This window comes from Cryptomeria japonica, chromosome 3 (assembly GCF_030272615.1).
Source record: "Cryptomeria japonica chromosome 3, Sugi_1.0, whole genome shotgun sequence".
Lineage (NCBI taxonomy): Eukaryota > Viridiplantae > Streptophyta > Pinopsida > Cupressales > Cupressaceae > Cryptomeria > Cryptomeria japonica.
Window position 1 is genome coordinate 980,032,455 of NC_081407.1, and position 72,089 is coordinate 980,104,543.

General features: G+C 36.9%; 1 protein-coding gene across 4 annotated transcripts; it reads right to left on the reverse strand.

The window, feature by feature from the left end:
- Positions 1 to 16,071: 16,071 nt before the first annotated feature.
- LOC131076212 (uncharacterized) lies at positions 16,072 to 42,939 on the reverse strand. Of its 4 annotated transcripts, XR_009113336.2 has the most exons (4): positions 41,249 to 42,939; positions 40,864 to 41,006; positions 17,096 to 17,203; positions 16,072 to 16,442 (listed from the first exon to the last, which is right to left on the reverse strand). XR_009113336.2 is itself a non-coding variant. In XM_058013279.2 (3 exons), exons 1-2 carry the CDS (start codon positions 42,433 to 42,435, stop codon positions 40,892 to 40,894), a joined length of 1,302 nt encoding a protein of 433 aa, XP_057869262.1. In that variant the 5' UTR covers positions 42,436 to 42,939; the 3' UTR covers positions 16,072 to 16,442; positions 40,864 to 40,891. The 4 variants fall into 4 exon arrangements, 3 of the variants coding, with proteins under 3 accessions (XP_057869262.1, XP_057869261.1, XP_057869260.1); XM_058013279.2 differs by lacking the exon at positions 17,096 to 17,203; XM_058013278.2 differs by lacking the exons at positions 16,072 to 16,442; positions 17,096 to 17,203 and adding an exon at positions 40,179 to 40,668.
- Between the last annotated feature and the right edge of the window lie 29,150 nt (positions 42,940 to 72,089).

Here is a 72,089-nt window from a genome sequence, read left to right on the forward strand (position 1 = left end):
CTTAAATTTCTTAAACAATATATTTTTTATGCTAAATACAAAAACAAAATGTATCAAATGATTGTGTTAGGGTTCTAGGGGCAGCACCCAGAGTGGGGTTGAGAGGCAAGACTCCTCCTAGGGGTCTTGGGGCAGCACACCCAGCAAGGTCCAAGGCCAATGCCCTTCACAAGGTCCCAAATAGGGTAGGGTTCAGGGACTCAACCCTCACCACCAAGCCCAAATGAAGGTTTTCAAAATCACAAAAACCACCATGACGGATGCCACTTCCATAATTTTTAATTAGAAAAAAAACTATATTTTTTGAGTGCGGCTATATCTACTTCATTTTTTTTTAAAAGCTTGACACACTATTTTCATAATATTTAATAAAGCATATATATATATATATATATATATATAATTACATTTACTACTTTTTTAAAATGTCTTGAAACTTCACCAATACCACCATTTTATATATATCCTATAATAATTATAATTAATATCTTGAAGCCTTATCAATAACACCATTTTATATATATCCTACAATAATTGTGTTTCACATTACCACATATTTTGAGGTATTTTGTCATATAATTCGCATGCCTTGTGTATGAAATACGTATATACCAAAGCATTTCCAACTATAATATCTGATTTAAAAAAAAGCCTTCTCATTATGGTTTGATAGATGACAATACCATGATCCAAGGCTCTTATGTTGACACAAGCTGAAGCATGTTGAAAAAAGTGAACTGATTGCATTTAATAAACATAATAAACAGTGCCAATCCTCATGAGGATACCCATGTTTTATGTTAGCGGCAAATAAGACATCGCATTCTGTTAGCTGCAAATAAGCCTAGAACAGCAAGGACGAATGATGATGACAAGAGTGAAAGGTGGCCAAATTCAATGATAGGATCACCCTGGTTCGTCTCGAATGAACCCATAGAGCGTTTGCAGATCCCTTGTCAAACTGAACCCATATCCGTATCCAACTGAGATCAGACCCAAACCTACATGTCCAAGTGGGGCCAAACGGATAACATAAAGAAGAACCCTGCAAAATAAATAATCAAATAGATTTGATACCACAAGGCTTCATTAAATGATTGCAAAACCTATTCGATCAGCATCTTTAAGACCTTTCCAAAAACCTTCCTGTCATATTAGAAGTTACTCTGAACTTATTGTGATATATTCTATAACTGTTGATAGTTGATAAAGATGGAATTCTAATAAAGTGTGTAAAGAAAAGTGAAAAGAAAAGTGAAGAAGAAATGGGAATTGTAATGTTCTTCTTTGGGATATTCTTTTAAACAATAATTTTCATTCAAACTATGATAATAGTTTTATCAAAAATTACAAATTTATGATATATATTTAGGTCAATAAATCATAGCACAATACTCAAAGTTGATCAAGTCATGAATTCTAAGGAAATACTTTACAAATCTGCTAAATCAAAAGGTTTCATGTCCCTAACTCAATACTAAAGGACCCCAATCCCTAGCTTGTCAAAGGCATAAAAAGATTGTCGTCGTTCCAACCCTTAACCCACCTTGGAGGGTTTTCATCCTCCTCAACAATGATTTAGATCCAAACTCAATAAGAGAATGAAAGATTCCCAACCTTCAATTTCTCGTGAGCCCGTAAGGGATTTCTGATTAATATTTCTTAATGGGTTGACAATGTCAATCTTGAATAATACTTGAACATTTTATAAATGATGGCTGCTCAGATTGTTTTCTAAATTATATTTATTGCTGAATGTTTTCTAAATTGCTGCTCTGAATTGATTGTTGAATGATGTCCTCTACAAATGAATTGTATTCCCTTTTATATCTTTTAATGGAGGCAATCACACCTTTTCTTTTGTAAGGGATCTATCCTTGTAAAAGGAATCCCTACATTGAAATACTTTTTAGAAATTGCCGATACTTAATTCCTTTTATTCTTGGTCAACCCCCCACATGGAATTCCTATTATTATATATTTCATCACCTAGGTTTTATTTATTAAAGCTACAATATGTTTTGTAAAGGCAGTGATCTCATGGCAAGGGCAAAACAGTCTGTCCTTCCTGGAATTCCTATTATTATATATTTCATCACCTAGGTTTTATTTATTAAAGCTGCAATATGTTTTGTAAAGGCAGTGATCTCATGGCAAGGGCAAAACAGTTGGTTCTTCCTAAGATTGCTTGTTTGCAAGCTAACTTTAAATTAGGATGATCAAATTGTTGCCCCTTCTCAAGGGATATCTTCCATTGGCAAATTCTTCCACTGAACTAAACATTCTAGAATAACCTTATTCCTTAATTTCTTTTCTCTCATATCAATGATGGCATCAAGTTCCAAAAATGATTTCCCTTCATCATCAAGCGGGAGTAACTCTAGACATGGTGTAACATGTTGACCTAGCACCTTCTTGAGGCAAGATACGTGGAACATTATAAATTTGACCATTCACTTGTGACTCCAATTCATAGGCAACCTCGTTGATCCTTCTTATAATCTTATATTGCTCATAGAATTGTGTCTTCAGTTTGCTTCACTTCCCTTGACAAAGGATTGTTTATGAGGTTGAAACTTTAGGAAGACTAAGTCTCCCACTTCAAATGTTCTTTCGAACATAGTTCGCAAACTCATATTCGAAGAGTACTCAGCAAGCCCAAAATTTGTGACTCCGCAAAAACTCAATAAAGACTCATCTTAAAAATAAATAAAAAATTTGCAAAATTCATTACAAAATAAATTAAATTAAAAATTGACATCACGAAACAGAAAATGCATAGTTTTGTAGAAAAAACGTGTGAAAAAATGCATTTTCACGAGCGTTTTACCTACGTTTTCCTACATTTGTAAAAACTTGCTAGTTAAACTTGAGTAGACTCACCCAACAAAAAAAGAGTACACGACAACTCAAAGAGTTGGCAAACTATGCTTTGAGATCTTTGATGATCAACATACATCTTTTGTTGACTCTAGGCGTTATGCAAGTTGTCTTTGAGTATGTTTAAAATATCTACAGTTTGTTGCACAATGTCTCTTGCTCCAAGAACTCTACTTTTTGTAAGAATCAAATCTCCAAATGATGCCTCATACCCATATAGTGCCTTGAAATGACTCATCCCTACGAACATATAATGGGTAAAATTGTAACAATATTCTTCAAGATGTAGCCCTCTGACCCAATCTATTTGCTGCCCTATGACATAATTCCTCAAGTATCCTTCAAGCCACTTATTTATGATTTCGGTTTGCCCATCTATTTATGGGTGGTAGCTAGTGCTTAGTGTAAGTTCTACCCCTACCAACTTTTAAAAATGCTTGCCAAAATAAACTGAGGAATCTACTCTTAGTCACTAATGATGTTCTTAGGTAGACTGGATAAAGTTTGAAGATTTCTCTAAAGAAGAGATAGGCTACTTGTGGTGCTTTATATTAAGAAGATATTGCATATAAATAAGCATACATAGTTATTCAATCCACCACCAAAAACATACAATACTTCCCTTGCACTTTTGGAAGTCTTGTAATGAAATCCATTGAAATGTTCTCCTATTTTTGACTTGGTATTGGACAAGCATTGTAACAACCCAGTTGGAAATGTTTGATATACCTTGTTTAATTGGCAAAGCATATATTCTATGATATGTTTTATAATATCCCCTTTGAGACTTTTCCACAAAAATATTTCCCTTGCTTGCTTGTATGTTTTGTAGAAACCCTAATAACCTGCTAGTGGAGTGGTATGGTATGCCTTCATAATCTTGTATTTCACTTCCAATCCAGGGATGACATATATTCTATCTTTTTAGTTAATGAGCTCCTCCACCACCTTGTATTTATCATCTTGTAGTTTTCATTCCAATATATCATTTGCTAATGCATCCTTCGCACATATTTGCATTCTAATACAGGAAGACATTCATTGTAGAGCATTGGTGAGGTCTTCATGATAAACATTATTATTTCTCGTCATGTACTCAATATCAACGTCATATACTTGCAACTTGCTAACCCACTTTTGTCATCTATCATTCAATTTTTTGGGGTTTACAAAGAATATTAGATTGTTATGCTCGATCTTGACAATAAATCTTCCACAACTAGGTATGGTCTAAACTTGGCTAGGGTATGCATAATAGCTAGCATTTCTTTGTCATAAATGGAATAATTCCTTTTCGCATCCTTAAGTTTGGGACTATCAAAATCTCAATACCTTCCCCTGGAGCATCACATTCTAATTCAAATGGAAGAGAGAAAACTAAAATGGCTAACATCAAACAAGAACTCAATATTTCCTTAAATTTTTCAAAAGCTTTTTGGGCCTCCTCACTCCATGAAAAAGCACCTTTCTTAGTCAACTCTATAAATGGGGCAGTTAACTTCAAAAATACTTTTCAAATCTTCTAAAATAACAATAGAGTCCTAAAAATCCCCTTGAATGAGTTAAAATATTTGATCATGGCCAATCTACTATTTCCTTGATCTTTTCTCCATCCATACTAAATCTGTGGGTGTTGATCTTGTGCCCCAAATACAAAATTTCATCCATCCCAAATTCACATTTGCACGCTTCAGCAAATAGCAATTGTTGCTCAAGTATCCCCGAGGCTTCACCAATATGCCTTAGGTGATCCTCCCAAGTTTTATAGTAATCAATATATTGTCAAAGAACACCAAAAGAAATTTCCTTAAATTTGCCAAATATGTGGTTCATGTAGGATTGAAATGTGGTTGGGGTATTAGTCCAAATGGTAAGACATGAAATTCAAATGCCTAAAATGATAGTTAAAGGCTTTTTTAGGAACATCCTCTCTCCTCGTCCTTATTTGATGATATCCATAACATAAATCGATCTTAAAAAAGTATAATGCACATTGAAGTTCATCTATTAGTTCATCAACCCTAGTGATGAGTATCAATTCTTAATAGTTTTTATTAATAGCCCTATAGTCTATACACGTCCTCATAGTGTCATCCTTTTTTTTAACCAACATTCTAGAAAAAGCAAAAGGGCTAGAACCAGGTTGTATATGTCACATCTCAAGTAACTCCTTAATTGTTTCTCGATTTCTTCCTTATATCTCTTTGGGTGGTGATGAGGTGTGGTATGACAAGTTTTGCTCCTCCTAGTTCAATGGTATGCTCAAAACCCCTCTTAGGTGGTAGTCTGGATGGAATACTATCAAAAACTCCCTCATCCTTATCTAAGGTAGATTGATAATCAACATGTATAGCCTACCATCCTTTGGACGAAGATCTATCAAGGATCATACGTTGTGCCACCCACTCTTCTTGCCCATGTTTAAAAGCTCTTTCTATCCCTTTTTATGACACCACCCTTGGGGACCCATTTTATTGGCCTTGTAGAATTTTTCTTGGCCATTTTGTTGGAAACATAATTCCATCTTTTAAAAATCTTGATAATATATAACCAAGAAATGTAACCATTGAATGCCCAAAATCACATCCATATCATCCATGTTTACCACATAGAAAACTTCACTTATTTGATGTCTCCCCAAGGTAATATTTAGTTGTTGAATTTGTTGTCCACAAGGGGTAGTGAAAATCATTTATAAGCATTCATCAATGAAGTTATGTGTAGCAGCGCTATCCACTAAGATAGTCACTTTTGGTACTTGTAAAAAACTACAAATTCTAAAGGGGTAATACATGGGGTCACCTAAAAGTGTGGTCAATGTACCAGTTACAAACTTTGTTGGCAAGAGACACTGCATTGATGATTAGATGTTGTCATTGATGGCAACTGGCAACTTGAGCCAGACATCCAATCAGCAGTTCATGATTCCTTCATTCTGAAAGATTGATTGAGGTCCGGTGAGGTCTGGTAAGAAGAACAGTGTATCAGGCAAAGTGTACAGTTTAGTGGTCAGCGGATTATTTTGGTTAAGTATTTTGCTTTGTAGATCTGGGAGATGTATTATGGATATACAATTTACCTTATTCCAAGTTTGTGGCCTCTGGTGTTAAGTTTGAAGTTGGTTAGAAGACCCGGTAGATGGTTTTTCTCGTATAACAGTGTTATGGTGTAGAAGCGTGTGAAGATTTGTTGTGCAGATCGTGCGGAATAATTTTGATTGTTGTTTGTGTGTTCAAGGACAATGAGCTGACATATGGGAAGCATGTTGACATCTTATTTTGGTTCACTTAGTTGTTTTTGGATCGGTTTAAGCCAACTTGGGTAACATGTTGTGTGTTATGCGTTTTTTAGGTCAACATGGAATTGATCTAATTTGATGATGCGGATATATTAGTCCGATTGAAAAGATCATTTAGAAGCCAGTAGTGATGTAGGAAGCGTGTATGAGCGATAGTGCGCGGTTGAGAGATTTGTGCTCCGGTATGTGACATAGCAATGTGTTAGAACAATGGGCAGACTATTTGTGCTTAACCGGAACTGCATTTTGGCATTTGTTGATGCTATCCATAGTTCATTCAATCAATTATCATTTGTAATCTTTTGTAGGACAATGAGTCCTCTGGGGGTTGTAGCCCTCTCTTTGTAATTGAGTAGTGAGATCTAGACAGTGTGCCTGAATGCATGTGCATTCCCCTTTGTAATGTTATTATACTCCTAATCACAGTATTGTAATATTGTGGATCTCAATCCCACCATGGTTTTTCCCTTAACCAAGTTTCCACGTAAAAATCTTGGTGTTATGGTTTTGTTGATCTTGGCTTTGAGTTTTTGCACTTACTTTACTTCATTTGCATAAAATGGTTGTATGATCAGGTTATCAAAATTGAATTTGCTAAATACTGATTCACCCCCCCTCTCAGTGTTCCCTTGATTCCAACAAACTCTTCGTCAAATTGTTTCCCTTTCTTCCTTTCGGGTTCAATTTCTCTCTCCTCAAATTCATCAAACATTATTGCTTCTACGTGGTGGACTTGTCCATAACTCGGCTTCTAGGGTTCTCTATAATGGAAATGGAAACAGAAGTTCTTCTTTCAAAGCTCTCTCAAAGATTCTTCCTCCTTATTGGATTGAGGTGATGCTTTTGGTTTCCAATTACCCCTAGCAAAGGGTTGCTTGTGTGACCCCTTGTTATAGGTCTTGTCTTTAGGTGTTGAATCCTCCAAATTTAAGGTCCTTCAAATAGCATCTTGTAAGGATTATGGTTCAAAAGCTCAAACCAATCCTCTTAGTGATTTGGAGAGTCCTTTGATAAATAAAAATTGAGTCTACTTTCAATAATACCTAGTACCATAATGGAGATATTTGTGAATTATGTTACACATACTTCCACGGAACCTTGTTGTCTTAGGCATGTTAATCCCTTGAAATGCATCTTCGAGTTCTTCCTATAAAACCTTTCTATGAGTTTTTGTGTAAAGTCATCATATATCACAATGAAATGATGCCCTCATGCGATTAGTCCATGATGTCACCATTCACATGCTATTCCTTCTAAATGAAGAATGGCAAATCCAATAGCTTCATCTTCCACCATGGGACTAAGACAAAGATAGTGTAGCATCATAAATTGCATCCCTATGCAATTTCTTGCTCAACTAAGCCCTATTTTGGCATGTATGACCTCTTGCCTCCAGTCTTGTTCATCACAGCTCAATTCCATATGTCATTGTGACTTCTTCTCATTTTGGACCTCAGGTCCCAATTTGAGGCCACATTGGGGGGAGTAAGTCACCAAGGGCAACCTGCTCCCCAATGTTTGGCCCCAAATTCAAATCACAACATGCTTGGCTAGGTTGAGCAAGAAATATTTTCTTGTGTTAGCCTGCTTCGAGTTTTGCACCGTAAAATGCCTAGGAGAGGTATATAAGCAAGGTATCCTCCTCATTTTAGAGATGCAATCAGGGGAACTCGAGTCCACATAATCAACAAAGCGAACAAGAATTCATCATTCTAGCATTCAAGTCATTTCATCCTACCATATCCTTCATTGTGCCAACATTCAACAACCTTCATGCAAGCAAGTCTTTTATGATTTCCTTTTAGGTCTTTTGTGTGGAGTCATGCTATAGGTACAAGACACTTCTATTCTCAAATTTGGCCTCTACTATATATTGGCACGCTTTCCTTTTAAGTTTAAATCCAAGGTTAATTCCAAAATCAATTTTTTTAGGGAAACCCCTTTCTACCCAACATTTTCCCTATTTGAACTGTTGTGCAGGAATAGGTGGTGAAGCTATAAATACAGGTGCGGGCTAATCAAGTGGATATCTACAATTTGCAATTCATCAAAGCAAAAATTGTTGGGAGTAGGCCGAGCATAGTGACCCAGTCCCAAGAGTGGGTCGATTTAGGCAACCCAATCCCTTCATTTTTGCCTCAAAATTTGGATTGTCGTTTGGTTTCAATCTACTTTGTTGTATTCTCTTTTGAAATCAAGTTCTCAACCTATTATAGTCTTGCACACACAAAAAAGGTCATCTCCTCATCTGATCTTGCCTTCTCCCTAATTTGCAAAGTCACTTTCAAGTATCCTCCCCGAATTGACCTTGTGCCTTGGAACATCTTAGGCCAAGTGGATCATTCTCCCTCTAAATGTAATCAAAGCGAAAATAGGCTTAAGTTTCCTAGTTTGCTAGTGAACCCTATTTCCCCTCACCATTACAAATAGGTATCTAACTTTTGATTCCATGCTCATGTGGTGACCTTCCCTGAACCATCAAAAGGGGGAAGAGTCATCTTACTTACTCTTTGTCGTAAGTCTTTGTTAGGTTGCCTTCCTTCTCTTGAGGTATTATTTAACCTTGCATTATAATATTCTTTAAATGGAATATGTCTTCTAAAGTTAGGATAAATTTTTGAATATGCTTCCACTCCATCGCCACATTCACTAAATTTTCGGCTTCAAATTCAAAATTTGGCGAACTTATGAATATTGTATAAAATTTGTTGAAACGCACCTTAAATTAGTAGGGTAACAACCAAACGCTTTTTCCGTCAATGGGTTACCAATTCACAATTGTAAAGAGGTATGAGGGTCGCCAATGAAGTCTTTGGAGGTTGTGGGCTGATATGATGTCTTGTTGTCAGTAGGATTTGCAATAACCATAAATCATAAATCATAAATCATAAATCATAATAGCACATTAACATTTCACTTGACAAAACTCTCAAAAACTAGGTTGCAAAGAACAAGAGCAATCTATTAAATAAAATGCAATCATGCAAGGTTGATCATTTTGATCTACACCCCATCCTAATGAAATAAAATTCCGCTAATTCAAATCATGCAATAGCTAGTTTTAAGCAATACTATCACTTTTAGGGGCCAACTTGTTTAGAAACAAAGGTAATCCAAGTTTGTTATGAGACAATTAGTTTGTTTGATATTGCATGTTAAACTAAAGAGAAGATATGCAAGGTACAAACATCTTGCAAACAATCATATGCTCATGTTTAATGGAACAATGAATAGCGACAACAATTACTATGCCTATATTGCTTGTTATAGAAGGGCACAACAATTACCATGTGTATATTGCTTGTTATAGAAGGGCATAGCACTATTGATTCACTAAGTTTCTAAGTTCTTAAGGCTCACTTTAATGACGATCTAAGACTTTGTAAAATTACTTTTTTTCATTTAAATTCACTAAGCCTAAACTTGATCTAAGGTTTACAAATTTCAACTAATAAAATTTGGTGGGATGAAATTTAGACCACTTAATTTCCAATGTCTCAATTTGTACAAGGATGAATAAAATTTAGAAAAACCTTCAAGAAATTTGTAGGAAACTTACGAGATCAAACAAATTATGACATCCACTCTTACGCTACGTCATCTCAACTCTTTATGGCTTGGATAGGGTCATTGATCGAATGACATTGCTTCGAGCCCTTATGAGCCCAAATTCATAAGGGAAGGAAAATTGATGTCTAAAACCATGCTCCCAAAAAAAAAATTGGACCTTACACATGCTTAGACAAAGAATCTTATCAAATTAAAGTCAATTTGCAAGCATGATTAGGAGATTCTTTCTATTGCTTATTTTTAGAAAATAAAACGATAGTTGCGAAAATTATCTGTCGAGAGTAATGTGCCCTCTACTTTCTACCACTAGCCATCAAACAAATTCTAATTATGCAATCAAGTGAAAGGAACATTTTTATGTTTTACTCAGTCACATTTCTGTAAAGCAAAATGATATGATAAGAGGCGAATTTTAACAAGAAAATTTAAGTATATTTCGGTTGCCCAATAATTTTCATGTCAATTTTTAAGGAGAACATTAAAACAAAAATAAAAGCTACCTTACTGATTTGCCAGCTGATCTATTTCGGGTTACTGGGAAGATGATAACTGGAAATATGTATTTCTCTAGAGACCTTATTGAAGCCGAATACTGTGTTTTTTTTGCCATGTTATCATTCTTGCCATCACTTAAGGATCGTTTTTATGACTAAACTCATATCCATGTACATCCAACATAATCAATCTTTATTGTTAAGGTGCAACATAGCAACAAACATTCATATTACATCCATGTACATCCAACATAATCATAGTCATTTATTAGTGAAGGTGCAGCATAGCAACAAATATTAACTAAGCTAGGAAAAAAAACATTATTAGCTCCTGCAATGCATGGTACTATAGCGGAGAGGCAGAGCTCTTAAACAGTGATTAAACTGAGCACAAATAGCCAATCAGAATTTAGTTTTTCCCAAGATTTGTTTTTAGTTGATAGTTGCATCAGTAAAGTTGCATATTTGTTAAGGCAAGTATTAGTTTAAAATGTTTTCGCACTCTACTATTAGCCTTTGTTTGGGTTCCAGAATGGCAGGAAAGTTTTTTAGACTTTCGATGGGAGAGAACACACATCTCTTTTGGCAGTGTTCTAACCTTTGCACGATTGCAAAGTTTTTAAGATTAAAGCTATTCACCAATTTTTTGGCTTCTATAGGATTGCAGTTGTTTCAAGGCTTCAAAACAAGAGAGGACATAGACACACAAAGGACAGTTAGCCGGTAAAACATTAGTGTCAGGCAATTGGCGATTAGTGTATAACATGTGTTGCATGCAGGTGAGAATTTAAAAAAATATTTGTTGCATGTGCAGACACATTCCTTTTATAGGCTCTGCCATCTAGTAAGTTGCTCAAACTAGGTGATACTTTTTTCTTTCTCCATTTCTAAATTTTGGGCTTATCATTGTTTTCTTTTAGATTCTTGAATCAGAGCCTACAAAGCTGGATCTCAGGGATTGGATTTTAAGTCGTTTGTTTGCAATCACAATTCCTTGACTACCTTCATCCTTCTAATCTGTCGAACGGAGCATAGAGAGATCCAATGGTCAGCATGGTAAGGGTCATTAGTGCTAAGGCTTGCGCCTCACAATGCAAGCAACTAGCCATCTATTGACTCTTCCCATGGAGACTAGTACTCAGCATGTGAGCACCAAGGATACCGTGATATTATAATTCGGGAAGTGATTGTATCAATTTGTGTGGAGAGGGAAATTTCCTATATCAAAACAAGTTAGCCTTGTTTCTATAGGCATCCAAATTAAAATCGATTCTTCAAGGTCTGTTTGATTTGTTTTAATTGTGGACTTCTTGCATTTGATTATGACTACAGAATAGTCAATTTTTCCTTATAGCGGTTCCAAGTGAAAATGATCTTTGATTCTCTTTTGTTTCATTGGGAATATTGGCATCAATCCAGATGGAAATGTTGAGGGTTGCCCTTTGTCCACTCTAAAGATTTTGATCTTCCTGAGAATGTCTGTTAATGTTCATTATTCTCAATTATTTATTTTTCTTTGTTTAAAAATATGGTTTATTTTGAAGTTGCAAATGGAAGCCCCTAAAGTAACATGGGTTATGATGTTCATGTTCCAGGTAGATGATGGACATTTTCCAGAGTCATTCATCGAAGGGCTTGCAATGACCAATTTTTGCGGGTCGTGGACAAATCATTCTTGATCCCAATGTAAGATGCTCTGATCAACATGGTATGGAAGAGCTGAAAATGTTGATTCTAGCAAGTTGATTTTATATTTCGATGGAGCATAGTCCAAAAAGCATGGAAGCATGTGCCATTTGGTTTTCGCATGCTATAAAAGATAATACACAATCAATTATCCAAATTAAAGGAATACCCAATTTAAACCGAAATGACCACCACCACCTATCATCAAATTTTGAGCAGTTTTCAACACATATAGACTTTCTTTAAAATATATACAAGAGATATATCTAGTTTTTCCTTTACAGTGTGAAATCTTGTAGTGGTAAGTATATTTTATGTGATCTAGACAACAAGTTTGTGTATGGTTCTCAAAATATCATATTCTTTGCTTGCAAATCCTAATATTTAGTTATATGGATGAGATGGATCCACAATTACTTCCTCGTCATTTTGATACATGTGCTCTACGTGGTATCGTATTTCAAACGAGAACCCCATAGTGACTTAATATTTTTATATATTTATTAGCATTACCACAAAAGTAGGATTCAGGCACAAATTATAATCTAAGATAGAATATGCCAATAACTATGGGGATCAAATAGCTTACATGGTACCGTATTTCAGATGAGAACCCCATAGTGACAATATATTTATATTTTTATTAGCATTACCACAAAAGTAGGATTCAGGAACAAATTATAATCTAAGATAGAATATGCCAATAACTAGGTGGATCAGGTAGCTTTCAACTTTTCAATATGATTTTGAACCACTCAAGTCCAATCTCGGTATGTGGGTTTCGATGCACCCGCACCTAGTGACATAATTAGTGCATTTGAGGGATGCACCCTGTCTTTAGAGTGTGTTTCCCATGTATTCGATGTCATTCTCACTGCACTGTCCACGTGCTTCCTTCTTGAAATTAAAAGAAAAATGATCATGAAAAACAGAGATTAATAACAAAAAATAAAAGATAATGATGAAAATAAAAATAAAAAATTAATGACAACATAAATTCTCTGACATTTTTTTAGAATTAGAATTTGGTTTCAAGTTCTTTTCTAGTTTAATGAATCCACTTACCCAAGTATTGGGGCTCTGCACTAGGTATTCCATGCCTGGAAACTGTGTAGCCCCTCGTCAACATGCTCGTGTAACCCTTATATTACATAGGCATATATCTTAAATTTATTGGTTTTCAAGTAATTCCACTTATCTATTTCACATGAATTGTTTTTTATTATGGGAAAAACAGGTTTTGAAGGGGTCCCCGAAACCCTTTACAAAGGAGATTCTAAAAGAAATAGAATCAACAAAACTCAAAAGAGAATTTGTCTTAAAGATGAAGCATTAGATAAACAGACAACCAAAAGACGAGACTCCCATAGCCAGAAACAAAAACCAACAGCTGGCCAAAAGCCAGCCCATCAAGAATTACCTTTAACTTTGCTCTTGTGGGAACAAAGAGTCATATCAAAAGAGGGCGAAGAAAACTTAGCTTTCTTTCCTTGAACAATGACCCAACCCTCCTCCACTTGTACGGCCTTACTATGCCAATCTACAAAACCACCCCCCACCTGAGAGGAAAAACCAATAGGAGAAACACCCACCAACACATTGACAAAATCTCTCTCGACAAACGAACCAATATCACCCAAGACATTGACGCAAGAAGTGGACGCCTAGGGCCCATTCCCCCGATCAATAGAGGACTCGGACAGAGTCTCCGTCTGAAGCCCGCAAAACCCATTAGCACCAACAACCCCAACAAAAATCTCCTACACGAGCGGGAATCACACTAGGAATCCAACGCAACCTCCTGAGAAACCAAATGATGCTCAAAAATTTTCTCAACAGTGTAGTGTTGAACTAACACCCCTTTCCACCACGAAGCTGCCAAAGATTTATTCTCAGTACCACAGTGAGAAGTTGCATGACCAGTTTTGAAGCATCTCCTACATCTGAAGGGGATCCCCTCATAGTCTAAAGGTTGAACCCAACAACCCTTAGAAGTATTGAGCAAAATCTCAACAAGCAACCCTTTAGAAATATCTATCTCAACCAAGATACGGGCAAAAGTGGAATGATAGATATCATTAGAATCATTATCAACCATCAAAAATCCTCAAATGCATCACCCACCTCCTCAAACAGAGGATCCACCCAAAAGTGAAGGGGGAGATTAGGGAGCCGCACCCAAATTGGAATCTTATTAAACATTTCCAAAGATGGATGGAAATCAGCATACCACGATTTAATCATCAATACAAATTTATCTTCCCAGCTAAAAATATTATCACATAAAATTGTTCTTCTATCCTCTACATTCTCAAACTTAGCTATAAAAAATCTGTTTGCCATAGGGTTAATATGTACCTTATCAAAAATGAGTGGCCCCCAACACTCGGAAATCCAAGCATGCAAGTTAGGAAGACTGGGCCAAAAACCCTTGAACCTACAAATCACTCCACGAGAAGAGAGGATAGAATCACTCAAATCTACCTCTCTCAATCTCCTCAGACAACTTAATCGACATGGAGCACGAGACCGAGACAAGCCTCTCCCCAGACCGTCTTTGCACCTTATGACCAAGGGCGGCAATGGAAGGGCCGGAAAAACAAACAGCTGTATTTTCCCCTCCCCTACAAACCTCAAAAAAAATTTGCGAACCGTTCGAAGCATTACCCCCCTTGGCAGCCACAGCAAACACAGTGTGTTTTCCACCATCCGCTGCTAGCACAATAGGGGCCGCCCCATCGCACGAGATTCCAGCAGCAGCCGGCCCAGCAGCAGCCGCACCATCCAAAGAAACCCTATTGGCAGCAGAAGCATCGTGAGCGGGAAGCATGGTTTTGAAATCCTAGGTGATGAAAAATTTGTTAATCCAATTAAGAAGATTAGTTATCAACAAAAATCAAAAACTGTACTTTGAAATTATTAATGCATCACAATTCTTGAATTTGTCATTTGTTCTTTTTCTTGTGTACTATGAAATTTAATTATCTGCTTCATAATCTTCTGCCACTATTAACTGTAAATTAGGGAGCCTGTACTTTTCCCCTAGATATCTGTTGGGATTTAGTTCACATGGTAATGGAAAAAAATAAGTGCTGATAAATTATTTCTCTTGTTGATTGGAATGTTAAAACACTAATTAAACATTTGTCATACCAAGGTCGAGTATGCATTAAATAAGTTTAAAGATCAGTCTTTCTCTTTTAAGCCTTTATTAACAATCCTTCTGACATGTTTTAAATGTCTTTGAGTGGAAATTTGATCTAACTATTTTATGATGCCTGCCTACTCTCAAATTAACAGTGTCAAAAGATTTTAGGATATATCCAATTTGTTCCTCGGAGTTCTATCACAAACAATTTAACCTTTAACAGTCGTTATTTGTCATTACATTGAGAAAAGTCAATTTTGCTTATAACATAGGCTGCATTCACTTGAATACAGTATTACACTGTTAATCATTATCTTAAAATTTGGTGGTGTATCGGGGTACATTTCCATGGATCTTTTTTGTGCCAAACCAATTATCATTTACTTGGTTCAGTTTTAATATGCAATGAAATGTATGTTTACAATTTCCTTGCCTTTTATCTTTAGTCCCTGCAATGAAGTGTATGTTAATAAATCAATATATTGAAGTATATTGATTTAGACACAATTTCTGCAAATTCAGTCCCTGCATTTTTTTGGCAGGAACTTCGCTGCTTTGCAGCTCTTGTTACAACTTATTAAAAATATACTTCCATTTTCAAGCAAGCTTAACAATATACTTCCATTTTCAAGCAAGCTTAACAATATTAAATTTCTTCGTGAACAATATTTTAGTATTAATACCATACTGCTAGTGCCACAAGTTATACAAATCAAAGGATGTGTTGAGTTTTAACACAAAAGAATGAGACCAATGATGGCAATTAAATTCTATGGAGCAGTGTGCTGATTTCTGGTGCAGTAGCATCTACAACCTCCATCATGTTTGCAGGTTTAATTGAGCAATAAAAAGCTCTTTGCGGAAATAAATTAATTAATATTCAAAAAATATTTGTCCAATTATATATTTGATTTAATGCATATGAAAAGATCTAATTCACATTTCTAAAATGGCACCTATTTTCTAATATTAATCAAAGGGAAATCAAACCCAGATTAAATAATTTCACATAGTTGTCGTAATTATTCATTAATTCAAACATTGGGTTCTTAGAAAACTGATAGAGAAGAACAAGCCCAACTTAAATAATTGTTCCCAATTATCTCATGCGATGAATAAGACAGGAGTATGAAGGGGGTGCTTGGTGTGGGAAGGCGAGGAAAGATAACGTCATACTTCCAACATTAGTTAGTACGGAAAAGTTTCTTTACATTTGTTTAATAAATCAACAAGATTGAGACCATAAAACAAAAACTTCTTTCCTCTCTCCCAATGGAGCCCTTTAATTTGAACAAGCCCCTAAATTGAGAGTCCCCCTAAATCACCTGTTACACGTAATGATCAAACGCCCTGTATAACATGCACCCTGCACGTAGAAAACCATGCGATTCATGTTACACAGGAAAAGTGAGCGCATAAGATTGAAAGTGAAAGTATATAGTATTTTATTCATGAAAAACCTGCATTTGAGAAATTTTGCAAATTTCAGTAGCTTTGGTTTTCGTTTGGCTGGGAGGGTTTTGGAATTGGTTGCTGGAATAGCGATGGAGGCTAGGAAAAGATCACGTGCTGAACAATTTTCAGATGAGAAGAGTGCTCATAAAATACAGATTGCATCGGTTGTTTCTAATTCATGTGAAGGAGGAAAAACAGATGAAGAGAAAGAGGATGCAGGGGTGAAGGAAGACAAACACCAATTTTGGCGTTCAGTCAATCAGTGCTCAAGAGCGATTGACTGCTGGATTTTGTTGTGCCAATTTCTTCGTACGCTGGAGCAGTTTCCCTCCTTTAAACCCTCATCTAACCTATTAAGTTTTTTTGGCAACTATATCATATTTTGCATGTCTTGAAATTATTATCCCTTCTCACTCCACATTCTTCATTTCTCAAGCACTTGACAATTTGTATCTGTTTCCTAATTTCTTGATTAAATATTTTCTCTTTCTTCTTAAACTTTTTGTTGCCTAGAATAATGGTCACGAAAAGATTTTTAAAACTGAAAGTCACTACGACTATTACCTCAAGATTCTCTTCACAAATTCTGTTGTATTGTCAACAATGCTGATGAGAAAAATGGACGGACTTTGCAGCAAAAATTTACAAAGCGCTGTCACAGCAGAGAGAACCCTACCAAAGCATAAATTTGATTAAAAATGAGGATAAACTAAAGATAATGTCCTTCCATTACTACTTAAATCTATTTATAAATCTAAAAGTTGTGGATTATGCAGCTGGAGACAAGACAATTCCAGCATTTAAAAAAAAAAATTGATTCCTGATTTGATTTGGCCACCAGATTTGATTTGAATTAAATGCGTATTCAATTTCTCAGCTTGTATTTTGATAGGCTGTATTCAATTTCTCAGCTTGTATTTTGACAGGCTGTTTCCATTAATAGATTAGATGCAAGTTTTAAAAAAAAAAGACACGAAAAGAGGAATTATTGAAATACCTGCCGTAAAGATGTTTCAGGTAGATGTTTTCTGACTGCTGTAAAGAAGTTTCTCGCACATTAATTGCGGTTTACTGGCGTGAGACAGGTTTTGGCTGAAACCTCACACTATAAGTAGCCTATTGGCTAATAATACCTCCAGCCCAAATAAAGTACGTGAGCCTTGACACACTTCATCAAAGTATCCCCAAGCATAAGACCAATCAATGGGAGGCTGAATCAAAATCCTAGGGACTTTTGGCTTTGGAACGTATTTGAAATGTTCATAAATATAACAGATCTGGGAAGAACATTGAAAAATAGGAATCAAGCAATCTTAGAAAATGGTAGAAATTTGTGCCAACCTTCTATATCACATCCCATGTCAAAAAATTATTTTTCAAAACAAGACACATATAAACACTAGTCTTTAATGGAGACTTAAACTTTTGAAGGCTCTTCCACAATGAGCATTATGAATCTCATCATTACATTAAAGCTTTACATGAAGGATATTTCCATTTAAGTTTAACACACAGAGACATCTGCTGACTGGACTCGGAAGTAAATGCAAATGGAATAAATCAAAATAAACTATATTACGAATATATGACGCTCTCAATGGTTACAAAATTCAAGTTTAATAAATTTTATAATAAGTAAAGATAATATGATTAGGGATATCGTTTCTCATGTGCCTAATTAAGCAGCATTAGTTACCAAACATTACTATAAAGAAACAGAACCTATAAACTTGTAGGGACGCAACCTACCATCATATTCTATACTCATTCATCTGTGGCAATTATTTGCAGAGAAGTAGTGAATGGGAAATCTTCCACACACTATACCAATCTAAAATACCAGTTGCTGGTGTTGATGTTTTGGTAGCTTCGGGAGGTATTACCCCGAAAGAATCCACATATAAGCAAGAAGACAAGTTGGCCTAATAATAAAAAGAAGAATCAAAAACAGTTATTATGTAATTAATATTGCTGAGTCGGCTCAAGTGAAAAATGGCACCCAACTTACTCCTGGATTTGTATAAGTAGGAAAGAGACTCTCCTCATGTACACACACATACATTTTCACTCTCTTGTGAACAAGGAGGAGGTTTGCTATTCTGCACAGAGGTTCACTATTGTACCCAGAAGTTCAATACCATAGAAGACTTGAGGAAGTGCACTACTTCTCTTGTGACAGTGCTGGGTTGTATTATTCTACTCTGCCTATCTTGGCTTGATTCTCAAGTGCTATTTTGCACTGTTGTACTTGGACTATCATTAGTAAAGGTTTTGCTGGGTTTTTCTCCCTTGAGTAGAAGAGTTTCCCAGGATAAAAAATATTGTGTCCACTGATCTATGTGTTTATATTTGCTTACTATTTATATCTGATCTAAAAAAAATCAACATGGTATCAAAGCAGGTTCAAGAAAACTAATCAGATTTAACTAAGCATGATTCCAGATTGAGTGGAAGACAGTTCTTTGTTTAGGACAGTTACTCAGAAAAGAAGATGGTGACCGGTGTCAAGGTAGAAGATAGGCTTGATGGGGCTTCCAACTTCAACTCTTGGAAATCTAGGGTACTCATTGCCCTAGAAGAGAATGATCTTCTAGAATTCATAGATGTTGATATGCCTAAGCCGATAGAAGACTAAGAAAAAATACCATGGAAGAAAAATGGTACTGATCATGATAGACTCTGTGAAGGATCACCTAGTACTGATCATCTCCAAGATGAAGACAGCTAAAGAAATGTGTAATACACTAAAAGGACTATATGAGATCAACAATACCAGCAGAGCCCTCGCTCTGAGACAACAACTCCATCATGTAAAAATGGCTAGAGGGGATTCAGTTACTTCATTCTTTATGAAGATCTCTGATCTGAGAGATCAGTTGAGCACTATTGGGGATACGATTGCAGATAGAGATCTTACTATGTTGGCTCTCAATGGTCATCCCCAGTCTTGGGAACCATTCATTCAGAGCATCAGTGGGAGATCCAAGTTGCCCAAGTTTGATTGTCTACGGGCTTATTGTATTCAGGAGGAAGCTAGACTAGCAGCAAGAGGAAATGGGCAAGGCTCCCATAATGAAGAAAGTCAAGTTCTTGCTAGACATGCAACTAGAGAAAAAGGAGAAGGAAGAGGAGGAAAAAGAGGAACCTTCAAGAGAAATAGAGACAGAAAAGCAAATTCTGTTCTAGAATTGAGAAAGATCTTTCTCATATTCAGTGCTACAGGTGTGACAAGTTTACTGTTTGGCCACTATGCCCGAGATTGTAAATTAAAATTAAAGCAGCATGTTTCTACTGCTAACATTGACGAAGAGACATCTCAGAAGAAGTCAAGACACTCAAAAGGACTCTTGTTCATCTCTGCTCTTTCAGGTAATGTACCAACTGACAATGATACTTGGTTGATAGATAGTGGTGCTTCATATCACATTACAGTCTACAGAAAGCATCTTACAGACTTAGTAGAGAAAGAGTCTAAATTACATGTTATAATTCGAGATGATGCTGGATATGCTGTGAAGGGAGTTGGGACCACTTCATTCCAGCTAGACTTTGGCATCCCTCTACAATTGAGTGATGTATTGTTTGTACCAGGGATCAAAAGGAACCTCGTCTCCATTTCAGCCTTGGAGGACAAAGGCTACAAGGTTGCCTTCTTTGAAGGAAAGGTTCTTGCATGGCCCAAGAACTTCAGCATAAATTCAGCTCATGTGATTGGTATTCATCAGGACGGCCTATACAGATTGACAATAGGACCAGTTCAGGCATTATTACATGACTCTATCAGTCTGAGTGAGCTATGGCATAGGAGACTTCCTCACTTACATTATAGAGCTCTTCCCACTCTGGGGAAGATGGTTACTGGTCTTCCAAAGCTCAGTATAGAGCATGATGGCATCTGCAGAGGATGCGCACTTGGTAGGAATACCAAGAGTTCCTTCCAGAGCAGTGACAGTAGATCCAAGGGGATCTTAGATCTTATCCATTCAGATTTGTGTGGACCAATGTCTGTGGCGTCACTGAGTGGATTCCGGTACCATGTGACTTTCAGTGATGAATATTCTCGAAAGACTTGGATTTACTTCTTGAAATCCAAGGAGCCTGAGGAAGTCCTTGATAGATTCCGAGAATTCAAGGCACAAGTTGAGAACCTGTTTGAGAAGAGGATTAAGGTTCTGAGATCAAATAATGGAGGAGAGTACACTTCCGGAGGATTCCGTAATTTCTGCATTGACATAGGAATAAAGAGGGAGTTATGTGTTTCGTACAACCCTCAGCAAAATGGAGTTGCCGAGAGAAAGAACAGATCTATAGTAGAGGCAGCTAAGGCTATGATCCATGATCAAAGTTTGCAGAGTTTCCTATGGGCCGAGGCTTCTAGAACCGCAATATATGTTCAAAACAGAAGTACTCATCGGATATTGGGGAACATGACTCCAAAGGAGGTCTTCACAGGTCTGAAGCTTGAGGTTAGTCACTTGAGGATATTTGGCTGTCCTATGTACATTCATGTGCCCAAGGATAAGAGAACAAAACTGGACCCTTCAGGCAGGAAGTGTACATTTGTGGGCTACAATGAGTCTTCAAAGGCTTACAGAATATACATCCCAGGATAGAAGCAGATTGAGATTAGTAGAGAGGTCTCCTTTGAAGAGGAGGTAGCCTTCAGGAGATCTAAAGGAGCTTACATGGAGATGAACTAAGCAGCAGAAGGCTCCAAAGAATATGGATTCATCCTCGGATTATACTCCAACCATTCAGAGGAAGTCTAATGAGCCAGCTGAGACTATTGACCCAGTTGATCCTGCTGATCCTGTAGAACCAACTAATGGGCCTATAGATATTGTCCTAGGTCGAAAGAGGCCCATGTGGGCTCAATAGACCATGCAAGAGGCAAAAAGATTTGCAACTCCCCGAAGCACTTTCAGGGAGAGCAAGAGACCTCAAAAGTTCCCAGGTTATGTAGCATTGATGAGCCACATCATTGATTCTTAACCTTCCAGTTATGAGGAGGCATCTAGCTAGCAAGTATGGAGAGATGCGATGACGAAAGAGTATCAGTCCATCAATAAAAATGATGTATGGGATGTTGTTCCGAGACCTAAAGGGAAGTCAGTAGTGACTTCCAAATGGATCTACAAAATCAAGCATACAGCTGATGGCAGCATTGAGAAGCACAAGGCGAGATTTGTGGCTAGAGGATTCTCTCAAAAGGAGGGAATAGATTATGAGGAAATATTTGTAGATTATGAGGAAATATTTGCTCTTGTTGCTCGATACACTTCCACCAGGTCGATTATTGCTATTGCCTCTACCATGGGCTGGAAGTTACATCAAATGGATGTAAAGACTACATTCCTCAATGGTGTGATTGAGGAAGGAGTGTATATTGAGCAGCCAAACGGCTTTGTGATTCATGGGAAGGAGTCCCATGTGTGCAGATTGAAGAGGCCTTGTACGGTCTTAAACAAGCACCTCGTGCATGGTACAAAAGGATTGATAGATACTTGGTGATTTTGGGTTTCACCAAGAGTGGTGCAAATTCCAACCTTTATTTCAAGGTTGCTGATGGTGAGGCCTTGATCTTGGTCCTTAATGTTGATGATTTATTTCTCACTCGAGCATAGAAGCTCATTGTCCAGTGTAAGAGGGAGTTAGCCTCCAAGTTGGAGATGAAGGACCTTGGCCTTACACATTACTTCCTGGGATTGGAAGTATGGCAGAGACCTGATGAGATCTTCCTGAGTCAAGGGAAGTACACTCTAGATATACTGAGAAGATTCGAGATGATGGACTACAAGTCCATGGCTACACCGATGGAGACAAATTTGAAGAAGTTGAGTGACTCAGCTTCTGATTCAGATTTGGTAGATCCCACTATGTATAGACAATTGATAGGGTCATTAATGTACTTGGTCAACACCAGACCAGATAGCTGTTTTGCAATGAGTGCTCTCAACCAGTTCAGTTGTGAGTCGAGACAGATACATCTAGTTGTAGCAAAGCATGTACTGAGATATTTGCGTGGTACTATGGGATATGGCTTGAGGTATGCTTCCAGTGGGGACCTGAGATTATAGAGCTATTCTAATTCTGACTGGGCAGGGAGTGTGGTTGATAGGAAGAGCACCTCTGAGCATTACTTCAGTTTGGGGTCTGCTGTGATTTCCTGGTGTAGCAGGAAGCAAACCTCTGTGGCACTAAGCACAGCAAAGGTTGAGTATATTGCAGCATGTGTAGCAGCCCGTGAAGCAATGTAGCTTCAAAAGCTCCTTGCAGGATTGTTTGGTCAGATGTTAGAGCCGACATTGATTCACTGTGATAACCAAAGTTGTGTAAAGCTCTCAGTGAAACCTGTATTTCATGATAGGTCGAAGCATGTGGAGATCAAGTACCATTACATCAAAGACATGGTGTTGAGGAAAGCAATCCAGCTCCAGTACATTCGTATTGATGATCGGACAGCTGATATCCTCACCAAGCCTCTTTCTAGGGTGAAGTTTTTGTACTTCCGAGAAAGACTTGGGGTGGTGGAGAATGTCTCCCTCGTTGAGAGGGAGTCACAACATCATTACAATATTCTCCCTATGTCAAGGGAATGGACAGATCGACGGACTGATCTATCATAGCGTATATTTCTTTGAGATAGAGAAATATGAGGTAAAAACCCTTGTAGCGTATATTTCTCTGTGAAAGCCCTTGAACAGTACACATCTCTAAGATTGAGTTGCATTTCCCAAAATTGGGTGTAGCCATTGTGGACGTCATGTTGAGAGAGTCCATGACGAAACATGATACACTTGAGTGGGACTCAAGGAAGACCTTCCTATGATATGAAGAAGTCCTTGCTGATGAGAATACCTCCCTAGCTAAGAGGGAGTGTTGATGTTTTGGGTAGCTACGGGAGGTATTACCCCGAAAGAATCCACGTATTAGCCAAAAGACAAGTAGGCCTAATAATACAAAAAAAAAAGAATCAATAACAGTTATTATGTAATTAATATTGCTGGGTCGGTTCAAGAGAAAAATGATGCCCAACTTACTCCTGGATTTGTATAAGTAGGAAAGAGACTCTCCTCATTTACACAAACATACATTTTCACTCTCTTGTGAACAAAGAGGTTCACTATTCTGCACAGAGGGTGCCCAGAAATTCACTACCATAAAAGACTTGAGGAGGTGCAATACTTCTCTTGTGACAGTGCTGGGTTGTATTATTGTACTCTGCCTATCTTGGCTTGATTTTCAAGTGCTACTTTGCACTGTTGTACTTGGACTATCATTAGTAACAGTTTTGCTGGGTTTTTCTCCCTTGAGTAGAAGGGTTTCCCAGGATAAAAAAATATTGTGTTCACTGTTCTATGTGTTTATATTTTCTTACTATTCCTATCTGATCAAAAAAAAAATCAACAGCTGGATTGTCAAACTCTAAATCTTCGATATTTAATATTTATACAAAATTGCTTAATCCCCATGTAAAAATTACATACTATTTTCATGCATCCTTCAGAAATCATGAAGTCATTGCATTTATAGGAGATTTTGATATCTCCCAATCAGGTTTGGCAAAGGAACAAGATCTATTATTTGAAAACAGTACACAGGGAAATGAACAAACTTGACCCTTATAAATTGAACTTGAGCCTTGATTATCATCATAATATTATTGTGATGTTTTCAGTTTTAGTCACACACTGGAAACAAAAGTCAAACATACTTCGAAAATAGCATGACCCTCAAATTGATATCTCCTCAAAATTTGCAACAACGTTACATGATCTATCCTCATAATGCCAAACTTAACACGAAATTACATGAAAAGAAAAATAAACTCTTGAATGTGGCACACACCAAATAAACAGTAAGAATATCTATCACTTAGAGCAGAAAATGTTTTCCCTCAAAAGACAACAAATAAATTTTATATCATAAAGTTTCAATCAACTCCAAAAAGAATTGGAGGCTAAACAGTTACAATTTTTGGGATCAATGCTGCATTTTCTGGTCAGGAATGGATTCAAGCCCTCATTTATGTATACAAATTCCTCATACATGTATGGTTATGTCGACAAGAAGATCATTTGGGACTGTCATGTCTCGACCATCCATATTCTTTACCATTATCCTCTCATGTTTGACTGTTATCACATCCTTTGTCTACATGACTTTCTACTTGCTTCTATTCTTCTGCCACTAAGTCATTTTGCCCTTTTTCATAGATTCACAAGCTCTTTTCAGTCCTTTTGAATGGCAGTAACAAGGAACAAGACCTTTTCGTTCTTTTAATGCCTAGTTCCTAACCTTTTTTCATCCACTGACCCTGTCATCAAACATGTTCTTAAATACCATCAATACCATATTTGAATGCTATGGTAACTGATCTGCAAATTGTGTGTCTCTCAGTTAAGGGTCTTTTAAAACAAAGTTTCAAGCCCTAGCTACTCTTGGTGTTCATACATTCTTCAATCCCTATACCTGTGCTCTATAGAAATTATACAAAACTTACTGATCATGCTTCTATTCTTGACATCACTGGGACTGTCCTTCTATTCATTGGATACCATTATACCATCATTTGTTTATCAAAGCCCTTATCCTACTACTGTCATGAGCCATGATTTGTCTTTAAAGTCTTTTAAAGCTTCATGCTTTCCCTCTATTCAGCATTTTACCTCACTATTGTACCTTGCATTATTTAAGCATTTTGTGTATACTTAGACTGAGAAATAAAAATGCTACCATCAGTCTGCCAAACCTCAACACCTAAACAATAATGGAGAATCCCCAAATCTGTGATATCAAAATCCTTGCACAGATCCTGTTTGATTTCTGCAATCAAATGTGCTGAACTGCCAGTAATGATCAAGTCATCCACATAGACAACAAGAAAGAGAATATCATCACCAGGGTGTTTGATATACAGATTACTGTCAGAAGGGCAACGCTGAAAACCATGAGCAACCAAGTACTGATCAATCTTAATGTACCACGCTCGAGGAGCCTGTTTACGCCCATAGAGTGCTTTAACGAGTCTACATACTTGATGTTCTTTGCCGGCAACCTTGAAACCAAGAGGCTGCGTCATGTAGACTTCTTCTTGCAACTGACCATTGAGGAAGGCACTCTTAACATCCATCTAATGGACTTTCCATCCAAACTAAGCTGCAATAGCGAGAAGAAGACGAATGGTACTCATCTTGGCAGTAGGAGCAAATGTCTCCTCATAACCAATGCCCTCCCGCTATGTGAATCCTCGAGCAACTAATCTGGCCTTGTACTTATCCAAGGTACCATCTGCATGATACTTGACCTTGTAGACCCATTTGCAGCTAATGGGTTTCTTCCCTGGAGGAAGATCAGAGAGAACCCAGGTGTTGTTCTTTAGAAGGCTCTGGTAATCTGCGTCCATTGCCTGTTCCCACTCTGGAATCCCTTTTGCTTTGGTATAAGTCTGAGGCTCATAAATACTATGAATGTTGGCCATGAGAGCAAAGTTACCTACATTTTGCTGCTTGCCCTTATTTCTGGAAGATCTACCGTCAATGAGCTCATCAGGACGAAGATCATTGATGGTCTTAGCCCACCACTTAGGCCAGAGAGTAGATGTGCCAACATCAAATGGAGGAGGAATAACTGAAACTGGAGGTGGAAGAGGATCTGGAACAAGTGGAAGATTAGCATCATCCGGAGGAAATTTAGGTAGTGCAATATCAAATACAGGATCTACATCATCCCTCCCATCAGGTGAACCAAATGGAAGACAAACACCTAAATCAGAAGCCTTCAAAGGTGGATCCTCAAAATTTTGCTCAAACGAGGAAAGCTGAAATGGTCCTCGATCTTCATCAAAGAGAACATCGTGACTGAAGATGAGACAATCAGTGTCTACATCAATCAGCCGGTAGACCTTATGGTTGTCATTGTATCCTGTAAACATAAGCTTCTGACTCTTGGAATCAAACTTAGAGCGCTTCGCATCTGGAATCCAAACATATGCAAGAGAGCCAAAAACTTTCAAATGACTAATCTTGGGTTTGCGACCAATCCAGGCTTCCTCAGGAGTCTTCCCTTTAACAACATGAGTGGGAGACCTATTAAGGAGATAGACTGCAGTAAACACTGCTTCTGCCCAATACTTCTTAGGAACATTTTTGTGTTCCAACATAGACCTAGCCATTTCTGTAACGATGCGGTTACGACGTTCTACAACGTCGTTCTACTGAGGAGTGTATGGTGTGGTTAACTGACGTTTTATGCCATGTGTATCACAGAAAGTGGAGAAAGCAATAGAACAAAACTCCCCCCCATTATCAGACCTAAGAGTAATAATAGAACAACCAGACTCTTTTTCTACTAAGGCCTTAAATTTCTGAAATATAGGAAACACATCTGATTTCTGTCTAAGAAAGTACACCCACATCTTACGACTGTAATCATCAACAAAAAGTAAGAAATACCTGCACCCAGTAACAGAAGTAGTATTCATTGAACCACATACATCAGCGTGGACCAACTACAGTACCTTAGATGGTCGCCATGAGTCACCATCCTTGAATGGTGTCTTGTGTTGCTTCCCAGCCTGACAAGCGTCACAAACTCGCTGATTCTGAGTTTGAATTTTAGGTAGGCCCTGTACTAAATCGTCCCGAACAAGCTAATCAAGATAATCAATGTTCAGGGGACCATATCGCTGATGCCATAGACAGGAGATAGAGGAGGATTTTGCTGCGAAGGCATGCTCAAAGGATCACCTATATCCACAAGTCTATAAAGACCGTGATCCTCAATACCAACAGCAACTGTAGTGCGTGTCGCACGATCAACAATAGAACACTTAAGTGCACTGAAGATGACATCAAGCTGAGGAGAATGCCGCATAATCTGACTCACAGAGAGAAGGTTCAGTTTCATACTAGGAACGTAGTACACATTGAGTAATATGAGACTCCTCCCACCAGACTGTATCTGAACGTTGCCCTTGCCAACAACTGTATACTCCTCACCTCCTCCAAAAATAACTGAATCAGTATAGGGAGAGAATTTTGCAAACCAATCACATCTGTGAGTGAAATGCCGAGAAACACCAGAATCAATATACCAAGCAAAAGATTTCACATGGTCTGCAAGTCTTTTAGCTAAGACCCTCCTTGCTTCCGCTGTTCGGAAGCTATCCGAGTGCGACAATCCTTAATCAAATGGCCATATTTGTGACAATAATTGCATTGAACCTTCTTCTTTTTCGAGCCTTCCTGTGACTGACTAGAGCCCTTCGACTGAGAGAACTGAGATGATTGAAATTTGCCTTTATCCTTGTGAAAGGATTTGACTGCAAATCCTTGCTCAGAGGAGAATGAAGTGGCACCGCTACCAAACTGTTGTTTCCAGCAATCCTACTGCAGACATTTGGTGCATAACTCTGGAAATTTCAGATCAACATTCGTAGACGTAATGTTGAGAGTCTCTATGAAGTGCTCGTAGGATTTTGGTAGACTTTTGAGGGTTATGACTACCATATCCTCTTCCTCCCTTTTCCAACTAATAGCTTCGAGCTGATCTCGAATGTCCTTAATCTTCGTGAGATGCTCCTGTAAGGACATGCGTTCATCCATCATGATGGAGAACAATTGGTTCTTCAAGAAGAACGCTCAGCTTTTGTGGGATGTCTCATGCAACTCCTTCAGATGCTTCCAAATTTCTGAGGCTGATTGACCAAATGGAATCTGAGGTAGTTGGTCATCTGTGACAGAGAGCTTGAGAAGCATGACAGCTTCCCTATTGCGGTCATCAAATTTGTCTTGATCGGCTCCGGTTGCAGAAGGACAAGATTCTTTTCCCAAGACAAGATCATCTAAGCGGCAATATTCGAAGATTGTCAACATACGCTACTTCCAAGTGTTATAAATTTTGCCGTTGAATCGCTGACTGCCTTCCAACATCAAGTTGGTCAATGAAGCCATCTTGCACGTTGGAAAACGAAAAATCAAAGAAGAGTCGATATCACGGAATACAAAGCACAAATCCCAATGCAGAAAATAGAGGCGGATACAGGAATAGACTTCAAAAAACAGACGAAGTACGGTTGGCACAGATTTCGAGAAAAAAATTCTGACTGACCCAAAAAAATCCAAAGAAGACCCAGAAGAACTCTCAAAAAACCCACAAGGAATATGAAAGTTGAATGCAAATCTGACGGCCCAAAAATCGAGGCATGGAAAACGATGCACCCAAAAAAAATGAGACCAACCCAGTTTAGGTTTCAGGAAACCCACCACGAATCTGCAGACGGATTTTAAATTTGAGAAAAAAACTCAAAGTTATAAAGAAAACTCTAGGCGGCTGAAATAGATCATAAAACCACAAAGAAATGAAGAACCATCGCCAAACAAAAGACATGCGAAAAATTTCTTATGAAATCGGCAAAAAAAACCCTACGAAATCCGCAGCAAAGTCCGTCACTGGCCGACAGAAAAATTTCCTTCACACAGAATAAAATCACGAAGTTGCAGAAGACCCGCGTTGTGTGACATGCTGAAAAAATGGCGCGAAATCACGTCGTGTCGTGATGAAAAGAAAGACAAGCCGCAGAGAAGAATTCCTGTTGCACACAGAGGGTTAATGGTGTCGCATTGGCGTCGCGATTTGTTAAAAAAAAATCGCTCATAAACGATTGTCAACCAAGCCAAGAAAAGAACGTGATCACAAAAGAGTTTGCAGGTTTAAAAACCGATTGCAGAAAGTCGCGCGAGGAAGGAACCACAAGGCGCGAAATAAATCGCGTGATGAAGTTACGCGTCACAGAAAAAATACAGGAGAAGATCTGCCAAAAACCTCACCAAACCCAAACCAGGAGCAATTTTCGAATAAGCATAGAAATTTTTCAAAAAACTGTTAAAAATATTTCGAAAATAACCAGGCTCTGATACCATATTACGAAAGTAATTTGGTAAAAAATGATTGTTGTATTTACGAATGATCATGAAGATCATTATAAAGAATTACAAAGAAATACAAAATAGAAAGTTTCTAATAAGAAACTAAAATTACAATATATTACATTATTGAGCATTAATAACTAAGGAAAATATAATATTAATATCCTCTTGAATCCTTGATAGTTTTTCTTTGTTGTCTTTGTCTTGTTGGACTGTATTTTGTATTCATTCTTCAACAGGTTACAAGAATTAACAAGTTACTAGAGTTTTTCAGCTTAGAAGATCTTTTTTCCAGTATTTTGGCTATCACAACAGTGATCTTGGCCTTATATCTCTATTTTCTTCCCTGTTAACAAAGTTTCTTCTATCACTTGGAATATCACCTCAACATTTGACAGAGGTAAGGACTTCAAGGACTTCAATCTTCCTAAAACTCTAGTGAAAGCTTGCCTTGTACTCTCCATCAGATATGTGGGATAGAGACAAGGTTTTTGGGGCAAGGTAGGCAGAAATAAATCACACCTCATTTACCATACAAACCTTTAAACTAGCCTCTGTGCTACCTACCTTTTGAGAACCCCTATCATTACCATTAACCTGGCTTTTCTCTGTTCACTGCAATTCCAGTCAACAAACCCTTGTTATGTCACTTACCTCGACACTAGTAGAGCTGTCAACATCTCCATTGTTTTCATGATCCTTTGGCATTGGGTTTGGTTCATTAACCATTATCTTTAAAGTATCTTGTATAGCCTCATCTAGAATTATATGCCCTGTGCTTATCTTTTTTTGTTTTATTTGACCTTGTGATTGTTCGATTCAAACTGAGACAGTTTAAAGACTGTGTATGTCCCCTAAGTTGCCTATGTCTAACAGTCCTGATGACAGTAGGCTATCCACATTCTGGACTGTACCTTTGTCAAACACTGCACACTTAATGTTGTATCAGAGGCATGATCAAGACAATCCTTCTTTTTCTCTTCAAGGCCAAAATCTAATACCATACATATGAAAGAGAAGCACTTTGACACTCTCTGATAGGTCGAGTTACAGAATGTAAAATGAACCTAAAAGAAATAAATTCATTTCGAAAAAGAAAATTGAATTTAAGGAAATAGATGTGAGTCATGCTTCTAATCCTCATCTTAATATGTGGAAAGCTTGCCCTTGCTTTGTCTCAAAAAGATATCCATGATATTGTACAAACATTGGATCACCCAAACCGGTCCTTTGCAAATACAAGTGATGCCAAAAGAGAAATCGATTTTCAGATTGATGAATGAGAGGAAACTTCCTCTCCAAGAATGAGAGGAAACTTATTGTATATTACAAACCTTGTAACTTTCCAACTATTGGTTATGTTGTTGATAATAACTGGGACAACTCGCTTCGAACTGAAGGCAAAAACTTGACCTAGTTCAAATTTAGAACTTGTGATAATATCAGAATGGTGCAGCAGAAATTGAATTAAGAAATAAATCTTCATAAAAAGTAATTTCCAAGGAAATTTGACGTTAAATGTGTTGCCAAATAAGACAAACCACATCAGCCATAATAAAAACAGAAGGCACAAGAAGACAAAAGAATTGAAAAGAGATCCGGTAATCTAGAGAAGCGCTTGGAAAAAAATCACAAGAAGAAAAAAGGTGCTCATTTAATATTTACTAAACACTAACTAAATTCTAGTTATGAAAGGTCAAAGTCAAATAAAGGATTGTGTACCTTGAGCAAGACAAGGTATATAATCAAGGCAGAACATAGATTCATGGACAAACTACAGAATTCAGAAATAAAGGAAATTAAGGCATACGATATCTTTTTGGAATAAAAGAATAATATTCAAAAATCAAATTGAAGAATAATTGAAGGATGTAGATTAAGAACAGCCATATATATAAATATTGGAGAAATTAAGTTCTTGCAGCTACTTGTGAGTAAATCTATCAATTCATTAAGAGGTATCAACCTACTAATAATATAACAGATTCCTTGAGAAATAATCTCTTGGATTTGTGAGGTGTCTTGAAAATAGGATGGATGGCCAGCCTTCCGAGTTCACGAGAGGTGAAGGAGGACTAGCCTTCACGCTCTTATCAAGTACGCCACCCCAAGATGGAACCAACGGCCAGCCTTCAATGCTTGTGGGCCAGCAGGTGGAATGGAAGACTGGCCTTCCATGCTCTTGAGCTTGATCAAGGAGGATAACCAGCCTCCATGGTGGACTGAGAGATGGAAGAGCAGCCCACCTTCCATGCTCTCGCAATACAAGGACAACCAACCTTGAGATTGCAGTTTGCAAGCATCTCCAAGAAATTCATGATGTGATTAGCTATGAGGAATATGCTATGATGTATAGATTTCCATATTATTGATGTTATGAAATATTGATCTAAATATTATGCGGCTTTTACGTATGGATTTGAAATTATCATGATTTCATGTTATCTAATAGTACTAATATCAGTTTTTAGTGATTAATATTATTTGCAGGCCTGAAATCAGGAATATCCAAAAGTAGCTTGAGTGTGAAGACCATGTCAGTTCTAAAGACTAGTGCCTAGTTCTGCATTCTGAAGGTGAGATACATACATATCATGTTTGATTTAAGTTGTATTAGTGAACAGATCTGTCCTTTCAAAAAGATTAACAATTTGACTCAGTTCAGCCTAGGTACAAAGACAATCTGTAACTAACAGTTGGAGAAATTGCTATTAAATTAGCAATTTTCCATTGAATTTTAGAGGTACAGCTCCCTCTTCAGATATAATCTAACTTGGGGGTATACTTTTAACCAGAAAGCAAGAAAGGCAACTAACATCTGGGCATAACTATGACACAGATGCAACTATGAATTTAGGGAGAAAAGGAAACTGAGATGAATGTCACAAAGTTCACCCACTCGGCACCTACAATAGATGATTAGGAAAATAACAGAAATTCCCTTTAGATTATGCGAACATTCAAGACTCAAAGTTCATATAATAAACACACCCATGATCTGAAATAACAGGTGAAAACATCCATGAATGATTTGCAATCCACAAAGGAAAATAACAATCAAAAGGAAATATAAATGAACGCAAAGTCTCAATAAGTCTCCTATATTTCATGGACGAAATCAGAGAGTTGAAAGACCCCTCATTTCTGTACAAAAGAACATATTTCCCCCCCACCCCCCTTCTTCGGCTCCCCTAATGTCCTCTTGATATAGATTTTCTCCATCTGTCCTTTCAGTTTTCAGTAACTGCTTCTTGAAAAGATTATTGATTATAAAATTAATCTTTTCACTTTCCTGTATGTTTAATGTCTAATTCATTACCAATGAAATTAAAACATTATGAATACAATATTCATCTACTATATTCCATCATATGCTAACAGGTGGAGGCTCATTGTATTGTCTTCTAACTGTTTGGATGTGTCTTGTTTTTCCATATAAAATGATATTTGTTCCCATTCTCTTAGCTATTTACTCAGTTCCCTTGGCTCGAGCTTCTAATTCGTGTTGTCTGTTTTCATCCACATTGGCTTTCTCATTCCCAGAAACACGCTCTATCATATCCCTATGGCTAGTCGAGATGCATTCAGATTATTTAGAACCCAACCGGTGAGCCCGTCTTCTTGTGATTTTTGTCACAGTAGTCAGAAGAAAACTGAATGAAATTCCCAACGCCCAGATTTCTGTCAAAATTAGCTAGAACATCATCTATAGTTTGATCTCCAAAACTTGTAGTTATGTACACTGCTGCACATAAGGCAAGTGAAGCTTTAACAATTGCTTGCATTTGTGAGGAGGTCTTCACTTCACAGTGCATTGGATGAACATTGGGACAACTGTGAAAAGCTTCCACAATGAAATCTGATCGAGAACCTTTGGAAGCAGTCTCGGTGTGTCATTGTTGCCACTGAGTAATTTGAGAATTAAAAATTAAAATATAAGCAATGATTATCACAAAGAGGACTGATAATGCTACTGGCAATGCAGAAGTAACTTTTAAAGAATATGTCTGAAAGATACAAGGGGAACTAAAATGAAAATTGTGGTGAGAAACAGTGTAACCAGTTGGCTAGTCCACCAACAGACACCAAACCATTCTTTAGAGATACCAAAATGATGTATACCATTTGCTGACATGACAGAGACAACATCACCAATGACAATCATGTAGACAATTGGAATACCAAGGGTGATAATTATCATTAAAATCTGCAGTACAACCCTTTCAAGAGGACCGAAAGCACCTGCCATAACACCTCCATAAGAAGTGGCCTTGAAAGCTCTGCTAAACCTCAATAGAATCTCACTAGACGCATATGTTAGAATTACAAGAAGCATAATCAAAGAAATCCCTGAAACAAGTCCCAAAGTCTTCATGGTAGCAGGAGATCCCATGATTCTAGCCCCAATTTTCTGTTAGTTTTTAATTGGGAACCCAAATCATATTTGTTTGAGTCATTCTTAGATGCCACACAGGTGTTCCTCTCCTTCATTGAGAAAACGCCCACCTCCACTTGGCTGATAATTTCTGGGACTGGGTATCAGAATGAAGCTATAATGTCATCTCTTTTGACATGACTGAGCTTGCCAATGATGATAGAATCTCCAACATAAGGAATTGAGGCAAGATACTTGGCAATGAAGAGGAACAATCAAACAATCAAATCGCTGATCGCTGATTGACAGTAGTATTGTATCAAAAGAGAAGTGGAGTCAACATGGACAAGATCTGCTGCTTGATATCGATTTCATATTCTTGTCATGGCATCTGAGAGACCATATTTTGATAGTTCTTTGACACATAGGCGACAGAATAGGGGTGTTTAAATAGTCATTAGAACCATTCAGGGATTTCAATGACTTTTGAACCGTGTCGGATCCAAGAGTGCTTTTCAAACAGCGTTGGGGATTTCGAGTGGTTCATGAACCACTTGTATCACCCGACAGTGCATCAGGCCATCAAACTTTTTAAACGCTTGTTAATGCTGCTAGTCGGGTCCACGCCTGTTTTGGGAATTTTGAACCAAAGTCGGAGACATTGGGAGTTCGAGGACATGCTAAGTGCCCGACTCTAAAGAGGTTCACATTTGGCATGTATATCTACCATGAGAATTCCACCTGTAATATCCGATAAAAATCTCTCCTCTATCGTGCTTTGATGGCTGAGAAATTCCTTTTATACATATCTCGGTAGTTATTACATCAAAATGACATCTCTTTGGAGGCACTTGATCTATTGATATACATATCACATCTTCACTTGATCTCTGAAAACAACCAAATCATCTGGCTATGCATATAAAGCCTGAGTTTTTTAACTTTCACCTCCAGGAATTTTTTGCCAGTAAACATCTTCACGGCAAGATCATAAACAAATACTTTTCCAAAAATCATCAAGAGGGATTAGGATAAATATGCAGAGGTTAACATATTCACAGGAATCATTATCCACAAGTGTGAAAAGTTTAAATTTGGCCAATTTCGAAAATGGGCCAACAAGTCGTAGATTTTTTAGAGTTGTGAACAAAAATATATCACTTTTACAAGAGGATATTATGTCGAAATTTCCTTGGAAAAGATGGATTATGATATTGTTTGTTTATTGATATAAATCACCAATTTCCTTAGCATTTGTTACTGAATTGTTTCTAAAAGTTGAATAGCTTTGTGAATAGGTGAGAAATATTTATTCAATATGTTGATTCAAAAATTTAGTAGAGTGCATTATTTATAATATAAAGCAACAAGTTTGGATTTGAAGGATTCTTGATTGTTGTGTGCAGACTCAGCGTGTTTAAAAGGTTACGACAGTCATAATGGGAGACTATAAACTAAATGACCGCCTTCCCACTTCCTGCATAAAATGATACGTCTATAATATGTTTCCAGAATATGGACTTCCCATGTGTGATCTTCAAATGAAAAAATTATTTGAAGTCTCCTGACTACTTCATTAGGGCATCTTGCACTCATATTCACGCTGGTAAGCATCATGTTACTAATGACATTGTTCGTCTACAGAAATTTCAAATTGAAATCACTAAACATTTTTCAGCCTTTTTATCAGCATGGCCAGATATTGAAATAATTCAAATAGTTTCCAATGTAACATGAAATGGAGATGTGTAATAAGGATGTCTGGTTCGCCGGTTCAGGCCCCTGGTTCTGGTCCAGTTCGACCTGGGTCCTTGTCTGGGACCGGTCCGCCTATGGGTCCCGACAGGGTCCATGACCACAGGGCCTGGTTCAAACTGGTCGGACTAGGTTCAAACCCGGGCAGACCAAGGCGAATTCGAATGGACCACGAGTGAACCAAGTGGAAAAGTCCACCAAAAAGCAATCTATTTTTGCAAATTTAATAATTTTTTGACATCCACAACCCTAAAAAGTGCATTTATAATAACTTATGTTGGGTTTTATGTCTCATTTGGTGTGCAAATCAATTGTTTTCTCTTGAGCTAGAGCAAATAGGTGATTGAGCAAAAGTTTGGTTGAGCAAGAGGGAGTTGAAGATCGATTCATGAAGCTTGATCAAGTGTTTGTGCTTCATTCCTACTCCTTTGCAAGCTTCTATAGGGTGAAAGAGGTAAAAAAAAAATCATTTTATTTTGTTTTTGTTTAATTTCTTTAATTTTTTTCATTTCTCTTTGATTCATAGTTGTCCAAAACTAAAAAATCTACCTATTTTTCTTTCCATTCTCTTGTTTTTATTTTGAATGTGTATAAAATTTCTTCCCATAGGAATACAATGGCATCTACCTCTTCCTCCCTAGGCAATGCCAATAGTGAACAACAACCAAATTCTGATTCTCCTTTGTGGAAGTATGTTGATATCATAAGACCCCTTCCAAGAGGTGGGAGATTCAGTTGGAAATGTCAAGGTTGTGATAAAGAAAGGAATAGTTCATATTTCAAGGTGGCGGGCCATTCAAATATTGTGATAGAAGACCACCCCTTTTATACTACCGCAACTAAGCCCGACACTGAAACTCTAGCATCCATTCCAAGCAAAAGAAAGGGACCTTTGGAAACTTCATTTCAAAATGAGAATCGCGACATTGCCGACCAAGATATAGCAAGATGGGTATATGCAAATGGGTTGCCTTTCAATGTTGTTCGCTCCCCACACACTGGAAGATGTTGAAAAGTGTCAATGAAGCTCCAAAAGGGTATAAGGGCCCATTATGAGAAGATACGCAACACCTTGTTGGAAAGAAAGGTCAAGGGGGTTGAGGATGCATTAAAGCCCATGAGGGATTCATGGATTGAGACAAGGGTATTCATTGTTTCGGATGGGCAGAAAGATTAAAGAAATCGTCCCTTGATCAATGTCATAGCGGTGTCCCCTAAAGAGGAAATGTTTTTGAAATCCATTGATTGTGAAGGGCAAGTAAGAGATGGGCAATTTATTGCTGATATTCTCATCAGTACCATCGAGATAGTGGGACCTAGAAACGTTGTTCAAGTCATAACGAACAACGCAAAGAATTGTAGAGTTAGTTTGTTGGTTGAAGAGCGATATCAACATATCTTTTGGACACCTTGCACGGTCCACTCGCTCAATCTTATGCTACAAAAGATTGGGAATAAAATTTCTTGGATTAAAGATGTGTATGTGTCATGTCCCCATCTTTGACCCAAAAAGATAACAAACAATGAACAATTGTGGGATCAAGATTGGTAGCCTTGGTAGCGTTTTTAAGTGGTTTGGAAGTAATAAGTGTACATAGTACCAACATTAAGTTGCAATTAGAGAAAGCAACTGTATCACCATTTAATGATATCAAAGTTAGTGCATGCTTATATCATTTGAAGATTAGACAAAACATTATATTATCAATATCAAACACTAAGTGATTACACTACTAGCAAACTTCAAAATTGTTAAATAAGAAAGCTATCAAGATAAGTTCTATCTTCCGAACTATTCTTAGAATTTTAAGTTAAATACTATAATGAAATGTTTTCAGTTTTGATAAAATTATATTTATAAATGTATTACAATTCTCACCTTAAGTTGGAATTCTTGTCTCGGGACTAAATTAAGGTAAATCCCAAAAGGGGTCATTGCAGTATGCAAAGGCTGAGGACATCCAGATGTTCATCACGAACCACCACATGTCCCAAGGAATTTTCAGATTATCCTCAAATTTGGAGCTATTGATGGTAAATGAATTTGAACTTGACGTAGTAATTTAATTAAAAAAAATTAAAATTAGTATTTTACATTTTCTGATTTTCATAACTTGATTGTGTAATGTGTATTAATTTTACATGTTTGTCTCTATTTAATTGTATTTTTTTGCTTTAATTTCTATTACAGGTTGCCAAGACCCGGTTTACATCTAACTTAATTGTCTTGAGACAACTTGTAAAAGTGAAAGGGGCACTTTGCAATATGGTGATCAGCAATAATTGGTCTATATGGAAGCAAAGCAGCAGTAAGAGGGCAGCAAATATTAGGGTAATGATATTGGATGACTCATGTTGGGAAAATGTGGAGTATCTCCTTTGCTTCACTGAGCCCATTATGAGCTTGCTTCACTGCACTGACATGGAAGGCCTTGCATTGGAGAGGTGTATAATGGCATTGGCTCAATGCTTGAGAAGATGAAGAAAATCATAAATGACAAAGAGAAAGACCCTCAGGAGACCTTCTTCAAACAATTGGAACAAGATGGCCACTCCTCTACATCTTCTTGCCTATGCATTGACACCAAAATATTATAGCAACCAATTTCTTGATATGTCGGGAAGGCTTCCACCACATAGAGATTTAGAAGTGTCATATGGGTACAAGGCAGCATTCCTGAGACTCTTTCCTGATGATGATATGCGAGATTTGATTTTAAATGAGTTCATAGAGTTTGTGAATGCAAGAGGTCCAAGTATTGACGCTCTTTGTCATCGATTTAAGCAGGATGCCCATAGTTGGTGGTACCTCCATGGCCAATGATTCCAATTGCTGCAGCCCCTAGCAATCAAAATTATATCACAAGTAAGTTTTATTTATAATTTTAATTTACTTTGTCTTCATAGATTGCTAGAAATTTTATCACACTAATAATTTAGTTTTAATTGTTTACTTTGTCTTGTCTTCATAGGTTGCTAGTTCATCTGCATCAAAAAGAAATTGAAGCACACATTCTTTCATCCACTCAGTAAAGCGCAATAGGTTGGAATCAAAAAGAGCGGAGAACTTAGTATATGTGCATTCCAAATTGCGTCTCCTTTCACACAAGCAGAATGAATACAAAGAAGGGGAGTCCAAGATGTGGGATATGAATGCAGAGCATACAAACTTGGATGCTTCCACTTCTCAACTTCTAGTTACTTCATTGGAGGACTTGGACAATGAGAATGTTATTGGTGCAGCTGATCCCATTGGCCTTGGCAGTATTGGTGAATCAACTAATGCCATTGAAGAAGAAGAAGAAGAAGAAGATTAGATGATTTAAACAATTTGAATTAAACTTAGTATAAAGTTCCAATTGTTGCAAGTTGAATTTTGAAACAATGATACTTGAATTTGATATTACCATTTTAATATTTTGTTGTTGAACTTTAAGTATATGATGCTATGATGGTATGATCATGATGCTATGATTACAAGTTTATGGTGTTTTTGTTGTTTGTGACATTCTAATCTTAATTCATACTTATAGGCTGCATATATATATGTGTGTGTGTGTGTGAGAGTGTGTGTGTGTGTGTGTGTGTGTGTACTAACAAACCCAAACCCCATTTCAAATTTTTGCCATACCGTCGAACCGGTTCTTTGAACCCAAACTGGCAACTTAGGCATTGCAAGCTCTAAGACTTCTTTATGAACTTCAACAAAATAAGCACTGATTATGCATGTTTGTGGACTGATATTTATATATCCTTGTTTGTATTGACAGCCGTGCCAGATGGTCCTCTCCCTGCTTCACATTCATAAACCTCCCCAGTTCCAGAAACGATGGTGTAAAGATCCTCTTTGAGGACAAGAGATTATCAATTAATCTAAGTAAACCGTCAACATGTACAGAGACTGGGATGTATCATTTTCAATTTCTCATGCTACTAGAGAAAAAAATTGATAGAATTTGTTTAAACAGAATTAAAAATAAAAAGTTGAACAATTGATTGTGAGGATTCTCATCAGAAGCTGATCATGCCTGGATGGCATGCAAGCATGAGCTGTCAATGTTTGTCTCCAACTTGTTTATATCGCTTTCCAATGTAAAAATACTTTCCAACTAACCTGTTACATGTACGTGTCAGTGGAATGAGTTTGAAAATATTTTCTTCTAGAAGAATAAAACTGGTTACACATTCAAACTCAACTATTAAACAGTAGCTGGAATGTATTCTGCATACCAGAACGTAGTGTATATGAAATACCTTTTCCACAGTTAGATGATTTCAAGATCATTGCACAAAGGAAAAAAATAGAGACAAGAATATTCTTCAGTACAGCCTGTGTACTAAAAGAAGCTCTAAAAAACTTTAGAATTAGGATATCTTTTAGAAACTAAGTTGCCAGTCCTGGTTTGGATTCAGATTTGGGTTCGAGATTCGGGTTCACGGATTCATTCAAAAAATTTGGGGGGTGGGTTCAGATTCACTTTGGGTTCAGTCGTACAAACCATATAAAAATAAAAAAATATATACATATATGCAGCAGCAAATAAGTTCATAATACACCACTATCAACTATGCTAATAGTAAAGTAATATAGCAAAATGCACCACCATATATATTAACGCTTTAGTTCAAATAACATAGAAAAATGCCAAAATACACCACCATATCAATGTTTCAGTTCAAAAATAATAATGTCAACATTAACAATCAGCCATCACTGATCAAATATCATCAAAAGTCATCAAACATATCATCATCATCCTGCTGTGGCAAATTCACAAATGCACAAATGAGATATGTTTCACCTTTTTGGCCTTTTTAGTGGTCTATTTTATTAGGGTTGGCGGGTCGAGTTGACCAAAATAGACCAAAAAAGAACTTTAAAAAAATCAAAAAAATGTCTTAAATCCATCAAATTCTTCCCGGATTCTGCCGCTAAGGTCAAAATTCACTGCAAATTCTTCCAAATTCTCCCCGGGTCCTTCACAGCAAACCCACAGGCAAACTGCAGGACCCTGGCCATATTTGGGCCGGACCACATCCAGAACAGTATTTGGGCCAGAATGGACCAGGACCCTGGGCTGCCAGGGAAGAATCTGGCAACTTAGTTTAGAAATAAAAACTAATGTACATTGCTTGAGAATTTACTCATTTTTTAGTACATGAAACTTTATGAAATTTTATATTGCAATGAAATGTGAATACTTATTTAAACCACATCTTGTTGACAGGAAAACAAGAATCCACATCCACCGGGATAGTGTCAAGCCGCTGACCTGACTGTTGACCATATATAGAAGAATTCTACTTTGACTCCCAATCTTTTAATTTACGGCTCCCTTTAGGTTTCTCTATTGCTCTATTCATCCCAGCCATTTTTGTATTGTACTTGGCTCTGAGAGGATCATTATAAGTCCATCTGCAGAAATCAAATGACATAAAAGTAATCATCAAAGAGCGGCAGTAGTTATTTTTATATAGGAATATAAATAAAGTCCACACAATGCAACGAGACAACATTTAATTAAACTGCTATAAATTGCAAATAACCGAATACCAATTTCAACATGCTATCCAACACATGTTCTATAAGAGAATTTAATAGTTCAGACAAAGCAAACAACCGTTAAACATTCTTCAGAATAGGCAATAGGCACTTACGGGTTGTTCCAATCAGTGGTATCTTCTGCAACAAGATGTGTCCATTTAGTCCTCCCACTCCGTCCAAAGTGCTTAACTTGCATAACCTTTGGCAATATGGTCTTGTCCATCTTATCCTCACCAGTCGGTGCAGAAAAGTCCCTAGTATAAATACCATCTCCCCCAGCTGTCCCAGTGTGATCATCTGCCTCCGTCTGAAAGAAAGCTCCCTTGTGGAAATACTTCTGCATGAACTTCCACTTTTGTTTTGGCTGAGGTAGAGGCTTTGGATTCTTCCTCTCCCATTCCCTTCTTTCTTCTTCAGTCATGTTCCTCACCTTCTCAATCTCCTCCTTCTCTTTCAACATGGCCTCCCTGTCATCTCTATCCCTCTTTATCCTTGCAATTTCCCTAGCCTTCCATGCCTCGTACTCATCAGCTTCATTAACCTCATCATCTGTGTCAACTTCTCCTCCATCCCCATCATTTTCCATATTCTTCTGAATTTCCTCCTCCTTACGAATCTCCTCCACAACAATCTGCTTTGTCTCGACCTTCCTTTCTTCTAATCTCCTCTTTATCCCCTCTTCGAAAGCCCTCTCTTCCGCTTCCAGTTTCTCACGCTCCGCAATCGTGTCCCGCTCTGCCTTGGGAACAAAAACAGGCTTAACCATGGCAATGGCGCCATATTCCTCTTCCGAATCAGTCTCATACTCAGATTCCTCTTCCTCCTCCTCCTCCTCCTCTTCCTCCTCCTCTTCGGGCTGAAACAACTCCTCTTTTTGTTTCTGCAAATAATTCTCTCTAATTCTCCGCCTCCTCTCGTCCAGCATATCTTCATCTTCTTCTTCGGCCTCCAAGCCCTCCTGGGCCTTTCGTTCCTCTTCTTGAGTTGACACAATCTCAGCCTTACGAATGAGCCTGTGCTGTGCAATTGCCTCATCTCTAACTTTTTTTCTCTCAGATAAACGCCGAAGCCTGGCATCGGCTTTACTTTCCAAAACCTCGACATCATCTTCTCTGGAAGGGAAGGCTTTCTCTAGGGCAGCAGACCTTGCTGTTTTAATATCGATTTCTTCATCGACATCCTCGGCCCATTCCGGGGCTTTACCAGGCCAATATCTTTTCACCTTTGTTTGGCCAATTTTGCCTCTTAATTTGTCTCGGATGGCTATCACAGTATCGCTAACTCCCGCCGTAACCGACATCTTTACCTCCCTAAAAATCAAACCCTATATTCGTCCCAAACCTAGCTTGTAAATTTTTGAAAATTTAGGGTTTCGTTTTTGCAGCAGAATTTTCTTTAAAACAAATCCCAATTTTGCTCCCTCCTGATTTCTTTTCTGGATTTGGAGTTTTGTTTTGTTACAGAAAATTTCAAGGTTTACTATGATTTTAAAAAGAAACCAACTAGAGCAAACATATAGAGAAAAAATGAAACTGCATCGCGACAATATAGAGACAGCGTATATGAAGCACTTCATGAATTTTCATTTTGTTTCCATTGCAAGCTTTACTTACACGAAGATTTGTAGCTCGGATCGAAAAGGCTACTCCACACTGCGTGGTGCGTACACAGAAGTGTAAAAAATGACAATATTCAGATATGTATTGCAATAACTGCAATTCCACATAACTGCAATTCCCGAACTCATTCTCTGTCAGTCATTGTCTTCTCCAATCTTATACGACATGTTATAACTAGCGCTTGCATCATCTATAGTAATATATGCTAGAGTTTTAGAGTTTTAGAGTTTTAGAGTTTTAGTTTCTTTTGTCTAGTCTCTTTGAAATTGTGTTGCAAGAATACAATTACATGAATAAAGGTCTAAGTAAAAAAAAAGCTACATATTAGAAATATAATTTCTTTTGTCAAGTCTCTTTGAAATTGTGTTGGAAGAATACAATTACATAAATAAAGGTCTAAGCAAAAAATAAGCTACCTATTCTTCATGTACAATGTGGAAGCATTCCCAACACATGATCTTTTGATTAATAAACCTAATCTAACTCTAATAATAATGAAAAAGTCAATCATAATATTAGACTTTAAAAAGGCCTATAAATCTTAATTTTTTCACTCTTTGAACTCTCGAGTCAATCATAATATTAGACTTTAAAATGGCCTATAATCTTTATTTTGATGAGTTGCATTAGATAGCATTATGATTGTCATCTCTCTAAAAAGCCTAAAGAGCATAAACACCAAAGCCTAATGAACATACACCAAATTATATCATTGGATAATATATAATGATTGTTCGTGTCTTTTCTCCCTAAAATTTAAAATTATTTAGAATTATTTTATTATATTATATTTATATTTATATTATGTTTTTATTTTATTCTAAAATTTAGATTACTAACTCTTAATAATAATCTAGACTATTATTTTTTTCACAAATTTTTCTTTACTTAGAGTTTATCTTATTTTATTCTAAATATATATTTTTTTTAATTTTTATGACAAAATGCTTATACTTACTTTTAATATTAATATGTAAGAATTTTTTCAAATTTTTTTAGTTTATTTCAAATTTATTTTGTTTTATTTTAAAATTTAGATTGCTAACTCTTAATAATAATCTATGAATTTTTTCAAAGATCCTTTTATTTTTCTTTAAAAATATTCACATGTTTTTCTTTACTTAGAGTTTATTTTATTTTACTCCATTTTTATTTTTTTTAATGTTTATGACAAAATGTCTATACTCACTCTTAATATTTTTTTATATTAGAAATCGAGAGAATCCAGAACAAGGAGGCCAGGCCTCAGCAAAACAAAGTTGTCACCGCCATAGGACAGCAAAACCCAAAGTAACAATAGGGTGCGTAATCCGCACAAAAGAATACTAACAAACTAATTGCATCATGAGAAGTAAACAAAAGCATCAAGAGAGGATGTCGTCATGGGGTTCAACCCATGCCGCCCATCCCTGAGGTCCTTCCATCCAAACAATGGTCTTCTGACTCTGAATCTGTGCCAACGTCTCAACTTGGGCATAGGAGGGCTCCCTGTTATCTTTAATTTCGTTGTTCAGCTTCTTGAGAGCCTCCTCAAAGGAGGATAGGTTGTCCTCGTTGCGCCTCCACCCATAACCATCCTTCATCTCATTGATGAACATGGTAGCGTGACCATCCTTGAGGAACCTCAGGAGCTTGTGCCTCTCATCGTTCATAGTAGAGGCAACCTGCAGGGCAATTTTGAAGAATGTGAGTCTTCGAAAGGATTTGGTAAGGGCCCTGGCTTGGCCTTCAAACCTATCAGCATTCCTAATTTTCCAAATATACCAAAGAATATTGGCAGATAAATTAAACCAAAAGATATTAGCATCCCTTTTCAATCCTTTAATGTGCCCAGAAATAATTTCTATAGTATTCACAAGATTAGGGATAGAAAAGCCAAACATTAACCAGATTTCCTTAGCAATGGAGCAATCAAAGAAAATATGTCTGCCAGTCTCAGGAAGTTTACAAATAGAGCACAAATCATTATTATCATAATTCCTCCGAAGAGGAAGTCTATTAAGTATCATAAGCCATTTAAAGCACTTGATTTTTGGCTCGATCGGACTTTTCCATAGCATGTTGAAGGTCTTTTGCCACTACATAATAGGCAAATCAGAATACCATAAAATGTTAACATGCTTAATGATGGAAGCCTCATAAGCTAAGACAGAGTAAATGTTACGAGCCTTAATTTTAGCCAAAATAGTACCATCAGCCCATTTAAAAGACAGAAATCTATGAGAATCAGCATCACAGTCTTTAGGAAGACCGAAATCAATACAAGCCTGCTTAATCATGTTCTAGGTTCTTTTTTGAGCGGGGGGGAGGTTAAATTTTGAGTTGAGATCTTCCCATGTGATAAGAGTATCATATTCCAAAACGTCAATAAGATATTTGATCCCTTTGCTGGCCCAGGCTCTAGTCGAGCATCCCTGAGTAAGGGCCAAGGGTTTGCCAGCGTGGAAGAGGTTCCACCATAAGGATCTCTCGCCATGAATCAGGTCACCATTGTTGACACTAGTGTTGACCAAAAAACCCCTAACATGTTCCCAGGCTTTCCAAATAGACTTGAACACACACGTGTCCTGGACAGAAACAGGAAAACCACCGGCTACAAGGTCGGTGAGAGGTAAACCCTTCCAAGACTTAGCATTCTTAGGGACAGCCCTCTCAATATTGTGTCTAATTAAAACCTTTCAAGGTTCCAAACCTTCAAGAGAATGGAAGATCCATTTAGTCGCAAGGGCAATACCTTGGATCCTAAGATCCTTTAATCCAAGGCCACCAAGAGATTTCTCAATATGGCACCACTTCCAATTAACAACGTGTAATTTATTATTACCTTTGCCATCAGACCAAAGGAGGCGTCTAATAGCCTTTTGAATTTCTAAGATCTGATAGTTGTTAAACATCCAAGCAGAGGAGTAGTAGATATTATAGGAGGAGAGGATTTTTTGGCACACTTGAACCCTGGCAGCTAGGGAGAGGAATCTATTATTCCATTTACTAAGTTTCTTATCAATTTTCTCCTTAACCTAGAGACACATATCTTTGAGGGAAGGGGACACCGAGAAGGGAACTCCAAGGTATCTAATGATTTTGTTAGGACCACCCCATTGGTAGCCAAGGTGTCCAAACTAGTCAAGGGGTGATCCATCCAGCTAAGGAAGGTAGACTTGGTCTGGGAGATCCAAGTTCTAGAAATTGACCCAAAGCATTGGATTTTAAGGTTAAGGTTATCCATGTTTTGCTTGGTGAGCTCAAGAAAAAGAGTCATGTCATCGGCAAACTGAATATTCGTCAACTCATTATCATCAGGGAGTCTAATCCCATTAACCTTTGGGGAGAGGGAGTTATCCCTAAGGAGGTAGAATAAAGCGTCAGAGGCAATAACAAAGAGAGCAGGGGCCAAGGGGCAGCCCTATCTAATGGACTGAGAGAGTATAATGGAACAGGAGAGGGAGCCATTAACATCAATCTGAGCAGAGGCATATTGAAGGAGGACCTTGATATAAGTACATAATTCACTAGGAAAGCTAAAGGCTTCAAGCATCGTAATAATAAAGTCCCATTCCACCCTATCATAGGCTTTCTCAAAGTCAAGGAGAAACATAGCAATGTCTTGACCAGAAACTTTAGACCATTCCATGGCTTCCAAACTTGTGATGAGATTTTCCAGAATATACCTACCTTTAATGAAGTCGGTTTGGGTGGGGCAGATAAACTTGGGCAGGATCTTTTCTAGTCAGACGACCAACATTTTAGCCAGGATCTTATAGGACACATTGAGAAGGGTAATGGGTCTCCAGTTCTTAACGAGGGCCTTGTCACCATCCTTAGGTATGGGTTTAATAATGCCCTTATTGATAACATTGCTAAGGGAACCCTTACCCAAAGCCTCATTGTATATATCAAGAAGATCATAGCAAATCTAGTTAAGGTTGGCTTTTTAGAACTCAACTGGGAGCCCATCAAGCCCCAGAGCTTTGTCATTGTGGAGGGAGTTTATGGCTTTCTGAATTTCATCAATTGCGAAATTTTGTTTAAGGAGGCAAGATTCCCCCTCGAAGATCCTATAGGGTGTAAAGCGGAAAAATCGAACCCTAGTTGTTCTCCCCTCCCCAACCCCAAGGAGAGAGAAGGGAGAGTCACTAGGGTTGATGGTTTTCACTTAGGGGAGACTTTACATTCAAAAGAGGGGTTGAAACCCACAAGATCCAATCCCACGCAATGCAAGATTGGATTCTATATGAGTTTCAAGGGTTAAGACATCAAGGATACCCTGTTTTGTAAAGAATGTAGATAGAAAGATTGAACTAGGAATGCATGTAGAAGCAAGAAAGATTCACTTATAAACAGAGATAGGGATATGGGATGAAGCTGCGGACCTCGAATTAGCAGTAAAATGTCGAGACGGTGCTGTCCTGCAAATTTGAGCGAAAGTTGATGGGACGATGGCGCCCGACGTGCACACGGTCCTCCGAAAAATCCGCGAAACGAAGGGGGATCTGTTCGTCTCTGCACAAGGATTCCAGATCTTCAATTACAGTCGCGTACCTGCAACCTACACACAGAAAAGAGAGGACGATTGGGGGGTTAGGGATGAGGGGTTTGCCTTTAGGTCAAACCCCGATTTTGGAATTAACCAAGAAATGAGAATGCTGTAAATGTAAATGTTTGTAATGTAAACAAGTACTGATACCTTGTTGTAAGAATGTTTGTATTCTTACATGCGAAGGTGTAATGTATGTAGTATGTTGTATTGTTGTATGTGATCTCCTCTTCAATGGTTGAATCCTTGTCTTGAATGCAACACTTAGCCTTGAATGGAGACTTAGAATGCTCAATTGCTTGAAGGAATGCTTGAATGCTTGAATGTTTGAATCTTGCTTCCGCGTCTTGCACACATATGTCTTCCTCTCTTTTTTTGGAAGAGGAAATGTAGTTTATATACTTGTCAATTAGGGCTGATAGACTGATTTTTCCGACCTTAGGCCGACCAGGAAACATTATTTTCCAATTTGCAAACTTAAAGACCCAATGCCCACAAGAGGCCGGGCCCAAAATAGGGCTAGGGACCAGGGCGCTGGGCGCCATGGTCCCACCTCCTGGGACAGCAGGGTGCAAGGAGGGATCAGGCCAGGGTGCAGAAAAATGCAGTTTTTGATGTTATAAACAGGTTTCGGGGTCTCCATTCAGGTTCAACGTTGCGCCGCCATCGTGAAGACCCAATTGCAGTCGAAATTGCAAGTGTCGCAATTTTAGGACGCTACATTTAGCCCCCACTTTAGCGGGAGTATAAGCGTACGCTCATACTTCTGGTAAAGTACAAGGAAACAACATTGAAAAACTTTCACCACGTCAAGGAGGCAAGATACACCAAGCCCCCAGTGGACTAAGGATCTTACGACTTCGATTGACAAAGTAAAAGGGAAGATCACGAGGGAGAACCATGACTGTCAGTAGTAAGGTTCCCTCACTATGAGTCATGCAAGAAAGATATCAAAAATTTTCAAGGCAAAGCTAAATTTGTCAAGAAATTTTCAAGTATCTTGAAAAGATATGAACGGGATGTATGCCCCCCTACGTTAAAGCGATCGCACACGCCTCACCGGGGGTGATTGCTTTAAGGTAGTGATACATATAAGAAATGAGAAAGGAGCACGTTATCACAAGGATTTAGCCCCCAAGTGTGAGATAAGCCCAAGGATAATAGACACAAAACACAAAGCACAAGGTGACTTCGCTTTCCTTGGGGTCAGTATGCTGGATGATAATTCATGTATATCATATGTATGTATGCATAATTGTTCTTCATTCCCCAATCAAGGAAGGTCACCTAGAAGAAGGGAACACATGTGTCTTTTGAGTCAACATGAGAGAGACCAAAAGAGATCTCAATGCTTTGCATCGTCCTCAAGTAAACAACACTAAGGACAACAAATAGAAGAATAAGAATAACACATAGAAGAAGTAACAAAAGAGATCAAGAGAGAAGGAGAGAGTGTGCTATGCTAATGAAACTAGTCTAGCATGTCATCTACCCCCCGATCTTGCTGATCAATATTTCGGGAAGGTAGGAAACACGCTAGAGGAGGAACATCCAACACAGCAGATGGAGCTATCACAAGATCCAAACAAGGGCTATGTTCATATCCCAAGCCACGGTGTTCTTGTCTAGGAGCTAGGATAAGTGCTTTAGAAAATTCGTTAGATAAATGGTTATCAACATCAACATATTCATATTCACTATCAGAAGCAGTTGCCTGAGCTCTAAGACGACGCTTTCGTCGGCGTTCACGTGTAGAACGATTTTGTCTAGTCTTAGTAGGAAGTTGAGAAGATTGAGGAGGAGGAATGTTCTCATCCTTTTCACTTGGGTGTTTAGGTTGTGGTCTCTTGGGTTGAATAATAGGAGAAGAGGAAGGTCTCTTCTCTCCGTAAGAGGAAGGAGGAGGAACTGCTCCATATAAGGGAGGAATATTTGGTTTAGGAAGGAGACCAAGCCCCTCATGACGAGGAGGTATAGGTCTACTTTTAGGAAGTTTATTAGATATAGGCATAGTCATATTCATAGGAATGGGTTGGGAATCTTCTTGAGGAAAGACATTAGTTTTATCTTTCAAAGGAAGAACTTCCTTCTCAAGAACGATAGGAATGTCAAGTTTGGGTGTTCTAGGTTCACTTAGAGATAGGATCATATCTTTTTTCCACTTTTGATAAGATTTGAAAAGATGATCACTTCGCGGAGGAAGAGATTGGAATTGTTTAGGCCAAAAGTAATCAATAGGAACGCTAGAAGTTCTTTCAGCTGGTTTAAAGAGACTATGATTGACAGTAACAACTTCACCGTTATGGGGAAATTTCAAACACTTGTGAATAGGAGAAGCAATAGCTTTCATGGAAGATAGCCAAGGATAGCCTAGCTTCACACGAAATTGTCCGGACGATGGAATAATAGCAAAGTCCACATCAAGAGATTTATTATGGACCTCAATAGGTAATGTAATAGAACCAATTGCAGGAGAAGAAAATGCATCAAATAGTTTCACAACCACATTTGTTTCATCATAGATCACTTGATTCAATTGCAAAGTAAAAAGAAATTCTTCAGTAATGATATTAACCATACAAGAAGGATCAATAAGCACTCCACGGCAAGGTGTATTCTTGACTTTTGCAACTATGTATAAAGGACCATCAGGTGCCCTGATAGTTTCACTAGAATCAAAGGTGATGGAAGGTTCTTCAGGGATTTTTTGCTGCTCTACAAAGTTAATCACATTCGGAGTCATAGACACAAGATCATCAGGTGAGACAGAGGAATCATTAGTATCAATCGCATTAGAGGTATGAGAAGGCAATGGATCAGTAAAAATCTGAAGATTTTGGTTAGGAGGAGCTACAGATGTATTGCCTTTATCATTCACACCAGAAACAGAAATAGTATTATTATCAATCAAATCTTGAATTTTACCCTTTAAAGCAAAACATTTTTCAGTATCATGCCCAGGATGACGATGAAATTGACAAAAACATTTGTTATCAAAATAGGGTGAATTAATCTTTGTAGGGTCTATTTGCCTTATAGGAGGAAGAGTAAGCACATTTTGTTCCAATAACTTATTCATAATACTGCAATGATTCATTCAAAGGAGTAAACTTTCTTTCTTTCTTGAAAAACTTAGAAATAGGAGGCACACCTGATGCTGCATTCACATTATTGTTGATGATGTTTTCATTGAATTTAATGGACTCTCTGTTCGGTTTAAACTTCCCAAATGGTTGTTGACTACTATCACCCTTATCACTCGGAGCCATAGGATTTGCTTGTTCCATTTGACTCACAGTCAGTTGATAATTGTGAAGAGTTGCGCACAACTGTTGGAAAGAAGTAAACTCAGAAAACAGAAGTTTTTCTCTAATATCTTTTTGTAAATTAGAAATAAAGATTCTTTGAATATCATTATCAGGTACTGGAAAGGAAATTTGAGCATACAAATGCTTATATCTACCAATGAAATCAATCACTTTTTCTTTAACACCTTGTTTACAATGCATTAAATCAATCAAAGTAACTTTAGGACTTATATTGTTTTGAAATTGTTGAATAAAAGCATTTGCAAGTTGTTCGAAAGAAGTAATAGAATAAGAAGGCAAAGAGCAGTACCATTGTAGGGCTTTATCTCTTAATGTTCTAGTAAACAGTTTTGCAAGCAACCTTTGGTCATTAGCAAAATCAGTACATATTGTTTGAAAGGTCTTAACATGTGTTAGAGGATCACCCTTACCATTATAAAGCTCCAAATGTGGAATTTCAACATGTTTAGGGGGGATAGCTCGAACAATGTCAAGAGAAAGTGGGCTCACAACATCAAATGTGGGCACACTAAACTTAGATTGATTCATAGAGGCAATTTGTTGCTGTAAAGAAGAGACAGTTTGTGCAAGATTGTTAATGGTCGCTTCAGTCAAAGAGTTCATATTAGACGTGTTAGATTGTGATGGAGGTGTTATGTTATTGAAAGAAGGTAGAGAGTAAGGTGGTGGGACACTATGATAGTTAGTCATAGGAGATGATTGGAAAGGAGGAACACTACAAGGAGGAATGGAATGGTTAAATGAATTGCCCCCTTGTGTCATGTTTATTTGTGGAGATATAAGAGGAACACTCATTGAAGGAATGAATGAAGAAGTCGGATTGAATGAAGGAAGAGGGTTGATTGAAGAAGAGGGATTGCCCCCATGACTAGTGATCATAGGAGGAATGTCTTGTATTGAAGTAGTCATTATGTTTGATGTAAAAGTAGGTATACTAGCAATAAGAGTTGTCAAAGGAATAGAATGATTAACTTGAGTAGGAGGTTGTGTACAACCTAAGGTTTCGGCACAACTTTTCATAGGCATCACATTCGAATCCACAATGTGTGCAATACCGCGCAAAATATCAATTCCATTCTTATCACTTTGAACCATACGTTTTAGACCCTCAATTAAAGGAAGAGCTTGACTATCGGGGTATTCTTGAGACATCCATTGTCGAAAATCATCAAATTGGTTATCCAATTTTGAAAGTTGTTCTACAGAAACCTCATGGAGAGCTTCTTCATCATTAAGAGGATTAGAGGAATTACCCATGTCCTCGTTAAAAAGGCCATTCAAATTAGGTTCCATCTCCTCAGTGATTAAACCTTGGAAAGACTTAATTCTAAGGCTTCGTCTAATGGGAATAGTGTAAGTAGGGCTTATTGTTGTAAAACTCATGCACTAAAGAGAGAGAGAAGATTTTGAATTTTAGAGGTAGCAAATTTCAATAAAATCAGCCAATCTCCTAGATTTAAGCTGTTAAATGCAATCAGGACAATCTCCCGAAATTTCAAAAAAAATGTCCGGGACCGTGGCGAACGGAGTGCACACGATCCTTGCAACTTTTTTCGAAATTTTCAGGGATGAAAGTTATGATGATTTTAAAGCTAATCTGAAAAAATTGAGTGATTTTACGATCTGTAGATAGGCCAAATTAAAGTTGCAATCTCAAAATTGAACCCTACCAAGATTGTTGAAAAATGCAAATTTTGAATTTTGAAAAAGAGGGGGAAACTGAAATTTTGAATTTTATGATTTTAGAAGGAATACTGAAAGCAATGCAGGCTTTGAAATTTAAAAGTTGACTCGATTTCATGCAAAATTTGAATTTGAAAGTGGAAATCAAAGTTGTTGCAATTAAACACTTAATTTTGAAAGTCACAAACTGCAAAAATTTGAATAAAGCACTGAAATTTCGAATGAATGCCAACACACTTTTCAGATTTAGGACTGTAAGAAACACAATTTTGATATGAATTTTAATTTCAACAATTTTTGAATGATTAGAAGCCTTTATCCGAGCAATCACTAGACCAACTTTGACTTTAATTTTGAAAGTGTTAAAAATGATAAAATCAGCCAAAATTCTGGATTTTAGCAGAAAAATACAGTAAGATCTAGCTCCCGAAATTTCGAAAAAAATGTCGGGGACGATGGCGCTCGGGGTGCACACGGTCCTCGCAACTTTTTTCCAAATTTTCAGGGATGAAAGATATTGTGATTTTGTTGAGGAATCCAAAATTACAGCCGATTTGGAGGTGTTTTGATTAGTGAAATTATCAGTCAAAGGTTGAATCAAGAAGGTCTTAAAAATTAGGGTTTTGACATTTAACCACTTAATTTTCAGAATTAAAGCACAAATATGAATTGACAATTTGCAATAGAAGGGTAGATCTGAAACAAGCATTAATAATTAAACATTTCACAAGTTTAATTACTAAAAAGAAAATTTTAGGGTTTTTTTTATGCAATTAGCCTCTAAAATTTGCAAAAGATCAAACATGGAAATGTAATTAGGGAAGCAAATTTATCAGATCTAACCATGAATAATTAGAATTAGGATGTTCACATCGGGTTCACCAAAATGTAAAGCGGAAAAATCGAACCCTAGTTGTTCTCCCCTCCCCAACCCCAAGGAGAGAGAAGGGAGAGTCACTAGGGTTGATGGTTTTCACTTAGGGGAGACTTTACATTCAAAAGAGGGGTTGAAACCCACAAGATCCAATCCCACACAATGCAAGATTGGATTCTATATGAGTTTCAAGGGTTAAGACATCAAAGATACCCTCTTTTGTAAAGAATGTAGATAGAAAGATTGAACTAGGAATGCATGTAGAAGCAAGAAAGATTCACTTATAAACAGAGATAGGGATATGGGATGAAGCTGCGGACCTGGAATTAGCAGTAAAATGTCGAGACGGTGTTGTCCTACAAATTTGAGTGAAAGTTGATGGGACGATGGCGCCTGGCGTGCACACGGTCCTCCGAAAAATCCGCGAAATGAAGGGGGATTTGTTCGTCTCTGCACAAGGATTTCAGATCTTCAATTACAGCCGCGTACCTGCAACCTACACACAGAAAAGAGAGGACGATTGGGGGGTTAGGGATGAGGGGTTTGCCTTTAGGTCAAACCCTGGTTTTGGAACTAACCAAGAAATGAGAATGCTGTAAATGTAAATGTTTGTAATGTAAACAAGTACTGATACCTTGTTGTAAGAATGTTTGTATTCTTACATGCGAAGGTGTAATGTATGTAGTATGTTGTATTGTTGTATGTGATCTCCTCTTCAATGGTTGAATCCTTGTCTTGAATGCAACACTTAGCCTTGAATGGAGACTTAGAATGCTCAATTGCTTGAAGGAATGCTTGAATGCTTGAATGTTTGAATCTTGCTTCCGCGTCTTGCACACATATGTCTTCCTCTCTTTTTTTGGAAGAGGAAATGTAGTTTATATACTTGTCAATTAGGGCTGATAGACTGATTTTTCCGACCTTAGGCCGACCAGGAAACATTATTTTCCAATTTGCAAACTTAAAGACCCAATGCCCACAAGAGGCCGGGCCCAAAATAGGGCCAAGGACCAGGGCACTGGGCGCCATGGTCCCACCTCCCGGGACAGCAGGGTGCAAGGAGGGATCAGGCCAGGGTGCAGAAAAATGCAGTTTTTGATGTTATAAACAGGTTTCGGGGTCTCCATTCAGGTTCAACGTTGCGTCGCCATCGTGAAGACCCAAATGCAGTCGAAATTGCAAGTGTCACAATTTTAGGACGCTACATAGGGAATGATGGATTTGCATTTAAGTCTGAGGGCCTTGGCAGCCTCAGAGTCTTTAGAGGTGAAAATTTTTTTGTAGAAGAGGGCAAAGGCTTCTTTAATGTTGTCCAAATCAACAATTTCTTGATTATCAACAATAAGTCTATCAATCTTTTCCTGGATTTTCTTATGTTTAAGCAGATTAAAGAAAAACTTGGAGCCTTTATCGCCAAATTGGAGCCAATGGCTACGGGCTCTAATCATGGCCCCCTTGATCTTAACTTGCTAATGTAATCTAAGGGCATCCCTTGTTTTTGCCACTTGGTTGGCAAGGTCAGGGCAGGAAGGAGTCAACTAAATTTTATTTTCAAGGTGAAGTAGATTAAGATTAAGAGTCTTTTCCACAAATCTGAAGTCTTTGGCCCTTTTTTGACCAATAGTTTGCAAGAGTTTTTGCCAGGAAACAACATTATAATTCCACCTATCAATATGCGAAGCTAAGTTCTTATTATCCTTATTATCCTTATTTAGGAGTCTGATGGGGTTAATGGCAGCAAGAACATCAAGATATTTCAGTAAATTAGTGTTAAGATGAACTTCTTAGGCCCCACCACATTACCAGGTAAGGAGTTAGCAAGTTTGATGTGAGCAGTAATAGGGTGGTGATCCGAGAGAGTAAAAGGCCAGACAACAACAGAATTGCCATGGTTACTAGGGATAAATGAAAAAACATCTTCATTGGCATAAAAATGGTCAAGTCTATAATAAATTCTATTACAACCTTTTTGGAAATTGAACCAAGTGTTCCAGACACCCCTTGTATCAGCCTTATTACCAAGAAGAGGATCAAACAGGTTTTTCTTAAATTCATTCTATCCCAATGGGATTTTTCAGAGTCTTTCCATTCAAAAGCATTACCCCTCATTTTATCATCACAATTCTCAATCATATTAAAGTCTTCTCCAAGGATCCAGGGAATATCAAGTAAGGATGCAATCCAATCCCAAAGGGAACTTCTTTCCTTATAGTCATTGGATGCATAGATAGAGCACACCCCAATGAGGGTGTTGTCAACATTAATAGAGGCCCAAACAACCTTGTTACAGGGGGAGCAACCCTTGTCAGTAATATGGTTTGACCATTTGGGGTTAATGAGCAGTCCAACACCACCTTTACCCCTGAGGTGATTGGAGAAAATTTTGATGGAGTCTTTCCATATGAAATTAAGGTTAATATCCAAGGTAAAATTAATAGGTTTAAGCTCTTGAAGCATCAGAAATTCCAAGTCTTTATGAGAGTCCAAGAAACGTTTAACAATTTGCTTTCTGTCTGGGGCTTCTAGCCCTCTAACATTCCATGAGATGTACTTCATGGTAGACAAGGGGGAAATTACGAGTGCTTAGCAACATGAAGGCTACTATCTCAAGTAGGGAAACCCTTGCCCTTATTCTTCTTATCAGAGGGGGCCTTGTTCTTTGAGCCCACGGGGCGTCCTCTTCTATTGGATTTGGAACAGCTCTCAGTTGATCATCATGGTCTTCACCAAAATCATCATCTCCTTGAGAGACATTTTCATAAGGAGGTACCGCGTAGGTAGTAGGCTGGATCGGGGTATCATTCACTGCCATCCAAGGCATTTGTGTGGAGGAGAGGTTAGAGGGAAAAAGACAGAATTTCTATCACCCTTAGTATCAGCAATGATGACCTGAATCACGTCATCATGAACATCAAGTTCTTTGAAGACTTTCGGAGGCAAACTCACACTAGACTCACTAGTAATACTGATACAGGGGGTGGGATCGACGAAGCCGAGGTTATCAGAGATGCGATTAGTCCTCGGGGAAGTCACAAAGCCATCACCCATATGGAAATCACTAGTGCACCTACCGAGGGTTTCAAAATTATTAATGATACTCTTAACTTTTGAAAAACTAGCATCAACTGCAGGTGGGGTGAGATTGAAATTATTTTGAGCGGGATTAACACCGACATTATCAGACCTAATCTTATCAATGGCTACTTGTTGCGCATTCTTCCTTCTACGCTTCTTAGACTTGTTTGTAACCATTTGAAAACTAGCTTGTTGTTCCGCACCCGGCTGTTCTATGTTATCACTCTCAATATTAATATTAATATGTAAGAATTTTATAAGATTTTTTTAGTTTGTTTCAAATTTATTTTATTTTACTTATTTAAAGATCATATTCAAAACTCTTTAACAAATATTTTTTTACATTTATATTATTTACTTTTAACTTTTTATTGCAAGTTTGTTTTGTTTTACTCTAACAATATTATTTACTTTTTACTTTTTACTTTTTATTTTTTATTTTTTACTTTTTACTTTTTACTTCAAGATTATTTTGTTTTATTCTAAAATGTAAAAAAAAAATTCTTCAATGTTCATGACAAAATGCATATACTTACTCTTAATATTAATATAAGAACTTAAAGAAAAAACATTAATTTTAAGATTATTTAATTATATTTATATTATTTACTTTAAATTTTATTGAATTTACCAGAAATTTGTTTACTTTACTTTTTAAAGATAATATTCAAAATTATTTTTTAAAAATTATTATATTTATATTACTTTCTTTAATTTTTTTTTTAAACTTGTTGAAAAATTGTTTATTTTACTTATTTAAAGAACATGGTCAATTCATATATTAAACTAAAATAATATAATTAAATTAACCTTAGTAAAATATACTTTTATATTATCCACAAATTTCTAATTCCTAATTTTTACCATCCATGTTTTTTTCTTTGTAACAAAATTTAGGTTTGCAACAAAATAAAATTGACTTTTGGTATAGCATTCACATTAGTATACTATCATTGACCTAAACCTACTCCAATTGAAACACCACGTTAATATTAAACCCAGACCCCCCGAAGTTTGAGCCACACTTTAGACTTAACAAAATTTGAGGCTTCTTTAGACTTAACAAAATTGAGTAACCCAGACCCTCGAAAGTTTGAGCCACGAAAATTTTCTGACAGCCACACTTTTTTCTGGTAACTACTAAAAAGTCTCAGGCGTGAGACACTTCCGGTGGGTTATGCCCACGTTAAATAGCCTATCGGCTAATAATACCTTCTCACATATGTTGTGTCTTGTATTTAAGGGTGACATTTCTTGTATAGTTTTTGTTCACAAAACATTATAGAACACTTTTGAGGTATTGATTAATTACTTGAGCGATATTATAATTTGAATTCAACACAATTTAGGTGTTTACTTAGGTCATTTTATTCAAACAAGTGTTCTTGTGAGTATAAGTCTTTCGAGTAATAGTTGCAGAATCAATGTTGATATAAAATATAATATAATGTATTATCAATATGAGTTTATAAATATTATAAGACTGACTAAGGTAAGGAAGGATGGGCACTCGGCTAGGTCACATGGATACCCTTGCGCAATAAAAAAAATGAGTATGTAAATATTATAATATTGTGCTAAAAATATTTAAATACAAGATATTTTAGATATCATGTGATTATAATTTCTAAGACATTATATTATATAAAATACAAGCAACAAGAAGACTTGGTCTTAAAGAACTCAACGGAGGACATAATACTTAGTCAATATTAGATTTTCAAATTTAGAATATTGAGATGGGATAAAAGGATAAAGACAACATAGGCTAAAATAGAACAATTGAAAACATAGACTAATCATAAATTATATCAAATCAATTATCAACAAGAGGATCATGGTTATTGGGTAGAGTTTAGGAGTAATTCTTTTTTAATAGTTGAGAGGAATCAATAGGTTACTCTCAAGCAATATGCAATGGAGCTCACACCACACATCATGGGTAAATTTGGAATTGAACCCAGGACCTAAGATACCTAAAGCGAAAATTGAAATCGAGTGACCTAACTTGGGGGATTGGTATCAAAGGTAGCAAAGTTTCAAAGTAATTCTTAGTATTATCCTTGGTATCAAAATAGGTAGATGCGCAATGCTTGGTGAATATCGGATGCATTAGGAAAAATACGTTATCTTCAATGAATCAAATATCACCATCCCTTTATCCAATGACAGGAAAGTATCAGAGAACTCGACACCATCTAGGTGCTTAATTAATGGTCTTTTTGTTTAAAGAAGTGCCCTTCAATGTGAGTGCACATCTTTGTACTAATGGTAGGACCAATGTTGATATAAACCATAAATATAATGTGTTATTAATACAAGTATACAAATATTATAATATTGTGCTAACAATATTTAAATACAAGATATTTTATAAGTATGTATTTTAGATATCATGTGATTATAATTTTTAAGATATTATACTATACAAAATGTGAATAAGAGAATTAGTCCTGAAGAACTCAACGAAGGACATAATACTTAGTCAATTTTAGATTTTCAAATTTAGAACATTGAGATGAGATAAAAGGTAGAAGATTTAGATGTTCCTCACCAAATATTGCATTGCTTGTTGAAAATGTTTTAGTGTAGTCCTAATGTCATTTGACATAAGGTTGGGGTATCCAGAAATACTAGTGAAAATGAATTATATGTATCTATCAAGCTGCATAGGTCTCCTACCCAAAATCTTTTGATTACCAATATTTTGATTGATATTTCCATGAACATTCACATGTTAATTCCTATGGGATTCTTATTTACATTTTAGTTTGCATTTCCTTGCACATTTGGTTGCAAAATTTGATTTGCATTCTGATTAGCTCCTCCATGTGGATTACCCATAGCATTCTAATCATTCTGTTTATTCAGATTATTTTGATTAGATGGGGGATTACTTGGGACATAGGAATTGCATTATGATATGCGGCTCTTAAAGTTTCAACTCTTACTCTTATCTTAATTTCCTCTAGGTATTCAATTTATGTTCTCAAAATCATATCTTATTCTAACAATTCATTATCACTATTTGTTGTTCCAACTAATTGCCCAAGAAAGTCTATGAGTTAGCTAGATTTAATAGTTAAGTTCTTGGATTAGTGGCTAATTGACAAGAGACAATCATAAGATTTGTGTCTTCTACACTTCAAGCTTTGCAAAACCTAGGTGGGTATCCCTTAACAAAATCCATGGACCTCAGCATGTTTCAAATTGATATCACAGAAAGCATGTAGGTTCACAATGAAAATATAACAAGGAAATGTAAAATTTCTTTCGAATTATCTCCATTCTTGGAAATTAAACAATTACCAACAAGTTTTAACCTAACGTGTTTTTATAAAACATGAAAATTAAATGAATCTAATGGTTGTTATAATTTATTTATAAATTGTAGATGGGCTTTTTACCAGATTGGTGCATATCCAAAGGTTATGGAGTCTAATTATAGAGAATGTATTCATTTAGCAAGATAACCCAAACCAATGTCTTACATCAATGAATCCCCTCATGATATTACAAATCCTACTTACAAATCCATTTCATTCATTCAAATTTATAGTGAATTGATTAAAGCATTTAGTTCTTTCCTTGAAACAAAGATATAAACAAATCACACAATCACAAAAATGCTATAATGATGAACTCAAAATACCCTTGATATATTGTATTCATACGAATTTAAAATATTTTCCATTGATACTCAAAATTAGTTTGACGACTGCTCTATGAATTTGAACAATTACAATCTAGAACTATCCTTCACTAAATCTAGACTTGACATTACATATAACTACCCACTCAAAACAAAATATATATTCCTTCAAAATGGCCTTGAAATCCCTTTGTAGAACAAGGGAGCAATGAGCATTGAACCATGTACAAATGCCATGTTTCCATTTGACAATCAAGAGGATAAACCAAAAGTCATCTTTGTGAAACAAACTAAACCCTTTTCTACCAACAAAATGAGAATATTTGCTATGCAATCTCTTGTTGGAGAGAAATCTCATGGTTCAAAGTAGATACTCCACTCCCTAAAGTTGTCTTTGGCTGATGAAGAATTGGTGCAATTTCATGAGTGAAGCAAGTGACTGCAAGGATGACAAAGAAGCAAAAACATCCCAATCTAATGATTGATTGAAATACAAATCAAGTTCATTTCATCTCATTTCATTTCCTTTCTTAAAAATGATAGTGCCCATAGGTTGATGACATGAAAAAAGCTTCACAAGATAATAAATTGAAAATCAAATAAAAATTTCCCTTTGCCTTTCTTTGTTCAAAATTTCAAAACATTAGAGAATAATTAAAGATGTGGTGCAGGAGCACCTAAGTTGCCATCAAGCCTCCATGAGGCAAATTATGATTTTTTTGTGTTTTAAAGAGTGAAAGTGATAAATAAGGTCTTGTAAGGCCAAATGTGATGTAATAAGGACATTAAGACAATTGAATGTTAGATTAAGTCCTAGTAGGGTCATGTTGTCGATATTGCTAAAAAATTGTCAAATTGTAAAAAGATGTTATTTTGTGGGAAATAGGTCTAAATGGGTCGGAATTGTTGTTTTATTGCATGTAAGGGTCTTTGTGGACTATTTGTACCTATTTGGATCAATATCGAGTCATGGGAGTCGTGGATCAAATCTTGGTGCAATTTGGAGCAAAATTGTCAACAAGTTGTCACAAGCAACTTTTGTGTTTGTAGGGGTAATTAGGTGTTGGTTGTTAAAATAAATTCAAAAGGTGGTTGTAAGTGTTGGGAGGGATTGAACAACCTTTAAATTCTCTTATTATCAGTGAGTATGGGGTTGGGTGTCATGTAACAAGAAAGAAAATCAATAATATTGGTTCCCTGCATTTGTTCCTAAGAATTACCACGTGACAGTCTAATCCAACACATTTTTCTTTATTGAAACTCATTTGTCTACTTTTGGAATCCATTGTAAATTGTTTAGAGATGAATATACTTTATGTGTTGACTTGAATTTCATCATCAGAATACTACCTGCAACATGTTAGTTTCACAAAATACAAAGGAAATGCTACAAGAAATCCAAATTCAACCAATGAAACTACATGAAATGAATATTAAAATAAAAACATTATTTTTACCTTCACAATTTAAGTCTCATTGTGTCCTAACTCCATTGTTTGTGGTTGCAGATGATTTTCTCTCAGACAAGCACCGATAGCTTCCAAGATGGCATATGAAGAATGAATTGATAACTAGTAGTTAACTGATACTATGATATGCAATGCAAATGATTTAAAGCTAAATGATTATGCTAAATAAGAAAATGCTAAAATGTTAATTGCTTCAAGATTAAAACTCACAAATGCATAAGTTTACTCAAATTGTTAACTTGAAAACTCACTTGAAGACTAACTCTTTCTCAACTCAAACTCCTACTTTTATAGACTTTTGAGAAGATAAGATGATGTGTCCTGGATCAATGGTCATGATCAGATCTGCAAATTTGGATGGTTGTGAGCAAAGGTGAAGGTTGAGAGAAAGGGGGAAGGGGAACACAAGTGTCACTCATCTCACCTTCACTGGGTTGCTAATTGAGGAAATCTAGGGATGGTTGGAGAAGATTTAGGCATGAGAGGACAAGTGGACTCATCCTTCCTACGATATAGGGATGTTCAAGATAATATAGAAGAAGGTTAGGAAATATGCGTACATACACAATATTTCATTTATTTTGGAAGTTGGAGATAAGTGGCTAATAAATGATTTATTTTAATTTTGTTGACATGATTTAGCCACATGATAGACGAGTTGGCAAAGGAAAGATGAAGTGGAGATGGAAGATGAGTTGGAAATTAAATTAAATAATTTAGAAATCATTTAATATTTGAGACTATAGGATAGAAGAATAACCATTGAATATTAGATATTTAATTAACTGAAGGAATAATTAAATATTAGATATTTAATTAATTGATTAGAGGAATAAGATAAATTAATTAATTAATAAAATATTTCAATTGAATTAATTAATAGAAAGACATGAAATGAATTAAATTAATTAATCTTTTCAAATTAACTATTTAATAGAAGAAGATTTTTTTTTTTTTTTTTGATAAAAGTGGGCAAGCCACTAAACTTATATTTTATTAATTTTGAATTTTGAAAATACCAATGGGTTCAAAGGGCATATCGGCAGGAAAGAACCCACAAGAAAACCTCTGGTTGTGACCCAAAAAAAGTAAATATAAAACCCCATATACCCAATTACATATCTGATTTGATCACCCTCCCATTACATAGCTTTCAAAGATATACATATCATTATCCAAAAAACCCCATAAACCCAATTACATATTTGATATTGATCACCCTCCCATTACATGGCTTATTGAAGATATACATATCATTATCCATATGACCCAAAAAATTATGAGGATTAATCTGTAGAGGAGGTACACAGCCACAAGGCTTCCCAAGCTTGCCATAAAGATATATCAACCGATCAGAACCTTGCATCAAAAAGACATCAACATATCTGCACACATAGTTAATTATGAAACCAAGAACTTGAGCTTTCAACAGGGGGCTCTCTATCCATGATCAAAGGAGGAATGATCTGCAAGGGCGATTCTAACCGTGGAGGAGCTAAGGTTAAAAAACCAAAAGAGAGCAGAGAATGTAACCCCATAAGCACCACTAAGGCTTTATCCACAAACTGTGAGGGAACCGATTCTAGCAAGGATTCAAAAGCATGCAAGGTGTCCCCCAATCTATCACATAATAACCCCATTCTCAACTTGAACAATAAAACTCCACAATTCCCATTATCCAGCAGATCAGAGTGAGGAAGAAAACCCCCATAATAAAAGAGCCCAGCTCAAAATGATAATTATCCAATGCATAACTAACAAGCTCCCAGGAGCAAATCGAGGGAGAGATAAACGTATGAACCAAGAGATGGAGTAAATCCTTATCAAGAAAAATATCATAGCAAATAGTAAGAAATCGAGACAAAATTTCAGAGCCAGAAAAGGTAAGACCAGACTGCAACCAGAGAGATCCCAGCAACCTGCGAACCTCAAAATCCACCTGAGGAGTAAGCAAACAAAACACTTCCCCAAGCATTTCAGAATTATTACTGGGAGCCTCATTTTCCCTCTCAATCGGGCATTCAACAATGACCCTATATCTTGAAAGAGAAAAAGCACTCGACATATGAAACAAAGCTCGAACAAGAATAATTCAAGTATTTACTGTTGTATTGAGAACGAAATCGGCTTTTAAAGACCAGTCACCACCAAAAACGTGAACCGAGATAATCATGGTACTTCATAATTATAAGTAAAGCCAATTAAAGCAAGATTAAAGCTCGTACAAGATAAACCATAAATAATGGACTTCACACGAGCGTGGCGGCTGAAACCAGTACTTCATATCCCAACCGGTGCCACATAACAAGCTACACACTCCTTATCATAATGGCTTCATAAAAAACCATGAATGATTACAACCAAAACACATTTCCTTCGTACTTCATAAAACAGTAAAGCCTTTAAAACACACGAGCGAGGACAAAGCAGATAAAAAATACCAAATCATAATAACCCATATCGAAACCAATCTGCTGACAGGGTGCCACCTTAATACCATAACAGGTACCACCCTTGTTGCTTATGAGAGATCATAAGCATACTCAATAGCCAACTAGGAATTGCCTACTAAGCATGCTTACCACATGCGCATAAACCCCAAACATGTTACCCTCTCAAGGCATAAGGGCGCTAAAAGGCTTTATTATGAGAACATAATTAAGAAAAACTAAGAAGATTTAATGCAAATGTTTCAGAAGGGAAGGCGAGAACTCATCCATACTTATATCCCACAAGTTTGCATTAGTGTCAATGGCTAAGTTTGCCAAAAAATCTGCTATTATATTAATTTCTTTGAAGCAATGAGTGATCAAGAAGGAATCAAAGAAAGCCAACTATTGTAAAATTAACTTCAGAACATATTGTAATTTCCAACAATTAGATTTCTTCTTCATAACACATTGGATGGTTACCATCAAATCCCCTTCAATTACAAGATCCTTGATGCCCAAGGATATAGCCATGTCCAAGCCCAGTGACAGGGCCTTAAATTCTATGAAATTATTGGACTTATACCCAACAGCATGACATCTAGCTTGGACAATATTCGCATGATGATCAAAAATCACCATACCTACCCCTACCAAACCAGGATTTCCACGAGAAGCACCGTCAAAATTTAATTTAAAATGCGCAAATAGAAGAATAATTATTAAATAAATATTAAATATTTATTTAATTCCTCATAGCCATTTTTATGTGTATGCACTTTAATTTCCTTTTTGTGGCATTGCATTCCTTTGTATTTTGAGAGAGATGTAGAGGTTTTGGTGAAAATTGTCTAAACCCTTATCTAGGGTAACCCGAGACTACAAAATAATGCTTGTGTTTTGTTTTCACGTCAAATAAACCACTCCAATGGGTGGAAATGCTTTGTATATGTGTACTTTAGTTGTCTTGTGCTTTGCAGGGATCCATGAAGCATTTTCCACGTGTTATTGAAGGACACAAAGTCTAATTTTGTGTCTCAGATTGTGAATAGCAGTGTATTGTTGGTGTTTTGAATGTGTTGAAGTGCAAGGAGGGCTTAGAAATATTGGTGGAGACTTAGAAGAGGGTGTGAAGGATTCACAAACATGGTCCAAGTGGTTGGGGACCCAAAGAGTTATCCAAACTATGAAATTTTATGACTGTCCTCCTTGGTATATTGACTGTCATAGTTTGACAGTGTGTTGATTCATTTCTTTTTACAAGTTAGTAATTTGGTTTGTTAATGAGTTTAGAGTTAGGGAAGGGTATATGAGCGTTCATCATCATTGTGTCAGACATTTGAAGTGTTGATAAGGAATAATGGTCCATTCAATCATGACTGTCCCTACACTTGTATGACTGTCCAAAAAAAAAATAGTGAATCCATATTAAGCATTGTTATGTCCTCTTGGGTGGGTTGGGGGGGGGGGGGGGGGTGGGGGTGGGTGTAGAGAACTTTGATAATACATGTTGGAAGTCCTTGTAGGTTGTGTCAAGGAGTGCACATGTTTGTGGATATCTATTACATGTGGATTGAGTAATATTGGAGTTTGGAGACCTATTATAAGATGATATTATGAGAGTGGAGTTTTGTGAGTTTGGTGTGACCCAGGGGTTGCAAAGTCCCAGAGTTATCTTGGGCAAGTTGTATAAGTCTAATATAAGGTGTGTCAATGGTTGGTTGAGATTTTTTGAGTAAGGGAGTACCTATGGGTTGTTGTAGCCTTGTGAGTAACCAATGACCTTGTGAGGGAACTAGTGAGTAAGTGAATTGTTGTCACCTAATTGGATAGGTGAGTTGGGAGAAAGATATCATTTAGTTGGTTGAGTGTGTGGATGCTTTGCATCAAGATGCAAGAGGATACCTTGTATTTTGGTATATACACTCATCTTCATCTTATGAAGAAAAAATACCATCTGCTTTTATTTGGTTGTCAAGAGCTATATATATGTCCATTATACTTATACCCCACAAATTCATTTGTAGCAGTTGTCATTTGAAGAAAACCACTCTCAGAGATCATCTAAATGCTTGATCATTTTTTCCATTCTCTTTTCTTCTTCAACATTGATATCTCCAAAAATGGGACCTAAAATATTCCGGACGTTAGTCCTCCATTATAGTACATCTTTTTTATCACCATTTTCTTTATACAATGAGGGCATATGAAAGGTTTAATTTCCTTCAAATGTAGTCATCACTCCTAATTATTCTTTTGTACTTGTGTGAGTCCAATAAATGAGAAACAAGATTAAATATCTCATATGTATATCATAAATGGCTCGATACACATCTTTATCCATTTGTGTTTAAATTGTCAAAACATGGAGCGCTTCAACCCTTCTCTTAGAAAGATTCTCCACACATTGAAAATGTATCCCACTCTTAGCATGATCTTTAAAAGTTTCTTTTATTGAGTTGTATCTTTCCGATGTGATGTAGAGGGTTTGGTGTTGTACACAACTTGGTTGGTTTCACCCTTCAAAGGGTCTTCAATGGACACCATCTAATGGTGTATTGCCTAAAAACTTCCCAAGGCTTGGTATCATTCCCAAGGATCACTCACAATAGGAAAACTTCCAAATTAACAAGGAGTCTTCTACTCCTATGGTCTCAACCCCTCCAACCAAGGACACCTAACAACCCCAAACCCATAACATATAGGATCTTTTACTCAAGTGGTGAAGTATGACATTTGTGGATGAAAAACTATGTGAGACATGAAATTTGGATTGACTTGGACCTCTTGGACAGATTCTACTATATTCCCAATATTGCTTACCCTTAGAGACCTAGTAAGGCTACAAGCAATTAGGCCTCCTATTTGGTTTTTTGCTCAATCACTTCCAATATCCCTTAACAACCCCTAGAATAAATTATAGATTTGAGTACCCTTTTGGATACCCTTATAAAATACACACTTTGGCATCTAGGTTTTGAGTTTAAGAGGTCTTCCCACATTACCCCTAATTAGGCCTCTCTAGCCGATATAGGAAGTTTGACACCAAATGTCTTCACCAGTCATATCAGAAGGAAGATTGAGCACTTGTCAAAGGTCTTCACATTTTCAAGGGTCCCTCTCATGCCAAATTCATACACCCTCCAATCCGATGTCCAAGGGTTTCATCCACTTCTTCTGCTGCATAGGCTTGCCACATAAGAGATGTCAAGCCTAGGGCATCATTTAGAAAATTGCAAATGACACTTCCAACCTCCCAAAACACTTGGAAAATTTATTATACAATCCAATTCAACATTCCCCAAGGTTTCAGGCCATTCCCAAGATGGAATGTTGAATTGTGACCCTTCTAGCATCAAAACCTTGATTTTAAGAGTTTTTCAGGCCAGCGATAAAGAATTTGCTTTAACTTTCAAACCAAAATGTTTCAGGACCTCACTCCAACATAAAATGAAAGGTGATTCACAACCTCAAATTTTCCTACTCTCAATTCATGCCTATCATCCATACAAACTCATACAAGTGCAGAAAACTCAAGGAAAATGGAGTAAAAATGCAATTTTAGATTGGTTTGGAAACAAGAATTTCATTACCAGCTTCTCCTAACCAATTGACATCGTTCCTCAAGATTATATCATGCCAAAGAAATCCTCCAACCACCCCAAATGTGTACATTAAACCAACTAACCGTTGGGTAACCAAAAATGCAAAAACCTGTCAAAGTTGCTCATGACAACATTGCAACTTTTGACCATTATTATAATGTTGCTCTTGCCTTCACACCAAAAGGAAAAGAATGAGCACACAATATATCTAAGACTCCTAAGCACCAAAAACATAATGAAAATTCCCATATAAGGCTTTGGACCAAATTGAAACATATTGGAGCCTTATGGCTTATTACATTGTCTTGGGATCACCATGGATCAACATGGATCAACACACATCCTACCACAAAACATCACCATAGAAAAACAAACAAAAAAATAATGCAAACATGTCTCCTCGTGCCCCTGCACCACCATGCCTTGTCAACATATCCTAGGAGTAATTCCAACCTAATACCCAACCGAGATCTAATCAAATCAAATGGTAACTTCTCTCTAACCTTAATATCTTCATTTTTCTTTTGCAATTCTTCTTTTTCTTTATTCTTACCTTGATCTAGGAGGATTTTCCCACAATTGATCCAAATTGACGATCTTAAAAAATTAATGGTGTTAAAACTTGATGGAAATACCTTTGTGTTATAGAGCTCGTCAAGAGCTTTCCAACGCATTTTGAATGGGCTTAATCGGACACCGTATGCGAAAGTTATGGCCTCCAGAAGTTGAGGGAAATACATGAGTGCATTAACACATGGTTCAACCACAAAATGACATGTGGCATTATGAGAATGACATGTGGCATGTTAAAAAGGTGACATGTGGCATGATTAAAGGTTGAAAAATGGCACAATATAAATTTGACACATGGCAAGTCAACTTTCAAGAACAGTAAGTGGGATTTGAAACTTATCTATAATAAATAAATGGTCCTATAATTATGCCATGTGCTTCACACATAAATGGATAAGAATTAAATTATATTCAAAGAAAGATAAAGGATGATCTTGCATTTAATGAAAAAGTTTATTTGGTGGGATTTGATCCCAAAACCTACCCCACCAAATCCCCACATTTTAATCATTGTGTCATGCATTTGGATGTGAGTATTAACGAGAGAAGATTTTATTTAAATTAGAAATAAAGTCTGAAAAGACTTTTCTAACATGGGGTTTGAAAAAGTAAGTTTCTTTTTTGGACCCACATGAAGACTTGAACCCACAACCTTCATGGGATAAGACTTATCCTTACCCATTGCACCACATATTTTAGATGTGATTGGAAAAAAACGAAAATATGAATTTAAAATGCAATCTTCTTAATAAAGCAAAATTTAATGCAAAAGGAATACTACAACTTGTAGCCTTGCCTATTTAAAGGCGAAGTGTTACCATTTCTCCACAAGCCTGTTTGATGACAGAGAAGCACCCAAAATTGGTTATATTGTATTTTGTAAGCAGATATGGAGAGTTAAAGGTTTTTGTTAGCCTTTGTTTAATTTTTTATATTTATAGGAAGGATTTGGAGGAACTCTTAGTGAGTTCATATCTTCCTAGATAATCCAAAAGATTAATTCTATAGGTTTTTAAATTAGTTTTTATGTTTAAAGGCAATTTCATGTAATTTTCATCAGTTTTAATGGATCGGTTGTGCACTTGAGGCGGACCTGGAGACATAGCCCATCAGGGGTGAACTCCGTTATCAACTTGCAGTGTATGGTCTATGTTTATTTTTGGTTCTTTTCAATTTTTGTCATTTAATTACTTATTGAATGTTGTTAATTCAATAAGGTAGCTATGAAAAATTGAATAATGGCTTTTAAAATATTGAGTTCAAATTAGTGTGAAAAAAATAGTCTTTGCCACTAATTTTGGATCATACCTTTAACTTCCCTTTCAAGCTAAGTTGCCTTAACCTTTTCCACTACTAGCTCCTACTTTAACTTCAATAACCCCTCATATGAAATAGCAAGTTGTTGAGGGATATGAATTAATGTAGTCCTTGTGGTCAACTACTCTCTTAGTCTTCTATTTTCTTTAGTCAATCTTGCAATTTCCTTTGCTCTCAAGGCTAACATTTTAGTAAATTTGGCCTTGTGTGAAGTAATTTGTGCCACTTGAATTATTATTCTATCCAATGAACTTCTCACAATTAAGTGCCCATACAATTCATGTTGCTCTTTGAGCATGACTAGTTTTTCAGTTATAGGGAAGATAGACCAAATGGCCAACATATCATAGTTTCCATCAAAAGCAAAGCCAAAATATAAATCCTTTACATTTTCAAGATCCCCTATGATCTCTATATCCTCCATGATCTCTATATCCTCCTTCTTTCTCAAATAACCAAATGTCATAGTTGAGGAAACATCCTAGCCTTCTAACAAAAGAGTGCCATTGTCTACATAACAATTCTTTTGCGCTCCTCAAGAGTCATTGTAGCATTTTTTCCCTTTACTCTTCTTGTTATCTCTTCTGAGAATTTTTTGCTCTTTTTTAAAGACAAATATGTGATGCACAATTCCTATTTCAATTTGTCTCCAATAGCTTTACACAAATAATTCTTAAATTCCTTAGACTCGATGAAATCATCATCGCCCATAACCTAGTCACATGCCAATGCTCTAATATCATCTACAATGTCTCCCCCTAATTTAAAAGTGATTAGAGTTATGTTTGGAGGAGGGTCCTTTTCAACAATATTCTCTTGGGTTTCAAATTCATTTCTTTCCTCTTCAGGAGGAGGAAGATCAAGGTCAAAGCGAACATCGGAATACTTTGTTGTTGGATCCCTTTTAAGTGATAAGATATGCAATAGTATGACGACCCTTGGGCTCTCTAGAATGATAGTAGGTGCAGAGGTAGATGGTTGAGAAGATGATGAGGCAATAGATGGAGAAGGTTGAACAATAGGATGAGCAACAAGGGGAGCACTAGGGGGAGTACTTTGTACATTTGGAGGTGGAACAAGGGCAATAAGCACCAACCTTAGCAGTTTGATTTGGTCAACTCCATGTGTGTAAGTTGCATATTGTGCATGCAATCTTAATATTAAATCTTTAAAATCCTCCCAAAAGCCTTTGTAAGTAGTTTGTCTCCTCCTCTTTCCACCTTCGGCAAATTTGACTTTAGGTCATTATTCCCTTAGTTTTTGCACCTCTACATAACTTCCAACACTTCTAATGGTATCTTCCTCTTCATCAAATTGTGATAGTACATTGTTGTCCTATATGGAGTTTTTAGTTTCCTTATGAACCCCTCTAGGTTATATTGTCTTAATGGTTCCAACTTCATATGATATGGAACCAAAAAGTTGATGGCCAGGTCCAATGCATTTGGTGTAGCCACCGGTTAGGAGGGACCTCAAGGAGATCAATTTGGACTGGGCAACAAGGGTAAACACAACGGAAATAAGAAACTATGATGGAGGCAATGCAAAACTGAATATATTAGGACATGAAAACTGATTATAGATAACTGGTAACATCCGAGATACAAGATTAGGCTCACTGGCCTGCTACAAACATGCTCAAGTACATAACAGGTCACAACTGGGACCTCAAAACTTTTGATCTAGCTTCTATGCTCTATATTTCCTCTGATCTATGTTCTAATGCTCAATTACAATGATTTATATGATCCAAGGGGATCAGGTCGGCCCAAAAGGATCAAATGCCGAAGAACAAGACCAAACGTGTAAAACCAAAAAGGTCGACCTCTACCAAAGAGATTCCTCCAAAAAATCCAAAGGATGAAGTGCAGATCAAAGGGAAGGTTGGCCACACGCCAAGGAACATCGGAATCAATTCTCTAGGCTCCACATGCTACATAAGGGATCCAGTAGATTCACCAAAGCAAATAGGTCCAACCGGTTCCGGTGCCAGACAAATGTCTCGGAAATCGGAATTGATAACTTGCCATAAAATGATCCAAATGCTCCGCAGTTTAGGAATAAGGAAGATTATCAAGTCCTCAAACAAAATCCAACTCCTTAAGATCCGGTGAGCCAATGCCAAAAAATGAAGAATGAAATGATGAAACTGTAAAACAGAAAGGAAATATTTTGGTTGATGCAAGATTGCCAAGAACTGGGGATGCTCCTACATCATCATTCTTATTGAAGACATGTGTTGGCATTTTGATGATGTTTTGATTATCATTGATGGACACACTCTTTCTAGATGATGGACACAAACTTTCTTGATGTATGAGTTATGCTCAACTGGTAATTGTTCCAACCGGTATTGTGTACTATTGTGTATGTATAGTCTTTAGACTATCGGTATTTTGTAGAAGATGTTTACTGGTCATAGACTAACTAAAGACCTCAAGTGGTATGGAGACCTCAAGTGGTTCGAAGATCACAAGCAGTACGAAGGACCCAAGCGGTAGTTAACATTTTCCAGTCTTCATTTTTGTAAACCGGTAATCGATATATTGTATTAACCGATATTACTCTGTGATGAGTTACCAACCGGTATTACTCTGTGATGAGTTACCAACTTGTATTTTTGTAATATGTGATGAGTTATCATCCATCGACACTTTGGCGGTAATTTTGTGTCGTGTTTCCAAATGTGTCCAGATGCACTGAACCTAGGAACTTGTAGTCTAATCCTATTGGACCGACATGAAATCAGTTTCCTTTATAAGGACATCATGTATAGGGTTTGAATGTATGAGACA

Bases quoted from the DNA above. Each gene is read 5' to 3' on its own strand.
- LOC131076212 (XM_058013279.2), bottom strand. From the start codon at position 42,435: ATGTCGGTTACGGCGGGAGTTAGCGATACTGTGATAGCCATCCGAGAC. The intron at 41,007-41,248 runs GTAAGTGCCTAT...TGATTTCTGCAG, and splicing joins ACCACTGATTGGAACAACCC to ATGGACTTATAATGATCCTC.